This window comes from Suricata suricatta, chromosome 10 (genome assembly GCF_006229205.1).
Source record: "Suricata suricatta isolate VVHF042 chromosome 10, meerkat_22Aug2017_6uvM2_HiC, whole genome shotgun sequence".
Classification (NCBI taxonomy): Eukaryota; Metazoa; Chordata; class Mammalia; order Carnivora; family Herpestidae; genus Suricata; species Suricata suricatta.
The window spans coordinates 11,649,151-11,711,980 of record NC_043709.1 but is presented as its reverse complement, the minus strand read 5'-3'; the positions used below and the strand labels follow the sequence as shown (position 1 = coordinate 11,711,980).

Sequence of the window (62,830 nt, the reverse complement as noted above, 5' to 3'; positions counted from 1 at the left end):
CCCTCTGTTGGTGGAACTGTGACTCGGAACGGGAATGAGGCCAGTCCCCATGGGATTGGCTGGTGGCTGTCAGGGGTTTTTACCCCCTAATGCAGTAGTTTTCAAAGTGTGGTTCCCTGGACACCCCCTGGAGGATGTGTTCTCCCAATGTGGAAGAATGGACAGCTTGGAGATGTAGTTAAGCTCCCAGTCTTTGGAGATACCAAGTGGTGGCCAGAGGGCTAGCTGTCTGCTCCAGCAGAATTTCAGGCTCTGCTGAGGCCCTTTTGCTGTGTTTTTCTGCGACACCCCCTTCCCCCACCTCTGTGCACCTGTTGGTGACATTGCCCCCCCTTTCTCTTTCAGACTCTATTTCTGCAGAGACTCTCCGAGGGAAGTCCCAGCGCAACCTTCTCTCCCAGGCGCCTCTCCTCCGATGGGTCCTTACCCTCAGCTTTGTGGTGGCAACGGTTGCTATGGGCCTTTATGTCATGTGATTGCAAGTGTGCTGGCCCCTCAGGCTCTGAACTCTGTCCCAGTGGAAGGCCTTTTTTCTGGAGAAGGCTCATCTCTTGACTGGCTTCCTTACCTTAGGCATAGGGGGGCTGTCAGGGCTCCCCCCCCCCCAACCGCCCTGTCCTTGCGTCCCTCTCTCTCTGGAAAGGGAGAGTCTGCGGCATCTTCTCCAGCCCAAAGCACCTCCAGCTCAATGACGTGAACTTCCAAACTGGGATGAGGGGTCCTGCCTGGCCCCTCAGCTCCACCCGCTCCGTTCCTGCAGCAGAGCCCAGAAGACATGGCCAGAAGCGGCCTCTGTCTTCAACCTCCGAATGCCCGGGGTTCACGGGCTCCTTGACACGCCATGACCGCTTTCCCTGTGGGCAGTGGCAATTTTTATACAAGTGTGCAAAATGTTGTGTCTTGTGTTTGGCTTGTTTTTGTTGGAGCCACTTTTTGTTCCTGGCTCAACGAGAACTGTGGTATTTTGTTGTCTGTTTTTATAGCAGGGTTGGGGGGATTTGAGGGGGGTGGGTGGGTGGGCAGGGAGGTGTTTAACAACACTGTGGCCTTGGTTGCTAACTTTCATGTGAAAAAATAAACTATGTTGCCTGATAGTAACTTGAAGTGTTTGTCTTGGGTGCTGTTACCCTTGGGGAGCTGACCTTCCCCCCACTTGTTTCTTAACTACCTGGTGGGGAGAAAGGGCAAGGCAGGGGCGAAAGGCCCACTTTTGGATGTTGGTCTCTGGTATGCAAGTGGGGGGGTGAGCCTTTAGGCAGCGGGTGTGTGAAGCTCTGTGGGAACCTTGTTGGATGCAAGACTGCGTTCCTGGGGACCGGGGGGCGGGACTGCCCTGTCGGCGGCAAGGAGCAGGTGACGGGGTAAAATTTATCTAGTCGATACAGTGAATCTTGGGGACTACAGTGAGATCTGCCACTCCGCCACGGAGCGCTGCCATTGTCATTCCTTACTGACCTTAAGGGGGGGGGGGCTCCGTTCTGTCCTCTGCAACACGGATGCAGTGAGACCTACCTCCCCTACCTGTCTGGAGAAGCAAATATAAGATGTCAGCATTGCCCAGTGTTAGCTCCTCTTTGGAAAGGAGGGTGATCGGGGTTTTGTAATTTGGGGTAAGCAATGTTTGCGTGAGTGCCCCCACTTCTATCATCTCCTTGAATCCTCACAGCAAACCTGTGCAGGTGCTCCGGGGGGTCGGGAGGGATTTAAGCCAGGTCTGTCCAGCTCTAAAGCCCAGATCCCCTCCCCCCCAAGTCATGAAAGCCACTGAAATATTAACAGTGAAGCTTCCCAACTTGGGAAAGTGAAAACCTCTCACTGAAGGTGTAGCTGGGAAAGTAGGGGCCGGGTGTCTCCTTACACCCGTAGCACGTGAGGACTGGGGAGTCTGGAGAACTCTGTCCTGCCTTCGTCACTCAACCTGGGACAGTGGACGAGCCACTTGGTCTCGTGTTCACCGGCGAAATGAAAATAGTACAACTACCTTCCACAGCTGCTAGAGGGTCCGGGGGGTCTAAACACCTGTCCGTGGACAGTGCTGGCATAATCACTCCAGGGGAAGGGCGGAATCCTGGGTCCCACCTGAGAGGCTCTGATTCTGGAAACCTGGGGCAGGACTCTGGAATCCTGTTTTGTGAAAAGCTCCCTGGGAGATTCCCAAGTGCAGGCAGGTCCGGGAGCCACAGATTATTCTGACATTATGTTTGCAGAGTAGGCATTCAAAGAGCAGCTGTAGCTCTTCCTACGTTGGCCAGTTTTCTGGGAAAGGGACATCATATTCCTTATTTGCAGTGATAAGGGAAAGGAGGGGACAGACAGGGAAACAAACCCTCTTGGTTCTACTATTAGGAAAAGGGCTAAATAATCTATATCCTATTAGCTGTCTAATAGAATAAGATAAGGGGCACCTGGCTGGCTCAGTCTGAAAAACGTATAACTCTTGATCTTGGGGGTCATGAGTTCAAGCCCCATGTTGGGTTTAGATTACTTTAAAAAAAATTTAAAAATGGAATGACTTAAATCTATTCTGTCCTCAGAAGGACTTCCATGAAGTATTAATAAGAAAAGCAAGTTTCTTGGGGCACCTGGGTGGCTCAGTCGATTGGGTGTCCGACTTCAGCTCAGGTCATGATCTCACCGCTGGTGAGTTGGAGTCCCCGCATCCAGCTCAGTGTTGACAGCTCAGAGCCTGGAACCTGCTTCGGATTCTGTGTCTGTCTCTCTCTCAAAATAAATAAACATTTAAAAAAATAAAAAGAAAAACAAGTTTCAGATTCATTTGATTTTTTTTAATACACTGTTTAAAAATACCGGTATTTTAAATACTCCCCGTAAATAGGTGTCCATGCCTGTGGCAAAGGTAAGAAAACATTATTTGCAGTTGTTCATCGTGGAGGGTGGGAATGGAAGACCAGGGAAGAGAGATTATGCAGCCCTCGCTGCTGTTCGAGAACTCCAAGTTTTACCAAATCTCCCCATTTTTCCAGTGAGGTTGGGTAGCTGGTCGTGAATTTTCGCAAAGTTTAGGCACTGCCAAATAAAGAAAAGTCTTCTACGATGGAAAAAACAAATCACCCTTTGGGTCGAAGAAAACACCCTTCGGACGATTTTGGTCCTGGATGCGACTTATTTCTGACTCATCCCCAACGTTTGGAAGGGTGTGTGGCAGGGTGAGCGCGGTGCGGGGGGCCGAGCACTCTTGCGCGGGACCGACAGATTCGGAACCCCCGGTTCTCCCAGCCACGGCCTTGGAGGCGGTTACTGTCTCATGAGGCTTGTAAAAGGCCTGGGGAGGGTACACCCGCAGCCCTCCCTCGGCGCCCGCCGCCCCCTGGCCGGAAGGCCGCCCTTCCGCCATCTTTGCTCCCACCCGACGCCGCCGCTTCCTCCCGGCTCAGAAGTTTCGCGCCAAATTGTCCAGCAGGCAAAATGGAGCCCGGAAAAAGACCAGGGACGTGACGTCACGAGCCCTGCAGCCAATCCGCTCCTGAAGCTTGTCCGGAAGGTGGGGCTCGCGGGAGTAGTGCGGTCCAATCGCTGGCTGTGGAACCTCAGCGGGCCAATGGGGACGCAGCGGCAGCGGCGCCCGAACGCGGCGTCTCGTTTTTCCCGCGAAACTCGGCGGTGGAACTTGGAGGTGCAGCTGTACCCGGGTCTGGGGGTTGTCACATTGCAGAGGTGAGACCGGGATTCTGGGGCGGGAGAGGGGGCGGTCCGGGAGTCTGCAGGTCTCTGCCCTTGAGGGCCCAGCAGGGTGGGCAGGCATTCTCGCGGGCGAGCTGGGGTTCCCCCGCCCCGCGTTCGGAGCCGACCCTTCGGGCGTCCGAGCAGAGGCTGCGCGTCGCCCCCGCCGGCTCCAGCTGTTTGTCCCCGCGCCAGGCGCAGTCATGTCGGGCTTCGACGACCCCGGCATCTTCTACAGCGACAGCTTCGGGGGGGACCCCGCGGCCGATGAGGGCCAGGCCCGCAAATCGCAGCTGCAGAGGCGCTTCAAGGAGTTCCTGCGGCAGTACCGAGTGGGCACCGACCGCACCGGCTTCACCTTCAAATACAGGTGCGAGACCGGAGGAAGAGGGGGGGCGTACGCAGGGGCCGCCCGTTTTCACTCAGAGCCGGCTAGTGTCGAGCACGAATGGGGGGACACGGGCCCAGGGAAGGGAGGGAGCGTGTCCTGGGGCCGCGGATCGGGGTTCCAGCCATGCCTCATCCGGCCGCACGCGTGTGGTCTTTGGTTTTGTACATCTTATACCTGAAGGTAACTTTTGAGTGGTCACCTGTTGAGTGGGCTCCTAACAGCCAGCTACAGCCTCTAGAGACCCTTGGTTTTTTATCCAGGACTTGGTGGTGGTCATTGGCGTCTTGTTTTTCTGCGTAATATCTACGGCGTCTTTGAAACCCAAGTTCTCCTTGGGGGTAAATGGTGAAGATGGTAGTTAAGATTTATCTCACTCTTGCGTTCTTTCCAAATTTGGGACTTCCACTGAACAGCACCTGCTGGATGCCAGGCACCATCCACTGAACCTGCCCTTGGTCATTGTGTAACTTGCGGCATCTTGTCAAATCCTTGTCAGTCCAGCCATCAGTCCTAGCACCTTAAAATGCAGAGGTGGAGTTGCAGGTTCAGGCTGGGGCATGACCAGTTAGTATCAAAGTGACTTCCCAGTAACAGCCTCTCTGTGTCATCCGTAAATGGTGCCTCCGTGTAGTCTGTACCAGCAGATGTTGACCATCTGTGTGCCCCACACCGTGTTAGGCACTGAGATATGAAGATGAAAAGATCTATTGCTGTAGCGCCTGGGCAAGGTGGTTGAGCGCCCAACTTCGGCTCAGGTCACAGTCTCGCAGTTCGTGGGTTCGAGCCCTGCGTCGGGTTCTGTGCTGACAGCTCAGAGCCTGCTTCAGATTCTGTGTTTCCCTCTCTGTCTGCTTCTCCCTCACTTGTGCTGTCTCTGTCTCTCAAAAAACTGAATGAACATTTAAAAAAAAAAAAAAAAGAAAAGGAGGAATATAGAAGGGAGTTAGGAAGGGCTTCCAGAGAAGCCCAAGTTTGACCGTGACTGAGAGAAGAGTTCAGGTGTGGAAGGCATTCCTGATGGGAGCAGTCGCTGCATGGGCACAGAGGTAGGAGTGGCCTTTTATGATAGCAAGGGGCTTTCTGGGCCATGGTGGCCATTTTGCATGGCTCTGGGACATAAGGTAGGGATGAGGCTGAGGAGAGGGCTCTGTAGGGCTGTGGTCCCTAAGTGTTGTGGGACAAGAGTTCCGTAGAATGGCCTGGTGACTAATAAGACAGACAGGGTCACTGCTGCCTTTGGCCTCCCAGGTTTGAGCTTGTATTTTGTTTGTCTCCAAGGGGAAGTAAAAGGCTCCAGGGAGCCTTGCAGCGAAAGAACCGAGTCTTCCCAAACTGACCTGTGTGTGCACACAGCCCTGTCTTTGAGCATCGAACTGTCCTTCAGCCCGTTCACCCATCTATCTTGTGGACTCTCTCCATGGAGCTTGGTTTTGCAGGGCGCCACTGTGGGCAGCAGGGAGTCTCCGCAGGGTTACACCCCAGAACCGCCTAGAACTCCATGTGTATTTGGGAAGGGGGCAGTGCTGGTGATGGTGTGGGCGGATTCCAGGTGCACATGTGCCTTGGCCAGAGTTGATTTGCTCTTCTCTGCATCCCCCTCTACCCACCCCAGGGATGAACTCAAGCGCCATTACAACCTGGGGGAGTACTGGATCGAAGTGGAGATGGAGGACCTGGCCAGCTTCGACGAGGACCTGGCCGACTACTTGTATAAGCAGCCAGCCGAGCACCTGCAGCTGGTGAGCGGGACCCCGTCCCTAACCCCACTCCCCCTCACCAGGGCTGGCCCTGCTCTGGTCTCTAACAGTTGGCTCCTTCCTCTTCTCCAGCTGGAGGAAGCTGCCAAGGAGGTGGCCGATGAGGTGACCCGGCCCCGGCCCACTGGTGAGGAGGCGCTCCAGGACGTTCAGGTCATGCTCAAGTCAGATGCCAGCCCGTCAAGCATTCGTAGCCTGAAGGTGGGTCCACCTGGGGGCAGGTTCCTGGGGGCGGCGGCGGCAGCGGCAGCTTCTGCATGGTGCACAGGGGCTTCAGCTGTGTAACCCTGAGCAGCTCACTCAGCCCCTTTGAGCCTGTGTCCTCCTCTGTAAAATTAACTCATTGGAATGTGTTTACTGAGCTCCATCTATGGGCAAGGCATCGAGTTGGTTCCTGAAGAAACCGTATTGAATTAAACAAAGAGCCCCGGTGTGGAGTTTCTGTCCCACTGTGGAGTGTGGGGGGAGCCCTGAGTAAGCCAGTATGTATCACTCATGGCGGCTTTATTTATTTATCTATTTTTTTATTGTTTACTTTTGAGAGAGAGAGAAAGTGCACGTGCAAAGTGCGGAGGGGCAGAGAGGGAGGGAGGGAATTCCAAACGTGGCGCAGAGCCCAACACAGGGCTTGATCTGGAACTATGAGATCATGACCTGAGCCGAAATCAAGGGTCAGATGCTCAACCGACTGAGCCCAGGAGCCCCACCTGTGATGATTTTCAGATGTTCCTCAGTGCAGTGGGAGAAATCAGGGGGTTGGCCCTTGGGAAAGACAGAGAAGGCTTCCTTGGTGGAGAGCGAACACTGGGCAGACAGCTGGGAGAACATTCCAGGGAGGTGGAGGTACGGCCCAGGCAAAGCCCGAGTGGCGAGGAGGGCGTGGTGTTATGCTCAAGGCTGTGTGGAGGGACAGCCAGGCTGACGGTGATGGGGAAGCAGGAGGGGTTGACACCTGAGGTGTTTGTTTTAGTTGACAAATGCTAAAGGCTGTGGTGCTCCAGGCGTGGGCCAGACCCACCTGTGAACACCCAGGACTCGGTTCTCTCGGAGCTCATGGTGGAAGAGACAGATGGGGGGCTTGGAGCTAATTTCAGGAGCTGCGAGGAAGAAAGAAACACAAGAAATATGACCGTGGCCAAGGGAGGTGGATGGCAGGCAGAAGAGGCCTCTCTGAGGAAGTGATGTTGGAGTGAGTCTGAGTGATTCATAGTCAGCTGCACAGCAGCCTAAGGGAAGAGCATTCCAGGCTGGAGGAGGAGCAGGTGCAAAGGCTCTGAGGTGGGGACAGTGGCATGCTTCAGGCAACGAGAAGGAGCCGAGCCGGTGTGGCCGGGCCCCAGTGAGCATGAGGGTTGAGGGAAGGAAGGGAGGAAGAGGCCAGAGGGCCGGGGCCTTTCCAGCCTGGAAAGGAGTGTGGATTGCGGCTGGAGCGCAGGAGGAAAGCAGGGGGTGCTTAGGTATTAGAGTGGGCGGTTCCATTGGCAAACAACCCTTTTGGCTGCCAGGCGGGGGACACTTTATAACAGTGGCAGGAGTGGGAGCCAGGAGAGCAGGAAGCGATGGTCATGACGTTAGTCATTCTGTCACAGGGCGGCTGTTAGAATCTAGGGAGGTGATGCACTTGGCTGTGCTCTGCGTACCCCCATAGCAGGGCCCAGATGTAGCTGATGGCACCTCCTCGTGTGCGTCGGACCCACAAGGCCAGTCTCTGGTCTTTGCTGGAGTCCCCACATCCTGCGGCTCTCTTGGGGTCCCCGTCAAGCTTTCTTTGGCTGGCACGAAGGCAGGTCTGTTCCAGAAGCAGGGCTGTGAGCTCTGGGGCTGGTCCGCTTCATCTCTGTGTTCCCAGCAGCTGGGAGAGGCTCTGTGACGAAGTTTGGACTCAAACTCAGTATCACGCGTTTGCCTCCCTGTGGAAGTGGCATTGACCTGTTTGGGGGGCAGCTGTTCCATCAGGCGGGCAAGCCTCCACTCCCCCCGGGGACACTGCTGTCAGACTCCTGGGAGAACACCTCAAATGGCCTGCTCCAGGGGATGGGTTTCCCACAGTGGAGGAGGAGCCGTCTCTAGAAGGCTCACTGGGCAGGGGAGGGCTCAGAGGGGCCCAGACCAGCCCAGTCCTTCGGGGTTCTGGAGTGCCCTCAGAGGGGCCCAGACCAGCCCAGTCCTTCGGGGTTCTGGAGTGCCGGACGCCTGCGTTGTTGGAGATTGCTGTCTGAAAAACATGCTCCATGGTGGTTCCAGCAGTCCCCGTGTCCCCAGGTCGTGGCGGACACGCGTGGTGTAATTAAACACAGAGGGGGCCGGCCTCCTTTCTTCTCTGCCTCCCGTCCCCCAGGCTTCAGAGCGGGTGCCGGCCTGAGCCTGGAGCCTGCCTGCCCCAGAAGGCCGGCTGGGACCTGGGAGGAAAGATGAAAGGAACTTTTATTTATTTATTTATTTAAAAAATTTTATGTTTTTATTTGTTATTAAGACAGAGAAATAAAGCATGAGTGGGGGAGGGCAGGTAGAGGGGGAGATACAGAATATGAAGCAGGCTCCAAACTCTGAGCTGTCAGCACAGAGCCCGATGCGGGGCTCAAACTCACGAACCGTGAGATCATGACCTGAGCCGAAGTCAGACGCTTAACCGACTGAGCCACCCAGGCGCCCCAGGAACTTAAAAAAAATTCTTCTTAATTTTTGGGTCCCCTGGGTGGCTAGAGCCTGCAGCCTGCTTACGATTCTGTGTCTCCCTCTCTCTCTCTGCCCTTTGCCTGCTCACACACTCTCTCCCTCCCTTTCTCTCTCTGTCTCAAAAATAAATATTAAAAAAAAGTTTTTACTTTTACCTTTTTTTTTTAATCTCAAGGAGGTCCCGCACTCAATGTGGGGCTTGAACTCAAGGCCCTGAGATCAAGAGTCACTTGTTCTACTGACTCAGCCAGCAAGGTTCTCCTGAAAGGAATGTTTCTTGTCTTACGGAAAATTGCACACGGAAACAGAATAGTGTAATGAATCTCATGTAGCTTCGCCTAGGTTTAGTGGTTAACGTTTTGCCTTACTTTCTTTTTTCTTTTTTGTTGTTGCTAAAGTGCTTTATAAAATAAGTTACAGAAGTGCCTCTTTGTCCCTAAGTACTTCGGCATGTGTTAGAAGGTTTTCCTAGCTTATCTCTGGTGGCCCTGTGTCCATAACGACCCCCTCCCTGGGTGACTTTCTTGCAGTCGGACATGATGTCGCACCTGGTGAAGATCCCTGGCATTATCATCTCGGCGTCTGGGGTCCGCGCCAAGGCCACCCGCATCTCCATCCAGTGCCGCAGCTGCCGCAACACGCTCAGCAACATCGCCATGCGCCCGGGCCTGGAGGGCTACGCCCTGCCTAGGAAGTGCAACACGTGAGTGTGTCTTGGGGGGCCCCAGGGCCTGGGGCGGGGTGACGTCTGAGTGGAGACGGGAAGGGTGAGGACCAGCCTGCGGCGCCTGCAGGGAGAGGGGCTGGGGCAGAGGCATGCCCTGCAGGGGTGGCGCGGGGCTCAGGGCTGAGAACCAGGCACAGCGTCCTTCTCCATTGGTGGGTTCTGTCCCTGCCAGGATGTCCAGACAACTTGTGTGGGGACCCCGGGGTCAGGAGGGAAGGCAGTCCAGGGGATGAGTCTGTCTGGGGTGTTCTGAAGCCAGCTGGTTTGCTGGGGCTGCCGGCCCGGGGACGTAGCACGCACGTTCAATTACACGTCTCCGAGGTCCACGTTTGCGCTACAGAGACCGCTTATGTGGCTTCTTGGCCCGAGAAATGAGTGTTTACTCTGGCTCTTACAGAAAATGATGTCCACCCATGATCCGAAGGGCCCGCGCCCTCCCTCGGGCTGCCTGTCGGCCCCTGCTGGCCCCTCTCAGCTACCTGACCCCAGTGTCGGCAGCGCCCTGTGCTCGGCCACGCTGCTTTTTTCTTCACTCACTCCAAGTGGTCTCGGGCTCTGAGTACCGTCCACGTGCAGAGGACACTCCCGTGTCGCCCCCGAGCTCCACAGTCAGACCTGGCTGTGGGCTGGACGCCCTTAAGCCCGGGTCTAGGGGATACTGCAGATTTGAACCGCACTGACCTCACCTCCATCCCACCCCCAGATCTGCCCTTCCACAGCCCCTCTCCCCACCCCAGATAGAAGCCCCAGCTTTTCAGGGGGCCCAAGTGCTCAGTCTCCAAGTATTTCTGGGAAGCCCTTCTGGCCCTGCCCTTGAGATTGCGTGTAGGGAGCCAGACCCTTTCTTGACTGTGGGCCTGTCTGTGGTCCTCTCTCACCTGGAGTGGTGACCCCTTGGGCCCACCCTCATTCCTCAGTCAGTTCTCCACTCTGCTGCCTGTGACCCTTTGCCCTGCAAGTAATCCAGTCATTTCCACGTCACCTGAAGACCAGCGCTGGGCTGGCCCGCATGGCCCTCCACCGCCCTCTCTGGCCTCCGGTCCTCCCCTCCACGCTGGGCCCAGCCTCACTGCCTCCCTCCTAGCACAGGGCCTTTGAACACGCTATTTCCTCTGCCACAGTCAATTTTTCCTTCAGCTTTCTCTTCTGTTCCCACCCCCGCACCAGAGGTGCCTCCCCAGGCCTCCATCTGACCTGGGCGTGTGCGCACCCGGTCACGCTACCCACCAGATAGCATGAGGTGCTGTCTCTCGTTCTGTCATGGACGCTCGCTGGCAGTCTCTTCTTCCCCGACTAGAGTGTGAGCTCCATAAGAGCAGGGGCTCGCTGCCGTGTCCCTGGCCTGTAGATCTGCGTCTGGCACCTAGTGGATGCTTTGCTGGAACGCTGCTAGAGTAGTTGAACTATGACTGCATCACGTGGAGGTAGATAGAGGCCTGGGCCCCGAGGATGGTCTCCGGGTGCCCAGACGCTCACCCAGATGTCCTGGGATTTGAGTGGCGGTTTTGTAAGGTCATTGGTGATTTGGGTCCCTACCTCTGGGGACCCTGAGACCCTTGTGTGGGTGGGAGTGTGACTTGTCTGCAGGGAGGAGGAGCCAGGCCTGGAGCAGACCTCCCCGTTCCTCACTGCCTCATGGTACCCCCGAGAGCTGCCCTCCTTGTAAGGGCTTTGCCTGGCGGTCGCAGAGACAGACCGTCAACTTGCTGTGGACCAGAGCTTGTCACTGACTCCTGGGATGGGCTCCCTGGGGTTTGGGTTCTCGGGGGAGCCCTGGTGACCTTTTCTCCCCACCCCGCACAGGGATCAGGCCGGGCGCCCCAAGTGCCCGCTGGACCCGTACTTCATCATGCCCGACAAGTGTAAGTGTGTGGACTTCCAGACCCTCAAGCTGCAGGAGCTGCCTGATGCAGTGCCTCACGGCGAGATGCCCAGACACATGCAGCTCTACTGCGACAGGTGCCGAGGGCTGGGGCTGGGGACAGGAGTGGCTGTCCCCACGTCGGGTGCTGGTTGTGGCCGCATGAGCGTGGTGGGTGGAGGGGGTGGCCCGTCACGGAACACTCGTCCTAGGAACACCAGTCCCGGGAACAGGCCGATGGCCCGCTGAGGGCTCTGAGCCGGGCTTTCCCGGGAGAGTCCCGGGTCTCTGTGCACGTGCTTCCTTGGGTGTTGCTGAAGGATTGGGAAGGAGGAGAGGGTGCTTGACTGGAGTCTGGTCCCCTCTTGGCCACCTGGGCCAAGGACATGATGGGGTTTGTCCTGGGCTTGTGCACCTGGGCGTGCGTGCAGGTGTTGTGTGCTGTGCTGTTCTGAGGCGTGGATCCACGGGTTTCGGTAGCTTCGTCGGTGGCAGTGGGATGTGTAGAAGTCAGACTTTAGCAAATTGAGTTTGCAAAGCCTCAGTTTGCTCATCAGCAAAACGGGCATGATGACCGTCCTGAATCTCTAGTTAGGCAGCTGGGCGATGGGAATTGGAAAATGCACGTTTAGCGCAGTTCCTTAATACAGATGGAGGCTTTGGCGTTGATTAGGTTAACCTCAAGCAGTCTGTAGTCCCGACTTAAGCAGTGGTGTGGGGGAGGAGGGGCCTCAGAGTTCTCTCTGAAGAGTGGCAGTGGTGGGATGGGACTCTTTCCGGCATGGAAAGCACTTCTGGGTCGTTTCCTCCCTTGATCCCACAGTATCACTGCCCCCCAGCCCCCAAGCTCAGAGACGAGCAGTGACTTCCGAGTGGCGGGGTGCAGGTGTGTACCTCAGTGTCCCCGCTGCACCGCCTCTGGCTGGAGGGGCTCAGAGACAGACTTCTTCCAGCACCTTCGTTTTGAGAAGAGAATGTGGAAGTCCAGAGGCAAAATGGCCCCGCAGAGTGGCAAGACGGCCTGAGGAGGAAGGCTGCCCACAAGGGGGGCCCGTGGCCTGTCTGACAGTGGATGAGAAGGGGGCGGGGGCCCAGCACGGAGCCTCCCGTGCGTCCGCCACCGGCCAAACAAACGAGCTCTAGATGGGCAGGGGAGGGTCAGCCACCACCGCGACCATGGGGGTTGGCCACAGAGAGGTCTGGAGCCAGCTCAGGCGGGGAGACCTCCACCCTAGATGATAAGGGGGGCCATGAGAGTGACCGGATGGGTGAGTGGGTCCGAGACCTCCCTGTCCCCACCGTGCTCTCATCTCTGTTTCTCCTTCCTCCCTGTCTCCTCAGGTACCTGTGTGACAAGGTCGTCCCCGGGAACAGGGTCACCATCATGGGCATCTATTCCATCAAGAAGTTTGGCCTGACCTCCAGCAGGGGCCGCGACAGGGTGGGTGTGGGCATCCGGAGCTCCTACATCCGTGTCCTGGGCATCCAGGTGGACACAGATGGCTCTGGTGAGTGGGCTTTGGGGCCCCGGCTGGGCTGCACCCTGGGCCGAGCCCTGTCGCCTCTCCCCTGGATTGTTGCCGGGCCTCCTCGTTTCCCTGTCCCCACCCTTCTCAGGTGTCCCCAGGGGCCTCCACGATCTGGCTCCAGCTCCTCAGAACCTCCTTCCCCTCACTCACTGGACCTTGAGCACAGGCCCACTCCTGAGGGGCAGAACTGGGGTCTTGGCTCAGGCTTGGGGCACCCCAGCTCTGAGGCGCTGCCCTGCAGGGGCCCCTCGTCGGGCGGAGGCTGGCCAGGGTCTGGCTCCCACAGCACTCACGCCCGCCCGCCCTGGCCCACCCAGGCCGCAGCTTTGCCGGGGCCGTGAGCCCGCAGGAGGAGGAGGAGTTCCGGCGCCTGGCCGCCCTCCCCAATGTCTACGAGGTCATCTCCAAGAGCATCGCCCCGTCCATCTTCGGGGGAATGGACATGAAGAAGGCCATCGCCTGCCTGCTGTTTGGGGGCTCCCGAAAGAGGTGGGGGTCTGGTCCCCCCAGATCTGGGAAGGGACAGGTGACTCGGCCCACAGGAGGGTTGCTGCTGATGGTCAGGACATGAATAAAAGAACATTCATGTTTTCCTGGGACCCTTGCCGCTACTCCCAAGCTCCCCCATCTCCCAGGCTCGCGCCAGCTGGCTAGTGGCTTGGCTCTTCCTGGCCTGGAGGCAGGCTCTCCCCCATCGCCCCCATGGGTGGGGTGAGGCTGGGGGCACAGGGGCCATGGACGAAGGTCTCAGCCCAGAGCCTCTGCGTGCCTGCTGCTTTGAGGCTCGTGATCCCAGCTGGGGGGCCAAGCGCCAGCCCGCCCCATGAGCAGCCTGAGTGCCAGCCCCCCCGCCCATCGTCCCCCAGGCTCCCTGATGGGCTCACCCGCCGAGGAGACATCAACCTGCTGATGCTCGGGGACCCGGGGACGGCCAAGTCCCAGCTGCTGAAGTTCGTGGAGAAGTGCTCTCCCATCGGGGTAAGTGCCTGGGATGCTGCTCTGCCTGCGCGCTCTGCCCGGCCGCCCCAGGAGGAGGGCAGGCTGCAGGCAGGGCCCTCGGGTCCCCAGGACCGCCTCGGTGGTCAGGATGGCACAGCGGGAGGAGGAAGGGGACCTCTGGGTGTGGGTTGGTTTGGGGCAGCGGGTAGAGTGTGTCCTGAGAGACAGCCCAGGCTTTGGGTCTTTGCCTGGCCAGTAGCTAGCTGGCCATGGACCTTGAGCAAGTCACCTAATCTCCCTGAGGCTCCGTTTATCTACCCACTGAATCACTGCATTGGTAACAGTCATGAGAAGATTAAGGGCCAGGTGCCACTTGCAGCGCAGTGGCACGTAGATTTACTCACCGGACACTCACTCACGCACGGTGGGTGCTGTGAGTCCCCTGAAGGCGGAGGAAACGGGTACAGAATAGCTTCGCCTTCTCAGGGTCCCGCAGCCAGTAAGTTCGAGCGCAGGGATTTGACCCCAGGTGTGTGGTGCTCTGTGCAGCGATGGGGGTCAGGGGGCTTGGAGTGGGCGGGGCTGGCCGCCCTGGCTGGTGGGCGCTGTAGTCTGGGTAGACCCGAAGTGTGCCAGGTGCTCCGTGTCTGCGCGGTCCGACAAACACGCACGCGTTCCAGCCATGAGCCCTAGGAGTGGGCTTATGATTCTTTAAAAAAAAATTTTTTTTTTAGTGTTTATTTATCTTTGAGAGCGAGAGAGAGACAAGACACAGAATCTGAAGCAGGATCCAGGCTCTGAGTTGTCAGCACAGAGCCTGACGCGGGGCTCAACCTCACAGATCATGACCTGAGCTGAAGTCAGATGCCCACCGACTGAGCCACCCAGACGCCCCCAGAGGGCTTACATTTCTGGTGGCCATGTTAGAAATTAATCTTAATATTCTGCTCAGCTCAGCATATCTGAAGCATCATTGTTTTAACATGTAGCTTAATGTAAAAGATGCCGCAGGGTACTTCATATTCTTTTATTTTTTAAGCACAAAGTTTGAAATGGGTGCGTATTTTACACCTCAAGCCCACCTGGGTCAGGACTTGCCACAGTGGCAGGGTGTGGCACTCGGGTTTGCATAGAGATGACGAGGGACTGGGGAGGGGGAAGCTTCTCCTGGGGAGTCCGGAGTCCCTGTCCTAGCCCTGAGGCCACCTGAAGTGTGTCCCTCATCCCCGCCGGGCCTCTGTTGGCTCCTCCGTGAGCTGGGCCCCTGAGGGCCGCTTCCCAGGGCTAAGGTGGGGCTCAGGTGACCAGAGCACGCGGATGCCCACGGGGGCAGGACGTCCAGGCCAGACTGGTGCCGGGACCGCCTTCCCAGCCCAAGGGAGGAGCACGGGGTTCCGTCCTGGGCTCTGCAGCCGGCTCTGATGTGTGACCTTGAGCTGGCCCTGTCAGCCTGGGCCCTGGAGTCTCTGTGGTCAGAGCACCGAGCTGGAGACGTGCGGTGGCCTGAGCCCTCCCCTCTCCCCGCAGGTGTACACGTCGGGGAAGGGCAGCAGTGCGGCGGGCCTGACCGCCTCGGTGATGAGGGACCCCTCGTCCCGGAACTTCATCATGGAGGGCGGGGCCATGGTCCTGGCGGATGGCGGGGTCGTCTGCATCGACGAGTTTGACAAGGTGGGTCTGACGGTGAGGTGGCCTCCTGTGCGCTGACCGCACAGACCGCCTCTGATTGAGACCTGTGCGTTCAGTCTCCAGGCCTGTTACTCTAGGGAAGTAATTTAAGCTCTCTGAGCTTCAGTTTCCACATCTGGGGAGTGGAGAGAGGAGAGCAAGCCTGCGCAGTTCATGGTCACCAGGGTGAGAGGCCTTCTCATTCCTGCCATCCGCCGGGCATAGCGTCGGGACTTGGCCGGTGGCCGTCCTGCTCTCCTGCCCTCCCCCACCACCCCGGGCCTCACGGACGTCCCTGTCCCACACAGATGCGGGAAGATGACCGAGTGGCGATCCACGAGGCCATGGAGCAGCAGACCATCTCGATAGCCAAGGTGCGCGGTGCTGCCCTGCCTGGCTGCCCGCGGGGAGGGTGCTGGCAGGGGGCCTGGAGTCGCGCCCCGCTTCTCCCCTCCGCCATCCGCTCCCTCCCTCCCCCCTCAGGCTGGGATCACCACCACCCTCAACTCGCGGTGCTCCGTCCTGGCTGCAGCCAACTCGGTGTTCGGGCGCTGGGACGAGACGAAGGGGGAGGACAACATCGACTTCATGCCCACCATCTTGTCCCGCTTCGACATGATCTTCATCGTCAAGGACGAGCACAACGAGGAGAGGGACATGGTGCGTCGGAAGGCAGCTGGGGCCGCCGGGGGCATGAGGCCGGGTCCAGCCAGGCCCACAGTTCTGGGGGAGGGTCAGCGGGGCCTGGCCCAGAGTCCCGACGGGCAGCCCGGGGGCTGAGGCCTGCGGAGAACCCTGGACTCGGGGTCCAGAGTCCTGCCTCCCGTGTGTGCCGCGCCGTGCAGTTCAGGTAAATCCTTCCCTCCCTGGGCCTCAGCCCCTTGTACTCAGAACAAGGGGGACGAACACATAACAGAAGCCCGGCTCCGGCCGGAGCGTCTCTGGAAGAAAGCAGCGGCTTCTGTGACGGACAAGCCCAGAGCAGGGAGGCTCAGGTGCATCCGGGCCCAGTGGTCAGAGCTCTGTTCTGCCTCTGCCGCCTCCCTTGCTGGAGGGCTGTCCCCACACAGACGCCCTCCGGTGGCTGGTTCGGCCCTGGCAGCTCTGTGGTTTTGTCTGGTTGGCTCACGGCCACCAAGGAAAGAGGGGCCTCCTCCTCTCCATGAGTTCTGGCCCTGCCGGCCCCTGCTTCCTACCTGCTCCACGTCCGTGTTGCCACCCGGGTTGGGGAGGGCCTGCAGGCTGACCCATGTTCCCTCGGCCTCCGCAGATGCTGGCCAAACATGTCATCACTCTGCACGTGAGTGCACTGACTCAGACCCAGGCCGTGGAGGGGGAGGTCGACCTGGCCAAGCTTAAGAAGTTCATTGCCTACTGCCGAGCGTGAGTCCTGGAAGCGGGCCACGGGGAAGTGGGGTTCCCCGGCTCTCCTGTGGTGGGAGGGAGCCCTGAACCCAGGGCCTACTTCCTGCACGGGATGCCCGAGGTGAAGTGCTCCTGAGGGTCCTGGCTAGGCTCCTTTCTGCCCTTGCACGGGCCACTGGTGGCTCTTGGCTTCAGTTTCCACATCTCTAAAATGAGGTGTTAAGAATCAGAAGGTCTTTAAAGACCCCCTTGACTCTCCCATGCAGGGAGGCGGTGCAGTCTGGACCCTGTGGACACGGGCTCTGGGTCACGTCCGCCCCACCGTGTGACCTTGGGGAAGTCAGCTGCCCTCTGAGCCTCCCTTTTCCTGGACTGGTGTTGCCGGGGTTTTGTAAGAGTGGCCCGGGCCATTAAGTGCTGCCCCGAGTAAACGTTCAGGAGAAGGCGGGCACGACTCCTACTCTCGTTTTCTTCACAGACAGCCAGTAATCGTAATCACTCGTGCAGTAGTTACCCCGTGCTGGGTGTTCTGAGTATTTCATGTGTAAATGGACCCGAGCCCTGTCCCCAAACCTTTGAGGGTGCCGTAGGGACCCATTTTACTGGGGCTGCGGCAAAGAAGCTGAGGGAAGGAGAGGTCACAGATCTTGTCCGAGGTCCTGAGTGGGAGGTAGTAGAGTGAGGATTTGGACCCAGGTTCTGGCTCCAGGGGCCGTGCTTCGAGCCACTGTGTGGACACTCGGGGGTAAAACCTGAAGGTAGAGGAGTCTTCAAGGACCCTGCAGTGGGAGGGAGCACTGTGATCGGGTGGGTCCCTGCTTCCGCCCCCCACCCTCACCCCGGCCCCCTTGGAGTGATGTCCTGGCTCCTCGTCCCAGTTCTGAGCTCCCGTGGCCCCAGCTGTGAGTCCTGCCCCATCACGATGCCTGGTGGTCTCGGGGAGTTGACTCCCTCCTCCTGGCTTCTGTCTTCTCATCCTCAGCATGAGGGCTGGCTTAGGGGATCTAAGTACTCCCCCGAATCTGTGGTTGTCACCTGGCGGGGCAGCATGACGGGTGCCCCCAAGAGCCCTTCTTCCTGGGCTCACGGCAGCTGCTCCCCGCCACCCCGCAGGAGGTGTGGCCCGCGGCTGTCGGCGGAGGCCGCGGAGAAGCTCAAGAACCGGTACATCATCATGCGGAGCGGAGCCCGGCAGCACGAGAGGGACAGCGACCGCCGCTCCAACATCCCCATCACCGTGCGGTGAGTGGGCGCAGGGGGCAGGGCGGGCCCCCTCCGGGGACAGTGGGCTGTGCCCACAAGCCCTGGGCCGGGGGCCCTTGCTGAGCACACAGAGCAGGCCTGCAGTCGGGGCCGCGGCTCAGGGAGGCTTCACAGAGTGTAAACCCTGATGGCCTGTACTTCTCAGCTCGTTGTAAGGCTGAGAAAACCTGGGACCCGGTTTTCAGAATTTTGTCCGGCTTCCCTCATTGGAGGGCAGCCTGAGGGAAAGGGAAGGGTCCAGTCATGGGAGGTAAGAGACCTGGGTCCTGGACTCTGGCCGAGAGTGCGGAGAAATGGCCTTCCTTCTCTGGACTGCGGGCTTCATGGTTCTTAACGCCTCGTTCTTGGTGCATTTATACGGCAGAGGTTAGCGATGAAGTTTGGACCCACCTCGTCTGAGCCCCGCCTCCAGCACTGATTAGTTAGGAGTGGTTTTGTAGGTAATGGGAAATCCAAATAGCAAACAGACGGGACTTTATCGCTCTCTTACATGAAAACGTGTGCAGGAGGTGGTCCAGGACTCGCGCGAGGGCTGCTCAGTTTTTGGCAGCCTGGGCTCCTCACGTCTGCCCTGGTCCTTCTGGTCCTGAGTGGCTGCTGGAAGTTCAGCCATCACCTCTGCATTCTAGGCGGCGGAGAGGCAGGAAAAGAAGGGCCCACTTTTTAAGGACATTTCCCACAGAATGTTTGAACTTCTGCTTCTTGGTCTACTTTAGTCACATACACACATGTAGATGCAAGAGAGGCCGGCAACTCAAATTTTAGCTGGGCGCCCCATGCTGGAGTAAAAACGGGTTCCGTTCCTTTAATGTTTATTTAATTTTGAGAGAGAGAAATCTGAGACATCACGAGCTGGGGAGGGAAAGAGAGAGAGAGAGGAAGACACGGAATCTGAAGCAGGCTCCAGGCTCTGAGCTGTCAGCACAGCCTGATGCAGGGCTCGAACCCACAAACCATGAGATCATGACCTGAACTGAAGCCGGATGCTCAGCCGACTGAGCCACCTGGGTGCCCCTGGGGTTCCGTTTCTGAGGAAGAAAAGGGGATGGTCATGGGGGCCGCAGGCAGTCGTCCCTGTAGTCTTACGCCTTGGGCAGGTACCTCCCTGGTGCTGCACTGGGACAGGGGTGGGGGGTGGCGAGCTGAGTGTCCCCTTGATCCCACGCAGGCAGCTGGAGGCCATTGTGCGCATCGCCGAGGCCCTCAGCAAGATGCGGCTGCAGCCCTTTGCCACGGAGGCGGACGTGGAGGAGGCCCTGCGGCTCTTCCAGGTGTCCACCCTGGACGCCGCCTTGTCCGGCACCCTGTCAGGTGAGTGGGGGGCGATCCCTGGCTCCGGTCCCGTGGGGCGGGGCCGCACCGGGGAGGCCTGGGGCGTTTGCTGCATCTGTGCGTCTCTGAGTGTCCTCCTGGCGGTGAGCCCCTGTCCCCAGTTCCGCCCCAGCCGTTTTCCTCCATGACGAGGAGCGGCAGCTTCTCTCCAGACCTTGAACACGACCCTCTTGACCCAGTTAATTACTGAGAACTGTCGTCTTGTCCTCATCTGAGGACCCTGACACTGCTTGTGAGCTCATGACTGTTCGGAGTGCTCCCAAAGCTCTTCCCTGTTTACTTCCAGCCCCCCCCCCCCGAGAAGCCAGGCGGGGCACTTAGAAATAAGACAGCCACTCAGAGGCGTCTTCACAGTGCCGGGGACACCGATCGCTTAGCTAGAATGCAGGTCTCGGTCCGGAGGGCAGTGAGATCAAACTGCTGGTCAGTCCTGCAGTCTGCCGCAGGCTCAGCCTTTGAGCAGATTTTCCTGGATCACTGTGCCAGTCTGTCCTGGGGTAGATTTATTCCTTCACGCAGCAGGGTGTGGTGTTCGCCAGGCGCTGTTCTAGGTGCTGGGGGTGTAAGCGTGAACAGATCTCAAAGTCTCTGCCGTGTGGGCCTTGTTCTAGGTGGGGAGGGATTCAGCAAAGGCAGAAAGGTCAGGTGCAGGCAGTCAGAAGTGCACTGGGGAGGGGGAGGAATCCTGGCAGACCGGGTATGTTGGAGGAGGATGGTCTGGAGGGCTTCTCTGAGGAGGTGACATTATTCAGGCAGCGGTGTGAAAAGAGGAAATAAAATAAGGCTCTGTGGGTTGGGGGAAGGGGAGGGAACACTCCAGGTAAGGGAGGAGCAGGCTCGGCATGTGCAAGGGCCTGTGTGGCTGGTCCCTTGGCTGGTGGGAGAGGCCTGATCACCCCCACCCTCCCCTTGGTGAAGACTCTGTCTCTGCCCTGGAGGGAATTCTTGTCAACGTGAGAAACTGGCTCCTGGGGGCACTCTGGTTTGCTGATGGCACAGAGGTCGGGTGTGATTCTGGACGGTGAGGTTTGAACTGGGCACAGTAGGCTGTGTAGGAGTTGGCCTTGCAGACCCAGTGCATCCCGGAGCCTTGAGGTCCCTCCCAGTGGCCCCGCCGACCGTGCCCCGCCCTCCCCTTAGCTGAGACACCGAGGCGTCTGCAGGCCTTGGGCAGCGGGAGCGATGTGCCCCGTGGCAGTGGCTGGAAGTCCTGAGCCTCCCACTCGCTCGGGCTCCTGGGGCACCTCCCAGCTGTGGCCCCCGGGCCACCTGCCTTTCCTCCTTGTGTCACTGGTGGGCTCAGCTCTCTCAGATCTGCTCCTTCAGGAGCTTTGGCCCTGCTGCCTGACCAGCCGGGTGGGGACCACGTGTTACTGGCTTTCTGTCCAAGTCCACGCATGTCCCTCCTCAGAGCCCTCCTGGGGCTGCCCCCAGAATCAAAGCAAGCCCCATTCCATGGCCTAGAGCCCCCAGGACCTGGCCCCTGGTCGCCAGTCTGGCCATGACCCTGGCCCCTGAACTGGGTTTCGAATGAAGTCGGGTTTCTACCTCTGTGCCTTTGCACCTGCCAGCCGTGTCCCCTGACTCAGGGCCGTGCTGCCGTCTCCACAGGCCATGCTGTCCCCCAGGCGCTGTTCCCCTCCCTTGAGGTTTTCCTTCTGGGCCTGGCCCCAGCCACCCCATCTTGGCTCAGGGGCCCTGTCCCTTCAGGTCTCCCACCACGGGCAGAGGGACCCCCAGCACCCTGTCCCCACCCACCCGTCTGCCTCTGCCCACAGGGGTGGAGGGCTTTACCAGCCAGGAGGACCAGGAGATGCTGAGCCGCATCGAGAAGCAGCTCAAGCGCCGCTTCGCCATCGGCTCCCAGGTGTCGGAGCACAGCATCATCCAGGACTTCACCAAGCAGGTGGGTCCTCCTGGGGCCTGGGGTCAGAGTGGGGGGCCCTGCCGGGGTTCCCGCGGCCTGCTTCCCACCCACCCGGCACCGTGTCCTGCTGCTCAGCTGACAGGCCTGCACAGGGTGGGGGGTGTCTCTTCCTCGCCCTGGACCTTCCTGTTGTTCGTCCCCTAGACACTGCGGCAGTCGGGGCCGGGGTGGTGGTCCGTCCCGTCGGGAGAGGACGTAGACGCTGCGGCAGTCGGGGCCGGGGTGGTGTTCGTCCTATCAGGAGAGGACGGGGCCAGTGTCCTGGTACAGCCACACCCAGGTCCCCCGGCACTTCCATCTGTCCCTTCCCCACTGCCTGGCTTTGCAGGGTGGGGAGGGGCAGAGCCAGGCAGGGGAGTCTGCTAGTTCATGGAGGACAGTGCTGGGGAGCCCGGAGCGGGGCCTTCCGGGCGCTGTGGAGAGCTTGTCTGTAAAACCGCAGGAACACTCCACATCTTTCTGATTTCAGCTCCTCCTGACGCACATCCTGTCGTTTGAGTCTTAGAGCAGTTTCACGCAGCAGGTGGTCCACCTCCTTCTCTACACGAGTGGACTGGGCCTTGGAGGGGTTCAGGGTGTCGAGAGCTTGGGTTCTAGTCAGGTGGGCTCTGTTCCAGTCCCAGCTCTGCCACTCAACTGCTGTGTGACTTTGAGCAAGTGATTTAGCCTCTCTGTGCCTGAGCTCCTAGCCCGTAAGACGGGCGTCATTGCAGTACGGGCTGCATGGGTCTGTTGTGGGGATGGGGTGAGTGGAGGTACCCGGAGACTGGACCAGTGCCTGGCGTGTAGTAGTGGCTCGGGGGTGGGAGCCCTTCTCAGGAGCCAAGGGGATGGGGGTGAAGACCTTTTATAAACCGGAAGTTCCCTGTGAGCAGGGGGGCGATGCGTGGGCTCCCAGGGGGCTCCACGGGCCGGCGGGTGTTGTGGGGCCCCCTCTGGGGGCACGCTCCTGCATCAAGAATTGTGCCCGCAGAAATACCCGGAGCATGCCGTCCACAAGGTCCTGCAGCTCATGCTCCGACGCGGCGAGATTCAGCATCGCATGCAGCGCAAGGTCCTCTACCGCCTCAAGTGAGCCTCCGGCCCTCGGACCTGCCCGCCCTCCGCCTGGCGCGTCGCTGGTCTCCGCCTCCCTCCTGCGTCCTGAGCTTCCCACACGCTCTGCCCTCCGGGAGGAGGGAGCGCCCTGCCACCTCTGGCGCAGGAGACGTGCTTTTGGAGTTTGTTGAAATAATAAAGCCACTGTGCGCTTGGATGTCTCTGGGCTTCTGCGCAGGGTGGTCGGTCACCGCCCCCGTCCTGCCCTAAAGACCAGCCTTGGAGCCACACAGACCCGGGCATCTGACCTGCGTCTGCCCCGCGGGCTCTTGGGCTCTGGATTCTCAAACTGCTTGCTGGTCGTGGTGAGAACCTCACTGGGTCCGGTCCGCGTAGGTGGCCGGCGCCGCTCCCGCCTCGGGCCCACCGAGTCCCCGCACCTTGTGCCTCAGTTTCCTGACCCGTCTGGGGCTGGCGCGTACTCTGCAGGGGTGTGTTTAGGGTAAATGGCAGTGAAGGGGAGGGCCGGGCAGTGTGGTGGGACACCAGTGCCCTTTGGGACTCGGGTCTCGGATTCCCCAGGCCTTGGAGCAAAGCTGCGGAGAGGAGGCGCCGGCCCTGGGAGCGCCGGTGTGCGCCTGGCGGGCTGCCCGCAGCTGGGTGGCCTTGGCGGAGGACAGACTGCTGGGTCTGAGGTATGCCTCTTGCTGGGTCCCTTTTTTTTTTTTTTTTTTTGGTAGTTAACATCGGTCACACGTGAGTGTGTGTGTGTGTGTGTGTGTGTGTGTGAGAGGGAGAGAGAGACGGGAACCTTATTTTCGAGAGCATGAGTGGGGAGGGGCAGAGAGAATCTTAGGCAGGCTCCACGCTCCCCTGGGAGCCCAACAGGGAGCTCAAGCCCACGACCCTGGGATCATGGCCTGAGCCGAAATCCAGAGTCAGACGCTCAGCAGAGCCAGCCAGACACCCCTGTGATGGGAACTTTTCTCTCAGCAGCTTTGAAACATTCATAGTATGGTCTTACCTACAGTCCCCGTGCGCCTTGCCCCCCGTGGCTGACGGACTATAGCAAGTGTGTCCCCCTCTCCCCTTACCGTTGCCCACTCCCCACCTCTGGCTACCGCCCAGCTGCTCTCTGTGTCTGTTGAGGTGTTTATTTGTTGTTTTCAAGATTCCATACATAGGTGAGACTATATAGTTATTTTTCTTTGATTTCCTTTCTTATGGCTGGAGCATGTGTGTGTGTGTACCTCATTTTCTTCATCCATTTATCTGTCAGTGGACGCGTAGGTTGTTTCCATATCTTGGCTATTGTAAATGTTGCAATGAATCTGCTAGTGCCTAGATCTTTTCAAATCGGTGTTTTTATTTCCTTTGCTAGAAAATGAGTGTTTTCATTCCCTTTGTGCAAATACCGAGATACCGAGAAGGGGGGTAGCTGGGTCGTGGGTAGCCCTGGGTTTAGTTCCGTGATGACCCTCCGCGCTGTTTGCCCCTGTGGCAGCACCAGGTGACCCTCCTGGTGGTGCCCCTCTCCTCTGCTTCCTCGCCAACACTTGTTACGTCCTGGGTTTCTTTCTTTTTTTTTTTTTAACCTTTGCAGAACTTTTTACTTTTTTTTAAGATTTGTTTATTTTTGAGAGAGAGAGAGCACAAGCTGGGGAGGGGCTGAGAGAGGGGGAGACACAGAATCCGAAGCAGGCTCCAGGCTCCGAGCTGTCAGAGCCCAGTGAAAGGCTTGAACTCACTGTGTGATCGTGACCTGAGCCGAAGTCCGACACTTAACGGACTGAAGCCACCAAGGTGCCCCACAAAACTTTTTAAAAATAAAGAGTTCCACCATATTGATAACAAAAAAGCAAAAACAAATCTGAAGACATGAAACAGAGTGATCAAAGGTGACCGTTAAACTTCAATCTGTTGCCATCATTGTAATCACAGGATTCACCGGAGTAAATATTAGTAAAAGCCCAATAATTCCTTTGTATACTAATCTGATTTCTTTTTAGTAATGGCTCTATTGAGGAATTGGTTGTTTTTCTTCTGTTCTTGTGGTCTTATTTTTCCCTAAATATATTTGGCAAGACGAATCAGAGAGGACATTTTTCCTCCATATTCTCATAATATGAGAATATATTCATATTCATATTCTTCATAAAGGTCCACCATATAGGATCTTCTAGAGAAAGAATACACCAGCAAGCACACTCTTCTCCCAGGAAAAGCACAAGGGGTCCTTAACCACTCCCACAGGAATGATCCCGGGCCTCAAAATGAACATTGAAAATGCACAAGTAGGACATCAGAGATGGGACATCAAGATAAAGTATTAACAAGCCATTTCCTTTTAATGTCTGGTCACATTTACTACCTGGTTGTAGACCACTTTCATCCCAGCAAGTAGGAATGCAACGTATGCAGAGTAACAGTGATCGGCACCAAATATTTAATTTGGGGCGTGAGGAGGAACGGCATCTACTATAGAGGCTCTGATAATTTTCAGTTCTCTAAGTAAGTCTAACAAGCAATTCAAATATAGCCAATACACATTAAAACCTATTTGAGACAAAATCTCTCAAGCAACTAAGTGCTTGGAACCTTAACACTTATTAAAATAGTAGTAAGAATAATTACTGCTATTGTTGTTAACCTTTATTATACTATTTTTATAATAAGGGAAGTCATAGTCACTGTATCTCCCAAAGTCTCGGAACCTTAATAAATACAGAGAGTTTATAGGAAAACAAACCTTATTATGGGATGTCCTTTATATTCAATTCAAAGGTAAAATTAAAACCTCAACTAGATAGCAGCTTCCAGGATATCAAAACCACTCAAGTCCCTGACTATCTTTGGTTATTTTCCTTAATTCCAACCCTGAACAAATAAACCAATACAGGACATTAAAATCAGATACACTGTATCTGGACTGAAATTTACATTTTACTAAGTATATCAAAAATGTCTAGCATGACGTTTGAACTCTGAGCTGTGAACATGACTTTGAAGTATACAATTTAAAAAGCTAGACATTTAGAAAAGAATTACCCATACAACATATATTTTACATTCAAAATGGTAGGTTATTTATTCAGCTGTCAGTGGAGGGTGGAATGCCACGAAACACATATTGCGACACCTTGACTTAAATTAGCTGAAAAATATCACCTGGAGTTAGAGCATTGCAGACAGATGTCCAGTCTACGGAGTCATCAAGCAGTTCCTGGAACATCCAATACAGCATAATACAGATATGTAATAATGGTAATTATGTGAAACGACTTCTTGCTAGTTAGCAAAGGATCCCTTTGAGGTTATTTTTGGCATGATGCCAGGTCGTGAGCTCGGTGAAAGAACTGGGTGGCAGGCACTGCCAGTTTACAGGCTCACGGCTGGAGCACTTGGGAGTCTCCAAGTAGAGAGGCACAGTTAAAATGTAGGCTTGTTCATATATTCTTCCATCGTCGCCTGTAACATATCAGAATCTTCAATGGTTTGACAGCAGATTTTTTGTATGTTTCCTGAATTTCTCTGCCCATTGTAAACTCGTCCAGGATAGAATAAGCCTTTTCGAAATTAAAGATAATATCCAGCTCACAGACATTTCCAAAGTATTTGTCCATTAGCTCCAGGTACGGATGCACGACCTCGAGCGTCAGGAGCTCGTTGTCCTGACTTTAACGGCACAGCAAAAAGATAAACTTTTATAAACAAGTTTTAGTTTCTCCCAGTCAACAACGCTGCTTGTCCTCTGACCACGCGAGGGAACAATCTGGACAATTTCCCGGGTGGTCTTTTCCCTCTCTTTGTCAGGGAGAGTCGTGTACCATTTCTGCAGCTGCAGTTTCCCCTGTCGACTGAAGGGCAATATGAAATGTATCATGGTGGCCTGGGCTCCGCCGCCACCGCCCGGCCACCGAGGAGCGAGGGGCGCGGTGGTCACGGGGGCGCAGGGCGAGCGCAGGCGCTGGCGTCCGACGGCAGCTGAGGCGCCCGCTCCAGACCATGGCTGCTTCCCACAATGCCCTCGAACTGGAAGTTTTGTCCTGGGGTCTGATGCTGGCCGCTCTGGCAGGTGCGAGGCGATGAGCCCACTGAGGTTTCCATTTGCATTTGATGGTCAGTGACGTTGAGCATCTTTTCCTGTGTCTGTATATACAGTCTTTGGAAGAATGTCTCTTCAGATCCTCTGCCCATAATTTAATTGTATTATTTTGCTGTCCAGTTACTGGATTTTCTATATATTTTGGTTTTTATTATTTATTTATTTAGGTACATTTATCTTTTTAAAATGTTTATTACTTTTTGAGAGACTGAGTATAAGTGGGGGAGGGGCAGAGAGAGGGGGAGACACAGAATCCAAAGCAGGCTCCAGGCTCTGAGCTGTCAGCACAGAGCCCAAGGTGAGGCTCGAACCCACAAACCATGAGATCATGACCTGAGCCGAAGACAGATGCTTCACCAGCTGAGCCACCCGGGCGCCCGTTGGTCTTATTTCCTTCTTTAACCCATCTTGAGGTAGATCGTGTGTGGTGTGAGATAGTGGGGCAGTTTCTTTTGTGTGTGGATCTCCAGGTTTCCAGCCCTGCCGACTGGAGAGACTGTCCTCTCCCCATCAGATATCCGTATTTCCCGTGTTCTGAATCTCCCCTGTCCTGAATTAATGGGCCGTATATGCCCAGGTTTATTTCTGCAATCTCTGTTCTGCCCCATCGGCCTCCAGCACTATCAGTGAGCTATCAGGTCGCAGGACTTGGCACCAGAGGTCATGAGGTTCGAATGGTAGAAAGCACTAGTAACAGCAGGAAGTCAGTCGTCCTCCTTGTGTGTCATTATTTTGCCTAATCCTGAAACAGCAGTAGGAGGGTCGAGGTCGTAAAATACAAGAAAAATCCACAAAATGAAATACTTGCCGTTTAAGATACATTTAGACATGCCGAACCTCAAGCAAAACACGAATTCAGAAATGCATCAAACTTTTTATTCTAATAAATTGTTAGCAGACAAAGGGTCTAAAAATAAGCACCACGTAAAAACAAAGAGCTGCGAACTTGAGGTCGGATTATCCCTAAAACCCCGACCAGGACACCTGGTGCGTCAGTGTGGTCACTGGTGAGTCACATGAGTACTAGCGTGTGGCAATTTCCAGCCGCTTAAAGCTGTTTCCGACTGCCCGGTTCCAGGAAATGGAAAGATGAGAGGCGCTCAATCAGGTTTTCTCTGATTCACTCGTGCTCCAAGCCCATTTCTCCTTGGGTAATTTGGAGAACTTTTGAAGAGAAGAGCTCTTTGGACGCCCGCCTTCCGGAGAGGCCCGCTCCTTTCATCTCTTGCGGGTGGAGACGGAGCTCAGCAGCGTCCCCACTGCAGACCCTGACCGAGCCTCTGTTCTTGTGTTGGGAGGGGTGAGGGGGGTGTGGAGGCAGACTGAGCTGTAACCCTGCCTCGGGGGCTCGCGTTTCTGGGAGGGGGAGGGGGGTCTTCTGGGAGCGCGGGCACCCGGGTCTCCTCTGTGGTGCCCCACCAGCGGAGACTGCCAGGTGGTGGCCCTGTCATCCCACGTTGTCCACTGGGATGCCCTCAAGCTGCCAGCTGTCCTGGGTGTGGGCACTGTGGTCACCTCTGTTTTACAGGAGGGGCAACCGAGGCTCAGAGAGTCCCATGTCCCAGCGAGTGAGGGCAGGGTCAGGATTCATACCCGGCTGTGCTCTGGACCCCCATCCCTCTCTGCTGCCCCCACAATATCCTCCCCAGGCAGGTGGGCTGAGTGGGGTGTGGAGGTAGGCATGGTTCCAGCCTGGAGGAGGCGCTGGGCCCAGGGAGGACTGCCGTGGCATGGTCCCCAGCCCTGGGTACGTTGGCACTGTTGGCAGGCATGGTATGGAGGGATCCAAGCCGGTGCTGGCTTGGCTGTGACTGGGGAGGGCGGAGCAGGGTTCAGGTGGGTGGGCACAGAGGGAGCACCTGGGCTGGAGTCAGGGCGGGGCTGGGGGTCTCCGTGAACTCCAGGGAGAGGGGTCCTAACCCACCTGCTCCCGCCGCTTCGGGTGAGGCCCCCTCCCTCCCCTGGCCTGCTGCCCACCGCTCTGTGGCCACCACGTGGCGCGGGTGGCTGCCTCTTCGGCTTTGGTTTCTCTTCTCATCTGTACAAAGGGGCGCCAGTAGTCCTCTCCCTGCCCCCAGTGCTGTGAGGGCTAGTCGAGGGGACAGATGGCCATCCAGTCAGTCCCTTCAGGCACAGAGCGGCTCCTAGGAAGGCCGGAGATTCTCAGTTCACCTGTTCCTGCCCCCATGACTCTGGGCCTCTTTGGGTGCCCCTGCTCCCCCCCCTCCAACTCCACGCCTGGCTTCTGTGGCTCTTGTCCCTTCTATTCCCATGAAGGGAGCCACCATGTCCCCCATGTCCTTGAGGAGTGACCAGAGGAACATGCTTGTCATGTAGTTCTTCTGCCTGTTGGTTGGGAGACTTAAGAGTTTTTGTTTGTTTTTTAGATTTGAATTTATTTTTAAAAATTTATTTTTTAGAGAGAGAGAGAGCAGGGGAGGGACAGAGAGAGGGAGACAGAATCCCAAGCAGGCTCCACACTGTCTGCACAGGGCCTGATGTGGGGCTCCATCCCATGAACCGCGAGATCATGACCTGAACCAAATCCAGAGTTGGACACTTAACCAACTGAGCCACCCAGGCGCCCCAAGATCTTATTTTTAAAGTAATCTCTACACCCGGTGTGGGGCTTGGACTCAACCCCGAGATCAAGAGTCACACACTCTCCAGGTGCCCGGGTAGCCCAGTCGGTTGAGCGTCCGACTTTGGCTCAGGTCATGGTCTTGTGGTTCACAAGTTTAGCCCAGAATCAGGCTCTGTGCTGACAGCTCAGGGCCTGGAGCTTGCTTTGGATTCTGTGTCTCCCTCTCTCTCCGCCCCTTCCCCACTCACCTCTGTCTCTTGCTCTCTCAAAAATAAAATAGAGCATTAAAAAAAAAGTCACACGATATCTTGACAGGGCCACGCGTGCCCCTCTGGAAATGTACACTGTTCTCCTTGTCCTCAGTCACGTATTGTTGAATTTCTATCCACAGTCAGCCCTTGCTTCCGACAGGAGGCTGTGCCACTGCGGAGACCCAAGGTGAGACCCAAGGTCACTCAATGCGGTCCTCACCGGGCCTGCTCATCTGTGCCCACCAGACCGCAAGTCTTACGGAACCGATGTACTTAAAATCCCAGTATGATAAAGGCAGGTGTAGTCCGGGTCATACCAGCTTGGGTTTTTATTCACTGGAAAAAGATGCCCACATTTGAAATGGGTTATTTCAGAGAAGTGCTTGCAGGGACCAGCCTAAACCCGTTTGCTTGTCCGTAAGAAACAAGACCACAGCGAAGACTGAATTAAAAAAAGGCAGAAGACAAGCGTTCCAAGTATCAGTTAATGAAAGATTTTCTATTTTGGGGTGTGGTAAGAACTATTTTCACATATATTTGAGCATGACTATAAACGTTTTGTGTTTATTTGACAGCTGACGTAAACGGAAGCTTCAAGTCTGCATGAGCAAAAGTGGACTTGTTTTTTTTTTCCAGTGTATTTATTTTGAGAGAGAGGGGGAGCACAAGCAGGGGAGGGGCAGAGAGAGACGGAGAGAGTCCCAAGCAGGCTCCGTGCTGTTGGCACAGAGCCCGATGCGAGGCTCAATCCCACGAGCCGTCAGATCACGACCTGACCCAAAATTGAGAGCTGGGTGCTTGACTGAGCCACGTGGGTGCCCCGGAAGCAGACATTTCTTTTGTCCCACACTATGGTCAGGCCAACGAGTTCATCACAATGGTTTCGAACACAACTTTTCGTAACGTGCAGTTCCAAAGTAAGCGTTTTTCACTTAAAATAGGAGCAGTAAATAAAACAGTGGTTAAGAGCATCATCGTTGAGCCAGATGGTCTGGGTTCAAAGCCCAGCTCTGCCGCTTTCCAGCTCGTGACCCTGGGCCACTCACGACCCCTCGCAGCCTTTGTTCCCTCACCTGTAAACTTGGGGATGACAGTGCCCGTCTCCTAAGGAGGGAGGGAAGGGCGACACGGGTTCATGTTTATAAAGCACAGAGGACTGTGCCTGGTACCCAGTAAGGGCTCCAAGTGAGGGCTGATGTTGAAGTTCTAAACCTCAGCTTTTCAAGGTGGGCTCAGAACTCTGGGTGCATGTTACTGTCTATGGAACAAAGGAGTAGGGCTGGGCGTATGGCAGGTGCCAGGATCGGTGGATCGGCCACCCGTGACCGAGCATTTACAACACAATGTTCGTGAACAGCGCTATTTAGAAACCAAATGCTTTGCAAGAAGCACGTTATGATTTTTTCCCCCCATTTTCTGAGTCTTTAGGGCTAATTTATTTAATGTTTATTTTTGAGAGAGAGAGAGAGAGAGAGAGAGAGAGAGAGACAGAGGGTGAGCAGGGGAGGGGCAGAGAGATAGGGAGACACAGAAATTGGAAGCAGACTCCAGGCTCTGAGCTGTCAGCACAGAGACTGACATGGGAGACCGACATGGGGCTTGAACCCAGAACCACAAGATGGTGACCTGAGCTGAATTCTGATGCTCAACCGATTGAGCCACCCAGGCACCCCTTTTTAGAGCTATTTTAGTGGGAAGTTAGAATCGGCAGGGAGTGGTAGGCTGGTGACTAGTAGCCTCCACCAGAATTCAGCAAAAGGCCAGTGTGGATGAGCCTGCAATATGCCCTTAGGATTTAGGGAGTACGGTGGCTCCTCCTCTGCTCAGGCTGCAGTAAGAGTTCCTCAGACTGGGGGGCTTGAAGAATAGACATGTATTTCTCCAGCTCTGGAAGCTGGAGGCCCCACATCCAGGGGTTGGCAGGGTTGATTTCCTCTGAGGCCTCTCTCCATGACTTCTCCCACCGTGTCCTCACATGGCCATTGCTCTGTGTGTGTCCCAAACTCATTAAAAACAATTTTTTTAATGTTTATTTTTAAGAGAGAGCATGAGCAGGGGAGGGGCAGAGAGAGGGAGACACAGAATCCGAAGCAGGTTCCGGGCTCCGAGCTGTCAGCACAGAGCCCAATGCAGGGCTTGAACTCACAGACTGTGAGATCATGACCTGACCCGAAGTCAGACGTTCAACCAAGTAAGCCACCCAGGCACCCCTGTCCCAATCTCTTTTTAAAAGGACACCAATCACATTGGTTCAGGGTCTGTCCCAAAAACCTCATTAAAATTTTTTAAAATATATTTATTTTGAGAGAGAGAGAGAGTACAGGCAGGGGAGGGCCAGAGAGAAAAGGAGAGAGAATCCCAAGCAGGCTCTGCACTGACAGCGTGGAGTCTGACGTGAGGCTCAAACTCACAAGATCGTGAACCAAGCTGAAATCAAGAGTCAGAGCCTTAATCAACTGAGCCACCCAGGCCACCCCAGGGATTTTTAAAGTTTTTTTTTTTAAATGTTTTTTTTTTAAATTTATTTTTGAGAGAGAGACAGAGACAACGTGAGGAGTAGAGGGAGTAGAGGGTCAGAAAGGGAGACACAGAATCCAAAGACAGGCTCTGAGCTGTCAGTACAGAGCCCGACACGGGGCCTGAACCCACTAAGCGAACCCACTAAGCGTGAGATCATGACCTGAGCCAAAGCCCGCCACCCAGGTGCCCCTTAACTTTATATATCTTAATGAGCCTCCGTTCTCCAGGGGTTGTGAGGAGGACGGTGTCCACGAGGGGGCGCCAGAGCGCCAGCCACGGCCCCAGCCGTCCGCCTTCTCCCTTCCCACTGAGGGCGGCCATGGGGCTCTCACCACTGGCTTCCCAGCGACCTCCCAGCCGACCCTGGGAATCTGGAAATGCCCTGACTCAGCCTGGACAATCCGAGAGGCTCTGAGTATTCACCACCCGCTTGGTTTAGACAAAGGCTTGTGGGTGCCAGACCCTGGCAGACGCCTGACATGCTTTATTCCATTTAATTTTATGCTGTTCCAGGAGAAGCAAGGTCTCTGATCACAGATGGGGAAATTGAGGCACCAAGGGGTTAAGTCACACAGCAATGGGGAAAGCTTAGATCCAAACCCCAGGACATCTGACGCCAATATCTTTGGCAGCAGCCTCTGAGAATCACAGAATCCTGTGTCAGAAGGATCTTACAAACTTAGAGGCTTAAAAGACTAGACTCAGACATTTTTATTCAAGTCTAGTATAATTCTATTTTTAATTTTATATATCTTTAATTTTTTAATGTTTAATTTATTTTTGAGAGACAGAGAGAGACAGCGTGAGCAGGGGAGGGTCAGAGAGAGGGGGAGACACAGAATCTGAAGCAGGCTCCAGGCTCTGAGCTGTCAGCACAGAGCCTGACGCGGGGCTCAAACCTACGAACCGTGAGATCATGACCTGAGCTCAAGCTGGACGTTCAACCAACTGAGCCACCCAGGTGCCCCTTAGCTTTATATATCTTAATAATATATTTTTTATTATTATTTGCACTTAGGTTGAAAAACAAAAGGATTAGGTCTCCTTCCCCTTCCTGGAGGCAATCACAGTTTCCTGGGTCTCCCCCACATACAGACACGTCAAATACTAGAATTAGATGGGATTTCCTGTGACCCAGCTGCTTCTAGTCCCCTGCCCTCCGGCTCCTGCCGGTGTCACTGTCACAGTGACTGAGGATCTGTCTTGGCTCCTGGTGTCCCCTAGCTTCAAGCCCACCCACCCCTTCACAGGGCTTTCGTGGCACTTAAGAGGGTGTCCCCTCCAGTTCAGAGAGGCTGGGCCTGTGACTCCTCTCGGCACCCCCTCCCCTGGGGCTCCGCACCCCAGAAAGCCTGGACCTGTTCCGGTGGTGGGAGCCCGCGTTCGGTTTGCCCCTTGGAGGGAGGAGTGGGAATGCCCACTCACGGGGGTGGGTGTTGGTAAACTCCAGTCCCCATGGGGATGCCGGGCAGCCTGGGGGCCGCTGGGTCCACCAAGGAAAGCCTGAAGACCTCCCCCCGGGCGGACAAGGGCCCCGGAATCCCCAAGGTCTGGGTTTGAGGGCCAGCCTTCCTCAGCTGGGAGATCTTTCTCAGAAGCCTTTCCTGTCCTCCGGGGCCAGGTCAGGGGTCCCTCCGAGCACCCCTCTCCTCCATCAGAGCTTTCGCCTCACTGCATATGTGGGTCCCCGTGAGCAGATGCGCTCTGGGAAGACAGGGCTCTGCCGACTTTTGTGTTTCTTCTCAGTGTTCTGCACAGCGAGGCGCCCGGTAAGTGACTCCATTAACCCAACGTCCTCCACCCCAGTCCGCAGTTCCCCCTTCCTCTGGGCCCTCCGAGGATGGCTGTCCCCCCCACCCCGCCGTCCCTCCATTGAGCCCCGTGACACGCTCTGGCCGACGCCCAGGGAGCCAGAGTGACGTGTCCGTTCCGGGCAGATCCCAGTTCTCCCGACTCCTTTCGTCCTGAGCAGTGACTGGGGCAGTTCCAGGTGGGCTACTCTGTGGGGACAACGGGCAGCAAAGCCCCGTCCCCAGCCTTCTCCTGGATGTGTTGCCCGAGTGACAAAGAAAGCTTTGTGGTTTTAAGCCACTGAGATTGGAGGTTGTTTGTTACATGGGTGAGTCCTCCGTGTCCTGACCGCTACAGATCAGGAGAACGGGGTCACGGCAGGATTTCTGCCCCTCACACCTCCCTGGGGGCGGGGCGGTCACCCCTCCCCTCACACCCCCTCCGGCTTTACGCCTGGTGATGTCATCTCTCCTGGGTCAGTGCCTTCCGCTGAGAGAACAGGACATTCACTCGCTCCCTGTCAGGGAGGCATGAAGAGGACCTCGGTGCAGGGCTGGGATGAGGGCCGAACGCGGTTGTGTTCGCAGAATCTCGGACGAGTCGCCGGCACATGGTGCTGGGGAAGTGTCGCTATTATTATTAGTGATTATTTTTTTAGTTCATTCAGTGAAATTTCCTGGCATCTGCTATGTTTCCTAGACACCAGGAGTGTGGAGAACAGAGCTGGTGGCTCCCTGCCTGGGGGCAGAGAGGCCCAGGAAGAATGTCCTGTGGGCTTTGGAAGGACCTTGTGTAAGGAGACTGGGGCCGTGACACTTTCCAGGAGGAAGGACTCCAGGCAGGCCTGGGATGGGGGCACCCGGTGGCCTCGGGCCTGGAGGTGGGGCCCAGGGGGAGGTGGCTGGGGCGGGGGTGACAGCCATCAGTTACATAAGCCCCCAGCCTGGGAGCCAGACGTGGCTTTGACAGTCCCCCGTTCTCAGCCCCCACGAGGATCCTGCTTTGCAGCAGCAGAGCTGGGGTGCAGAGGGGGAGGAGGGGCCCCGAGAGCAGCTGCTCCGAGTCTGGAAGCATCTTTCTCCACCTTCCCTGAGGAGGAAGATGGGGGCCAGCCTCCAGCACCAACACCTGGCCGCAGGTGCACAGCATCTGGCCACTGTCTAGTCCCTGACTATCTGCTCAGCCTCCTCCTCAAGCCCAGCGGGGCCTCCTTGGCTCTGTGCAGGGAGGGCTTGGAGGAGGGTCGGGGGCTTCTGGGGGCTGGGGGCCGGCTAGACTGCAGGGACACAGAGATGGCAGGTCAGGAGGGAAACCGTGAAATCCAGGTTGCCTCCATCCAACCGAGAACGTTGACCTTTGGAGCCCAAGAGGACCCTGGCAACATCAGACCACGATTCTGTGTTATCGCTGGAGAGACTGGGGCTCAGAGAGGGCATGTGATTTGCTCAGAGATACACAGCCGGTTAGGAGCTAGCCCAGGGCCAGAACCCAGACCTCTCTGCTCTCAGTTCAGGGCTCCTGCATGACATCCTGATGCCTTTGGGGACCTTGGGACCTCCTGTTTTATGGGGAATGCCTGGCCTGAGGGGCAGCCATGTTGCTGGCCATTGCTGATGTGTGGGACCCTCACTCCTTCATCCGTCCTCTCCCTCGTCCAGCCAGCTGGCCCCACAAGGAAAAGGGTGGTGGCCGAGGGTAGCTTCATTTCAGCCTTTCCATCTGCAGGACCCGGGGCTGGGTACATCGGGTGCGAAGGAGCTGGGGGACAGCCACTCCTCCTGGCCCAGCCCACCCCTCTTCTCAGAGGCAGAGTGGGTCTGGGGGCAGGAGCCAGCGGTGGGCAGCCCTCAGATCCCCTTCTCCTGAGAGAGACTCTCTTGTGTCATCCTCTCCCCTCCAGTGTGGGCTGATTTAGTGACTTGAATCCAGGAAGCAGAATACAGCAGAAGCGATGGGAGGTCCCTTGTGAGATTTGGTGGCTCGTGTCCTGGGTGCACCTCCTTTGTGCTTGCATGAAGGCCGGCTGCCGTGTTGTGAGCTGCTGGCCAGGCAGGACCCGCAGCCGACCAACAGCCATGAGCGTGAGCTCGGGAGGGAGCCCTCCACCCCAGGTGAGGCTTCAGATCAGACCACAGCCCCTGCCACCTGCCTGCCGGCATGAGCCCACTGAGCCCGAGGATGCAGAGAAACTGAGATAATGAACGCTTGTTGTTTGAAACCACTAAGTTTTAGGGAAATTTGCTCTACAGCAAATAACATAATACAACCCACCCCCGCCTCCTCCCGGAGCCGTCCCCTCCCCTCCCCACCCCCACTCCCCTGAGCCCTAAGGAGGAATCCCCTAGCCCCAAGCCCTGGTCTTCCACACGGTATCGCCTGAAGGCCTGGCCTTGGGGAAGGCATTGCACCCTCTCTGGCTTCATCTTCCTCTTGTTAAAGCCGCTCTCCCAGGCGCACAGGCCCGTGTGCAGGTCTTTCTCACTCTTCTCTCACCTTGACCTTCATCACTGCCTGGAGACGTATTTGGGACGGGTCTCTACATCCCCAAATGACAGCAGGACAGACAGACTCAGGGCAGTGTGGGACATTGTGACGGCATCGTCTGGGACCACGGTGATGACAGTGGCCTGTGGCACGTGCCTGCTGGGCTGCAGGAGGAGAGCCCAACTGCTCTGTTTCCCAGACTTGCCTGCCACTGGCGATAGATCAGTGGCAACAAAAACGCCCCCTCAAAGATCCCTCTCGAGGGTGAGAGTTTGGAACCGAATTTCGCGGGCAGAGAAGCCGGGCACAGAGCACCCGTTTCGCTGTGTGGATCATGGCAGCTCCCTCGGTGGCCCAGCTCAGCAAGTTTTCTTGGACACTCAGTTGCTTAATATGTTTAAAAAAAAGGGCAACTTTTGTTTTGTTTTGTTTTTTAGATTTGGGATAGATTCTGTTTGTCGCTGAAGCCTGACAGATGCTCACGCCTTCTCCAGATTCTGCGGGACAAAGTCCCAGGAGGTGCCCGCTCAGCACCCTCCCCTCCCCAGCTCTCAGGGTCCAGACGGCTGTCTGTCCCCGGGGAGCGTTCTTATTGGCTCCTCGGGGTCAGTCCTTGTGCCAAACCGCTTACAGGTGCCAGAGAGATAGGGAGCGGATGACGGGGTCATCTCCTAGCACTGCGGCCAGGGGACCTGGCCCGTCGCTGGAAGAGCGGCTGAGGAGGTTTGGGGCACACAGATGGCATTAGCTACCACGTCTGTCTGACACCAGCCGCCACAGGGAAGCTCCATTAATGAGTCCCACAAGAGGCAGAGTGTAATTAAGCCCAGAGGGCGGAGATGATTACAGGCATCCCAGGGTCCCTGCTCGGGGGTGACCGAGCCTGTTCTCCAACTTCACCACCGTGGAGGGTACAAAACTATCCCATATCTTCTGACAGCGCTTTGGGTGCAGGGGGGGAAACTGAGGCTGAGAAGGGATGGCGTGCCTGGCTAGGTGACAGGGAGGGAGGTGGGCGTTTGGATCCAGGCTTCCCAGTTCCCGCCCACTGCAGGACCTGGGGCCAGCAGACCCGAGCTGTGACTCTGTGGGGAGGGGGCTCCATCTTGGCCCCAGGGCTCCCGTCTGCAGAGCCACAGCCACCGCAGACGCAGGGGACTCAGGGGCACCGAGGGTCGTGAAAGTGCCTATCCCAGGGCCTGGCCATCGCAGGCTTCTCCGGGTGACGGTGAGGGCCCAATTCTGCCTCTGCTGAGCCACTTTCCTGTTGCCATGGGGACTAGACTCCTGGCGAGTTGGGCTTATTTTAGAACCCAGTCCACCAAGCAGCAGGTTTATCCCCAGGCCCTCCTGTCCTGTGGGCCAGTCCGGAGGCCGTCTGCCAGCTGCCACCGGACCTCACCTCTCCGGCCTGGCCTGAAGGCTGAGGTCTGCGTTCCAGTCCTGCCTCCACGATCTCCTGGAGAGTGAAAAGGGCTTGTCATTTGGGGCACTGGGGTGGCTTAGTCGGGTGAGCGTCCAACTTTGGCTCAAGTCATGATCTCACAGTTTGTGGGTTCAAGCCCTGAGTCGGGTTCTGTGCTGACAGCTCAGAGCCTGAAGCCTGCTTCGGATTCTGTGTTTCTCTCTCTCTCTATGCACCCCCGCCCCGACTTGTGCTCTTTCTCTCTCTCTCTCTCAAAAATAAATAAACATTAAAAAGAATTTTAAAGGGCTGTGTTTTCTCTTGGCTTCCTGAAACTGATGGAAAATTGTAGCGCCCACGTGGGCCAGATGTTGGCCCTCTGCACCTGCAAATCCTGACACCAGCCCCTGCCGCCTCCGCACTGGCGGGGCCCTGTGGGCCTGAAGCTTGGGGCTCCGCTCGCTCTGACTTCACGCGGCTCCTCGGGTTTCCCACCTCCTGCCTCCTCTGCCACATGTGACACCCACTGTGTGTGTGTGTGTGTGGGGGGGGATTTAGCCCCTTCCTCAGTTTCCACAAACCCCTCTCCTATGCGGGGCAGTGGACTTTATTAAACTGTGAGGGGAGGGCGGTGATGGGGGAGGATTTACACCGACCCCAAACCCACAGCTTCACGTTCTCTGTAGAAGTTTCTGGACTTCCACTCTGTCCCCAGAACGGTGTGCTCTTTCCCCCAAGCCTGCCCAACCCCTTCACTCCCTTGCACAGAGCCACTCTTCTAGCACTGACTATTGTCCCCACCCCTCCCCAGTCCCCCTCCCAAACCCAGTGGGGCAAGAGCACAGGCCTTTCTGGGTCTCATCTCCGCGCCCCCCGCCAGCCTCCTGCAATCTTCACAAACAAAAGAGGTGATCTGGGGAGCTGCCCTGTGGACTGTGGGGTGCAGAGAAGACTCTTGTCTCTGGGATCTAGGAACCTAGGCTCTGCCCAACTGGGGAGGGTCTTTTAGCAAGCACCGAGGTCAAGTTCCACAAGTGCCAAGGTCAAGTTTCACAGCCAGTGCCAAGGTCAAGTTCCACAGCCAGTGCCCCGAGACTCAGCACTGAGCCGCACATCACTAGGACCATCTCCTTTTGGAGATGTATAAAGGTGATTGGTCAGCTTCGATCCACCAGAAATTTCCTGAACATTCTGCCAACAGCCCCTTGACACCCCAGACAGGTAAGTGCTGAGGGACAATAGTTTTGAGTGATTGTGTCACCTGACACCTGTTCATGCAGGTCAGCATCTAGAAGACACTGGGCTGTTTATCCTGCCTCCGCTATAGTCTCTGTGGCTGGCCTTTGACCAGGGCCATAAGCCTAGGAAATGGGGAGCTAAGCAGACTGCCCAGATGGTCTTCCTTGGGTCACGTGACCCAGACTGGCCAATCAGAATGCTTCATTCCCTGGTAGAGGAATTGACTCATGGTGGGCACATGACTCAGGCAGAGCCAATCAGAGTCTTCCCTGAGATTTTGGCACATGGAGACCAAAGACAGAGGGTCTCTTCTTTCCATTGGCTTGAAGGGGGTTGGACTACCCAGCAGCCATTGCTGTGCCATGTGAGACAGAACTAGCAGAAAATGAAATGAACACACTGATGAAATCAGAACCTCTGAACGAGGAAGCGACAAGCCTGGAGAATGTTTGAGTTCCTGGATCTAGCTGGGCCTGAAGGCAGTCCCACTTCTGAATTTTCAGTATGTCGGCAAAAAAATTCCCTTCAGCTGGGGCGGGTTGCTTTTTAACACTGCGGTTGAAAGGAACCTATCAGGGGGCACCTGGGTGCTCAGTTGGTTGAACCTCTGACTTTGGCTCAGGTCATGATCTCGCAGTTTGTGAGTTTGAACCCCGTGTCGGGCTCTGTGCTGACAGCTAAGAGCCTGGAACCTGCTTCGGATGCTGTGTCTCCCTCTCTCTCTCTCTGCCCCTCCCCTGCTCATGCTCTATCTCTCTCACTCTCAAAAATAAATAAACATTTAAAAAATTTAAAAAAAAGATCCTATCAGAAAGAGAGGGTGGGAACTTCCAGGAAAGGCCATGGGTCAGAGGGTGTCCCAACTGGGACCACAGAGACTTTTTTTAGTCCTTCATCCCTAAATCTGGCCTATTGTGAAATCAGCGGGGCACTTTGTTAAAATATGTGCTGGTTCAGTAGGGCGGGGACCTGGGGACCTGCATTGTCACGAGCTTCCCAGGGAATTCTGGGGTCAGCCAGGTGGGAAACTGTGGACCTAGTTCTGTCCCCTCACTTTGTAATTAGGAAAACTAAGGCCCAGAGGGAGAGGACACACGCAAGTTAGTGAGAATTCCCCATCTGTTCTTTTCCCACTTTCTTGTCTTCCTATCCCCCCACCCCTCCCTGGATCAAGGGCAAACACGGGGAAGGTTTAAGAGTCTCTGGGCAGAGGGGCTGGCACAGGCCATTGTCCCGTGGGCAATGCCACCACCACCCACTGGACAGAAGCTGAGAGGGTGTACAGAGATGACTGTGCTATTAGCTCTTGAACTGCTCATTACCTGACGTCCGTCCATCCATCTATCTATCCATTCAGTAAGTACCAAGCACTGCGTGCACCGGGACAAGCCTGTTCACGTGGCCTGTGTAGGTTAGTTTCATTTTTCCCCACCTTCCCTGACTCTCCAGCCCTCCCTCTCCTTTCTGGAGGAAGGATAGACTGGGTATTGGAAGTGTCATGTTCACCTTCCACCTCTACCACTTTGTAGCTACATGAACTGGGCACTTTTTCTAAGCCTCTCCGTCCCCCCGCCCATTTTCCTCGTTTCGGGAAGTGGGGGTGACAGAGCCTGACGGGACCATAGCAGCGACACAGTCGAACCACGTTAGCGGGCTGGGCTCGTGGGGGGAGCAGGTGGCAGGTCCTTCCTTCTATGCGCATTTCAGAGTGCTTCCAGAGGGGTGCCTGCGTGGCTCAGTTGGTTAAGCCTCCGACTTCAGCTCAGGTCATGATCTCATGATTCATGGGTTTGAGCCCCACATCAGGCTCTGTGCTGACAGCTCGGGGCCTGGATCCTGCTTTAGATTCTGTGTCTCCCTCTCTCTCTGTTCTCTCTGCCCCTCCCCACTCATGCTCTGTCTCTGTCTTAAAAATAAATAAAACATTAAAAAATTATTTTCAGAGAGCCTCCAAGTGTTAAAATGAAAAGAAAGGAAGGGAAAGGAGCCCCCTCGAATCCCACTGTCCTCGCAGGCTGCCTGCTGTCAGTTTTCCCCATTTCCCTGTAGGCCTAACGTGATTCTCCTGCAGATGCGAGCAGTCCAGGGCCGTGGCCCCTCCCTGACACCCGGTCCCAGTACTCAGATGCTCAGAGTCTTTGACAGGGCCCCGCGATGAAGGATGTGAGGGAAGAATGTCGTGAGACAGGGGGGTTTGGCTTGGAGACAGAAGCCTGAGCGAGATAAACAGGTCTTTCTGGGGCCTTGAGAAGCATGCGGAGGGCCCCTTGGGGAGTCACGCTGGAAATGACCGTGAACCAGCCACGTGGCCTCTTTGGACCTCAGCTCCCCCATCTGTGAAATGGGAGCATCGAACTGGCTGATCCCGAGACCCCTTAAAGCTCTGAGTTTCTGGGAGCCTGTGACCCACAAACCAGCTGGAATATTTTGGGCACCCCCAGGTGCTACGGGGGGGTGGGCAGGGGGAATATATGGACCCTGCCCCTGGCCACCCAATGGTCCCTGTGGAGCCACAAAGCCAGGCCACAAAACCCAATTCAAGAACTATTATTCAAGAATTCTAGGAAAGAAAGGTTTGGAATTCCAATCACAGCAATGCAAACACCTGCACTTGACCCTGCTCTTGTCCCCGGGCGGCAGGAGCAGGACACAGGCTTTCAGAGGCTCCAAGGAGGCCAGGAGCTGCTCTAGGGGCAGGGATGGCCTGTCTCTGCCTCAGTGTCCCCAGGGCCTGCACAAAGCAGGGGTCCAGTGAGCACTGGTGAAGGGACCTCATATCTTCAGGGCCGGGGAGGGGGGCTGCCCAGGAATGTGCCGGGCTGTGCAGAAGGACCTGGAAACCTCACTGGGGGAGTGGCGGGGGCGGGGGGAATGGCCTGGTTTGTCCGGAGGCAGAAAAGTTCAGGGTGCTGATCGCTGCCTTCAGATACCCACAGGCGCATGTGCAAGATGGGTTGGATGTGTGCTGATGGCCCCGGGGCGAGGGGCAGGGCAGGGGCCAGTGAGAGGAGAGAGGACGCCCCACACCCCCAGCCCCCAGTTTGGGGGCTGGGACGGTGAGGTTCACCCCTGCCGGCTGCTTGGCAGGGCCCACAGGCCCCCTGCCGAGCGAGCTTCAGGTCAGAACTTCTGTATTCCTCACCACGACCCTGCCACGCCGGTTCTGCCTTGGTCCTCATGGTACAGATGAGGACATCGAGGCATGCGATGGTGTGGAGGGGGTGGGCATCCTGGCTGTGAGGCTGTGCAGCAGAGGTGAAGAGGGAAGGGAAGAGAGCAGGGCAGGAGGCTGCGCGAGGTGGCTCTGGAGGCTCATCAGGGAGGGCTCTCTGGAAGAGGTGCCCTTGAACTGCAGTTGAAGTCTCGGAACGATCAGTGACGAGGAGCAGCCAAAGTGGTAGGAGCAAAGGCCCAGAGGTGGGAATGGGGCATGGGGGTGAAGGCGGCAGGTGGGGGAGACCAGGGGCATGGCTGGGACTGTCTGATGCAGACCCAAAGCCACAAGCTCGCTTGTGTCCGGAGGGCCCTTCCGGTTGACCAGCCAGCGCATCACAACAGCATCCCGACTAGCGTTCTCCCTCTGTCCTTCCGGCCTCCCCGCTCCTGTCCGGTCCCTCAGCAGTCTGATTTGATCCAAACCTGCACAGGACCCCCCCACGGCTCCCCACTGCCTGAGCACAAAGCCCAAGCCTGTTCGGTGAGGTTCCCCGCCTTCCTGTGCCACGCTCTCCAGCCCCGCCTGCCACCCCTCACCGCCCACGTTCCAGCGGCCGCCCCTGACCCATCTGCTGCTTTCAATGCCGGCTGCGTCTTTGCCCCTGAGCTGACCACCCCCGTCCACCCTCCTGAACATCCCTCCCCTTTCCCTCCCTGCTCCGTGTCCTGGGAGATGGTGTGCGGGTCTCCCGTGGCTGCTGAGATGGCACAAACTTCGTGGCATAAAACTACATAAAAATATCATCTTTTGTTTCTGGCCGGCAGAAGTCCAAAACCAGCCTCAGGGGGGTAGGGTCAAGGTGCCGGCGGAGCTGGGTCCTTCGGGAAGACCTGAGGGAAGAATCCGTCTCCCAGGCTTTCCCAGCTCCTGCGGGCCCCTGCCTTCCTTGGCTCGGGGTCGCGTCCTCCATCTCAGAGCGGGTCGGGAAGCACCTTCTGGTCCCTGACCCTCTGCTTCTGGTGTCCGACCTCCTTCTCTGTCCCTGACCCCCTGCCGTGATCGCCCTGGGCTCGCCTGGATAATCAGGATCGTGTCTCCAGCTCAAGGTCTTTAATTTAATCACACCTGCAAATATCAGGTCCCAGGGACCCCGACAGGGATGTGTTCGGGAAGCATCTCCCGGCCCACTGGATGGCATTAGCGGGCCCCTGTCCTCGGTGCTCATCCTCTGTTTTCTTGCTGGGTTTGACTGACATGTGCAGGAGCTTGGTGGAGATGGATGGTGGGAGGGGACGAGCCTGGGTTCCCTGCTGCAGAGGCCAATCCCCCACCAACCCGTGGGTGCTGCACCCACTTCTTACAGCCGTGGAAGGGCCTTGGCTCTCCTACCCTCCTCAGCCTCACCCCCACACTTCTGGAGTCCGGGCAGGGCTGGAGGGAGGGTGCAGCAAGTGAGGCCCCTGGGGTGCAGATTTAAGGAAGCACTGGCTCTAAGGGTTGAGCAGGCCCCTCACCACCGGCATGCCTTGGCCACCCCACCCAGTTATTGGCCCTGGCAGTGACGGCCAGGGGGTGCCCATGTGTGTCAGGGTGGCTGCCCTGTTGGACAGTGAGTTTGGGAGTGGCCACTGCTCTTTCTTTGGGCCACGTCCCTCCAGCCAGTGCAGGCCACAGACACACATGGACCCCGGGCTTGAACCCCTGCTCTGCTGTTGCCAAGCCTGCAGCGAAGGATCCCAGTTAGCATCAGTGCTGGGCTCCTTGCTGGGGACTCAGGGAAGGTTGGCTGTGTGTAACAGAGTCAGGAGATAGGAGGGAGGGGTGGGAGAGAGAGGAAGGGGGAGAAAGAGAAGGAGAAGGAGAGAGGAAGGGAGAGAGGGGGATACAGAAAGTGGAGGAGGGAAAGGGGGAGATAGGGGGAGAAACAGAGGTGGAAGAGAGGGAGGGGGTAGAAGGAGAGAGAGAGGAAGAAACAGGGAGGGAGAGAGAGAGGAGAGGCAGAGAGAGGGGTAGAGAGAAGGAGAGACAGACGGAGAGAGAGGGGCGAGTGAGAGGCAGAGGGGAAAGGGACGAGAGATGGGGGAGAAGGTGGGGAGGGGGTCATGGGTGGGAGAGGGGAAGGAGGGGCAGGAGGCTGGGAGAGAAGGCTGCCAGGTGGAGGGGGGAGCCAGAGAGAGAGAGAGAGAGAGCAGAGGGCATCAGCCAGGGTCTGTCTGGCTCAAGTGGGAGCGGCTCCATCACGAGGTGCCACCTGCTAGCCAGCAGCTCTCAAAATAGCTGTCCCCGCTGGGGCTGCGCTGGGGGCGGGGCAGGGCCGGGAGCCCTGTCTACACACGTCCTGGGGCGCCTGTATCTCAGGCCAGCGGGAAGGCTCTGTGACCTGTGCCTTGAGTAGCTGCGGTGGGGGCTCGGGAGGCCCTCCTGGGGGTCTGTGCGTGCACGTGTGTGTGGGGGGCGGACTGGGGTCAGGGAAAGTGCCTTCCTGGCATGGGGCTGAGGGACGTGCCGGCGACAGGCAGGGAACGGCCTAGTAACACCGGTAACCGTTACAGTGACCATCGTCGACATCACAAGAAGTGAGGCAGACGCAGCAAAATCGCCCCCCCCCACGTCCCTCCCTCTTCTTCCTTTTGAGGGTATGTTTGGGGCAGCCCGGAGGATGCACCCACCTCCCAGACTCTTTTGCAGCTATGTGGGCCCCGGGACCCACTTCTGGTGAGGGACATGTATGTGCAAGTCGGCAACGAGAACGCTGTGGTGTTCCTGTTTCGGCCCCGCCCCTGGGCGAGCTTCGTGCTGGCCTCCTTCCCCGCCGCCGAGGGGCTTCCTCCAAGAGGCCGAGAGGACGAAGCGGGAGAGAGTCCGGGCAGCTGGACGACAGAAGGAAATGCGCTGTCACGGAAGGAACACATCATGTGAGGGACACTCGCCCCGTACCGGACTGGTCCCAGCTGGTGACCTTCCTCAGCCTCAGCCGTCTCACCTGTGAAATGGGGAGACGCATGAGTGACCAGTGTAGAGACCCTGCTCTGTCCCACAGGCCCGTTGTGCCTCGGGGCCACCGAAGGAGAATGTAACGCCATGGTGGACACATTTGACAGTGTTTTGGAAGTGTTTTTGGCATTCGGTTTCATCCAGTTTGGCAGACACTTTTTTTTTTATTAAAAAGAATTTTTTTTAACATTTATTTATTTTTGAGAGACAGAGAGATAGAGCATGATTGGGGAGGGGCAGAGAGAGAGGGAGACACAGAATCTGAAGCAGGCTCCAGGCTCTGAGCTGTCAGCACAGAGCCTGATGCGGGCCTCGAACTCACAAACTGTGAGATCATGACCTGAGCCAAAGTCAGACTCTCAACTGACTCAGTCACCCCGGCGCCCCGTGGCAGGTACTTTTAAGGATTCCTGATATGTGGAGAATTGGAGTGGCCATGGGACTTCGGCTCAGGTCATGATCTCACGTTTCGTGGGTTTGAGCCCCACGTCGGGCTCAGTACTGACAGCTCAGAGCCTGGAGCCTGCTTCGTATTCTGTGACTCTCTCTCTCTGCCCCTCCCCTGCTCACGCTCTGTCTCTCTGTCTCTGTCTCTCTCTCTCTCAAAAACAAACATTAAAAAATTTTTAAAAAAAAATTGGGGTGGACACAGATGGCGGTGCTCCATCATTCTGTATCACAACCATCTGATCTGTGCCCCTGAGGCCAGTGACAGGTGTCTGCTTTGTCCTCGTATCTCTATGGCCCAGACCTGCGCCTGGTGGACAGCAGGCGTCCCCTGGACACTGCCAAGTGCACAAACTCACTGTAGCTGTTCGGCAAACACCTCCACAGTGTCTACTTTATTCTATTTTATTTAATTAATTAATTAATTAATTAATTTTTATTTATTTTTGAGAGAGAGAGAGACAGCATGAGCAGGGGAGACTCAGAGAGGGAGACACAGAATCCGAAGCTGGCTCCAGGCTCTGAGCTGTCAGCACCGAGACTGACGCGGGACTCGAACTCATGAACCTCAAGATCATGACCTGAGCCGAAGTCAGACGCTTAACCAACTGAGTCACCCAGGCACCCCTATTTTATTTTATTTTATTTCACTTCATTTTTTTGTTTTATTTCACTTCACTTCATTTTATTTTATTTTACTTTATGCCAGGTTCTGTACTCAGCATTGGAACAAATAAAACCAAGAACAAACGAGGAGTCATTGAAAGACAGGGCCGGTGTGTTTGCCTTTGGTGGCGGACTGGGATTTAACACGGAACAGCATCTGGAGCAAAAGGAGGAAAGCGCTCTTTGGGGAAAGCCCGCCTATTGCAGGAGAGGAGGTGGCCCGGAAACAAGTTCTTGGCTGGAACGTTCTAGCCCCTGGAGTCCCCACCGGGAAAGCCCCTCTCCTGACCCCGTTCTTCCTCTCAGCAGCGGTACGGGGGAGCTTGCGGGTCACAGCACCCAGGACTGCCAGGCACCTGCGAGGGGATGACCGAGCGAAGGAACCAATCACAGGGCAGCTGAGGCAAGGCCAAGGCAGAAACCCACCCAGCACATCTCACTGACGAGCACTAGAAAGTGTGCAGAGGAGACGTCCGAGGAGGCAGAGGCTGCCAGTCTGAGGGAGGAGGAAGAAGGCAGCAGCTGGAGGCTTCTCGGGGCTCTGCCTGCAGAACTTTTCAGACTGGCTTCTCCTCAGGTCGCAGCCCGAGCAGCTCTGTGACAGGGCATGACCTCAGCCCTCCGTTTCTCGCTGTTTCCTCACCTCACTTCTCTGAGCATCTCGGTCAGCCACATTCTTCCTGAGAGTCTTTTTGAACGTGAAGTTCATTCCAAGGATTCTGGCTCCCTCCCTGGAGACAAAGCCGTGGGCGCCGACCTCCTACCTGGTCCCCAGGCCCCTGCATGGGCCCATCCCTCACCCTCAAGATGCCAGCCGGGTCCATGCCTCCAACTCCTCTGCGTCACTACGGGGACAGAGCAAGCGGAGGTGGCTGTCAGACCAGGGCCCCGTCCAGCTCCGGTCCTTCTGGTGTGAGTGCTGGGACATCAGCCTCCAAGGCCGCCCTGGGGATTAAACTAAACTCAGAGCCGTGTGGGAAAGTGCTTTGTAAACCGCCAGGAGCCGGCAGATGGGGGGCCTCCATCCGCCTCTCCACCCGCCAGCCCGCCTGGGGGTCCCCAGCCCGGAGGAGTTTTGGGGGCCTGCACGGAGACTCCTGTTGGGGTTTGCTCTGCTGGCCTCTGGCAGATGTCCTAGCTCTGTCACTAAGGCGTTCTCTCCCTGCTCTGTCTCTACCCCTGGCAGGGGGTCTACAGGGGTCCTCAAGGCTGGGAGGAACCATCCACAGCCTCTTCCAGGGTGGGGCCAGCGAGGGCGAGGAAGTGGGGAGAAAGGGCAGCTGCCTGGTCTGCTGAAGGCCCCCCTCTTCACCTCCCTGGGAAGAAGGAGCCTTGGGTGGGGGCTGGCTTATATGCCAATACACACTTTAGGGTATGACCCAGTGGGTTGAATTAAATGACAAAAACCAGCCGAACACTTTCCCTGGTCCCTTGGTGGTTATCCATCCCTTAAGTCCTGGGGGTGCGTTTCTCTGCCCCCCAATGCCATCAGTGTCTCCAGGGCCCCTGATGCTGCTCTGAAGTGACACCAGAAACACAGGAGCATGGAGGAGGGGGTCCGTGTGAGAGCCCCAGGGCTGGACTGCCTCATTGGGCAGATGCTGCTTACTCACCGCCTGACTGGGAAGGTTCTGACTCTGTGCCTCAGTTTCCTCTTCTCAGAAATGGGGATATCGCAGGACCCCCCTCGTAGGGTGGTCTGAGGATTGAATGCAGTGGAATTCGGGGAGGGCCAGGCCTACAGGATGGGCTGAACCAGACTCAGCTTTGTGGTTCATCATCTCAAGTCCATCGGCCTCTCTGTTAATTCCAGAGTCCTGGCCGCCATTGTCTCCTTCTGGACAGGGCGAGAGCTTCGTCCCTGGATCTTCTACAAATGCCTCCCCACGCCTGTTTCCTCCTCTAGCCACCAGCCGTCCTCACCCACGTGTCTGCTCGCGCCTCTCCCCTGCTTACGACCCCTGAAGACATCGCATTCATTCATTCACATTCACTGGCATATATTTGATGGTCTCCAATATGTCAGACCCGGTGCCAGGCACCAACCATGCGGCAGTGAGTGAGGCAGGTGCAGGTCCTTGCCTCCCGGACCCGTGGTCTAGTGTGGGCCCAGACAGTGGTGACTGAGCGGGTGGATAAGTGAGAGCATGTTACGTTCTGCAAGCCTGTCATTGGTTGTCAGAATTATGCCACCTAACAACCCCAACCCCAGCGGCTTCACAACAATTGTTGATTCTCACTCCCAAGTCTGCAGGTGGGCTGGGGCTCAGTGGGTCTGGCTGGGCTTCGCAGGGCTTGGCTCCGGGACTCTTCAACGGGCCTCTCCTCCAGGGACTACCGGGGATGCATTTGTCCCATGGGGATGGCCCAAGGGCCAGGGTATAAAGAGGAAGCAGTGGGTGCCCTTGGGCCCACATTCCATTGGCCAAAGCTCTTGTGGTGGTCAAGTTCACCTTCAGTGTGAAATACACCCTTCCTCTGAGGGAGGTCCAGTAAAGCCATGGGACAGAAGGTGTGTGTGCAGGGCTGGGCGGACAGCAGGGGCCGTGCAGGGAAACAGAGGGTGTCGACGCAGGTAATCCCTGAGTGGTGCTCCTGATGGCTGCCCAGGTCAGCCGCTCTGCACAGCACACACTCACGCTTAGGAGGAGAAGCCAGGGAAAAGCTTTCTAGGCAGAGGGAACAGCAAGCACAAAGACTCAGAATAGAAATGATTCGCCACTTTGTTGGAACTGGCAGGAGGCGGGCGGGGCAGCTCGGGGTGTGTCCTCCATAGTCTCAGCTCAAGGCCAGGCTCCTCTGCCTGCCCGCGGACAGCCCCCTGCTCTGGTCTGTGCTGAGCACCCCGTTCAGGCCGTCTGCCCCAGCCACGCTGAAATGCGGCCGTGCCCTGGGCCCATGCTCCCCCTGGATCTCAGCCTGCGATGGCCAAGTAGGGGCCTCATGTGATGCCAGGCGGCCTTAAATACCATGAAGGAAAATAAACCAGGGCAGCGGGATGAAGGCAGGTGCGGGGAATGTTGATTTCTGTGACCCCTTATTTAAAAAGCTTCATTAGGGGAAATTTCAAACCTATAAAAAGATAGAGACACCGAGCAGTGAACCCCGAGGGACCTGTCCCCTCAGCGTGGCTGTCTTGTCTCATTTGTCCAGCACCTCCTGCCTCCAGAGCCAATCATTTTAATCAAAAGGGGTGCCTGTCTCAGATAAGATGGTCAGAGGAAGCCTCTCGTGGAAGGGATGTTAAAGCAAAGTCCTGGGCAGACTGTGGGCAGCCATCTGGGGAAAGAGCATTCTGGGTAAGAGGGGGAGCCAGGACCAAGTTCCTGGGGAGGTGGACCCCCAGATACGGGCGCCCAGTTCTGGCCCGGGTCTCAGATCTGCATGCCCCTTGGTCATTGTGAGCCTGGGCTGCATCACTTACCGTTTCTGCACCTCGGTTTCCTCCTCTGGATGGAGGGGGGACACAGCTCCCCATGTCCCAGTGTCACCTCCTCCTTCCCCGCTTCCCCTATCCGTGGTCCTCGCACTCTGAAGGGGCGTCTGGTCTGTCCTGTGCTGCCCGGACGTCTGCCATTGCCAGTTCTAGTGAAGGAGCAGGAAGACGGAGCTGTCCTGTCCCAGCTGCCTGCAGCCTCCCAGCCCGTCGCCTGCTCTCCGCGAGGCCACAGGACCTTGGTGGCCCCTGCCAAGCCTCTTTCCCCTATGCCATGGCCAGGCCCGGGTCCTGGGGAAACCGGGTGTTGGATGGAGGGTGGAGGTAGAACAGGAGCGATGTATTTCTGTTGTTTCCCCTCCCGTCCCCCTTCCCAGGGGTGCCGTCCCAGTGGGCCGCAGGGGGCAGACCTGGCCCCAGGTCTTGGTGTTTCAGCTGAGGGGGTCGGGGAGGAGCATGGAGGAGCTGTGTGACTTCAGGGGAGCGGCCTCACCTCCCTAGCTTTGTGTTCTGCATCAGCGAACGGGATAATGGAATCCGCCTCCTAATCCAGTGTGAGGATTTTCTGAGGGGTTTTGGAAGGAACGCGGCCCACGGGTGAATTCTGCCACAACGTGCTTACTGTCTGGGTGACCTCATTCCACCTCTCTGGGCCTCAGTTTCCTAATCTGCCCAACAGAGGGAAAGAAAATGGGGTCATGGGGTTTCGGGAATGCAGGGAGATGGAGCCTAAACCCCCCGACAGACAGGATCTCCTGGACTTCCCCTTCCCACCCTCTTTCTTCGTGGACCCACCTCAGGGGAGGAGGTGGGTGGGGGGTCTTCCCTGCTTGGCACAGCCCCCGCGTTCGCACCGCACTGTGCCCCCCACTGTGCCCCCACCTCCCCTCAGGAGGGGCCCCTGGCTCTTTTGTTTCCTAGGGGCCGGGTGGATGGAAAAATGGGCAGGACCCAGCTGAGCAGGAGTCACTGCCCACACGCTCCGCAGGTGCAGAAAGCCTGTCTCAGTTGTTATGGGGACTCCTGTTGTTTGTGCCCCCCCTTCCACGTGTCTTCAGAAGCAGATTCTAGTCTACGTTCTAACGGGTGAATGAGGAGACTCAGGAATGTAAATGAAAACCCATATCGGCCTCCAAACTCCAAAACAAGTGCTTTTTGTTCCCAATTTTCCATATGGGCTGAATGTGTGTGCGAGCGTGCGTGCATGTGCCTGAGTGTGTGTGTGTATATGTGTGAGTGTGTGTGTGTAGGGTCCTGCCCATCCTTCCATCCACCCGGCCCCTAGGAAACAAAAGAGCCAGAAAACACAACGGATGCTCCAGTGGTAGAATGTGTAGGTTCGAGAATGAATGAATAACTTCCATGCTAGTGAAGGAGGGAATGAATGGGTCCATTCGTGGAGGCCCTTTGTCCTCTCTTTCTGGAATCCCTTCCCCGCCATGCTCTACCCCAAACTTGTTCACCTTACCCCCACCCCCACCCCCATTGCACTGGACTCCCGCCGCCTCTGCCCGCCTGTGCAGCCTCAGCCTTGCGCCCACCGTGGACCGATCCCCGCCCCCACTTGTAGCCCGCCTGCATCCTTGGGGTGCCTTAGGGGGGTTGCCTTGGCAACCGTAAGTTTCCAGTTGCAGGGAAAAGTTCCTACCATGGTTTGCTCCGATGGAGAATGACATGGGGAGGACCCGCAGAGAACGTTGCCATGGTAACCGAATATTTAAGTCAAACTTCTTGGTGGGTCTCTGCATGGGGGGAGGACACTCGACAAGTCAGACGTGGCCCCCTCGCCAGGCAGTTCTGCCAACGCTGAGTGGAGAGGGAGGCAGCTGTGGCCTGACTGTGTGGCCCACTGTTCCAGACTTTTTTTAAAGTATTTTTTAAAAATATTTATTTTTTGAGAGAGACAGAGTGTGAATGAGGGAGGGAGACACAGACTCTGAAGCAGGCTCCAGGGTCTGAGCTGTCAGCACAGAGCCCAACGCGGGGCTTGAACTCACAAATTGTGAGATCATGACCTGAGCTGAAGTCAGACACTTAACCCAATGAGCCGCCAGGCGCCCCTGCATTGTTCCAGATTGATCTACCATCTGCGCTGACTGCGCTAAGCCCCACGGGATGCTGCGCAGGGCAGTCTATGGGGAGACAGCTTTTGTGTCTTCACTCGTCTCCCTGTTGGGCTGTGCTTTTTGTCACTGGGTCACTGTGCGCCTCTCCTCTTGCCCTCTGGTTAACTAGTCCGTCCTTTGTCCCCCTGCAGAAGCCAGGAGGGCTCTCGGCACTGGAGAGAGGGGCTCCGGGCTTTGTCAGCAGTAAAGAATGAGCCCCTGTCTCTAGGAGAAAGAGGCAAGGCCAAGTAAAGAGAATCAGGGCCTTCTTTGGGGAGTGTCTGGCCCCCTTGGGGATGCCCTTTCCAAAGGCCTGGCCCTGCAGGGTGATCAGGTGGGGCTGGCCAGGGAGGGGTCTGCCCTCTGCCCCTCTCACCTGCCCCAACCCTGGCTTCGACCCCTGCCCAAGCTGGCTGGGACTCACATCAGGTTGAGCCCGGCCCCTGCCTTGCTCCCAGGGGCCCTTGGGATGCACATTTCCCGCTGCCCCTGCCCGGCCACCGTCCCCTTGGCTACCGATGTCCTAGTGATTCTGCCCTTCTCCCTGGTCCCCCAAGCACTCAGCTCGGTCCTCTGCACCTTTGCGCCTGCAAAGCCCACCTCCCCCCCCCCCGCCCATGCTGGCCTGAACCCTGCCGCCCTTCTCCCCTTCTGAGCTGTGTGGAAAGTGAGAAGGGAGGTGAAGCCTGGCTCTTCCTCAATGATTCAGTTCGTGCTGAGTCCTGTGTGTATGTGCGTGTGTGCGTGTGTTTGTGTGTGTTCAAGAGTAACTGTCACCCACCCTCTGGGGCCATGGTGCCCGCCTGGCCAGCTTTTGTGCAAATAGAATGTTTTTAAATAGTTCTGCCACGTGTGGAATTCGTTCTCGTTTGGCAAATATTTATGTGTCGTTTCTCCTCTCCTTTTAGCCTTCCTTCGAGGCCTCTCCTGCCTCCCTCCCCTCCACCACGTGGGCCTGGGACTTTCTTCAGGACCTCACCTCCCTCCCTGCACTCCAAGGGTAAATATTTACACCTTGAGGGTGTCCTGGGGAATGTTGTTACCCTCCTTTAAACAGAGAAGCTTTCACTGAAGGAAAAAGGGTCTCCTGAGCCCCTCTCCCTTCCCCCCTCCTCTCTACTGCCTTGGTGGGGAGCAGGAAGCCTGCCAGCGAAGTCTCGGGATCTCATCAGCTGCCTGTGCGAGGCTGTGGGGCATCCAAGGCCCCTTTCCCGTCCACGCAGTCCTCACAAGGACCTTGAGGCATTGCTGCCATGACTCCTTCTGAGTTCAGAGAAGCTGAGCCACCTGGCCAGAACTGCACAGCTAATCACGACAGAGACGGAACTTGAACTCAGGTCTGCCGGGTCACACCTGAATGGATGTCCTTTCTTTGAAGCAGGTGCGGGCCTGCGGCAGAGAGAGGCCGGACAGACCGCGGCTGCCTGCCAGACAGTGAGCCCGAGGAAGAGTGCACAATTCATGAGCGGGTGTTGGCTGGATGAGGAGACACCCGGCAGAGGCTCCGGGTTCTCCTATCAGCGTGGGCAGTCTGCCCACCCCTCTCATATTCCGGAAGGGAGTGCCAGCCACCCCTCCGGATGGCCCCTCGTTCCAGGGCTTCGGACGTGGGAGGCAGAGGACGGGGCCAAGGCCGAGCCAGCACATCTGGGGAGCCGGGGCTTGGCACCACCCCTTGAACCAGGAACCTGGTCTCATAGGAGAGGTTGCCCAGCCCTCCGCTGAGGGAAGCCATGGGCCGGGCAACAGCGCCCAGGGAGCCCAGTAACCCTCACTCTAAGCAAAGTGTGTCAGCTCTGCCGTTTCCTGTGACCCAAATCTGACCAGAGATGCACCAGAGCAACCGACTCCTTGGAGCCACACATACGAACAGTGGATTCAGATCCTCCTTTGGAGCGTGGAAAATTGGAGTCAGGAAGCCAAAGACTGAGCTCCCATTTTGTGCCCTTGTCGTGTCTGTGCCTCGGGGGCGGCGAGCACATCCCCTTCTCTAAACCTCCGTTCCCCTGTCTGTACAGTGGGGCGAACATAATGTAACCCGTGGGGAACTGTGGTCCAGTCTTGGCGACGCCGACTAGCAACCAGGGCGTAATCCAAAGAGCTTTACATCTTTACTTTGGCCTTTCTAGGAAATCCCAACGTGGGCCGGAGGATCGGGGCCAGGGAGAAGGTTACTCCTAATTCGCAGCAATGCTGAGAAGCCCCCACCCCCACTGTGTCTCCATATTTCCATACAGACGTAGCCGTGTCTTCGCCCAATACTCCTGTCCAGACACCCACAGACACGGAGCCCAAACCGCCCATCAGCATCTCTCCACCTGGTCCAACAAGTGTCTCGTTTAGGCTTCTTCTCACACCAGGGAGGGTGGGAAGCAAACCGGACCCTTAGAGAACCCCAGGGGCCTGGGGGGAGACTAGGAGGGCCCCACATTCATGCCGACTCGTCCCTGTTCTTTGTCACAGGACATGGTGCTAGAGCTGACATTTACAGAGTGTGCTCCAGGCCGTGCAAATCCCACTCACAATGACGCTGAGAGGAATGGACCGTGAAGGCCCCCGTGGCACAGCCGAGGAGCCCGAGACCTTGGGAGGTCACTTTGTCCAAGACCTCACGACTGTAGGTTAGGAGGGCCAGGTTTCAAGGTCAGGCCACGGACTTCGGAGCCCACTCTGGTAAGCATCCTGCCGGGCTGCTGTCCGCCTTCCCAAGGGTGTGGACCACAGAGTCCAGAGGCCCCAGGGAAGCGTGTTTGGGGGCTCAGACAGGGCTGGGCACATGGAGACGCAGTAAAACTTGACCCACTCGCTGGTAACCAGCTAACTGAAGGAGGTCCTTTATAAAACATGGCATGCTTTTTCAGTGACATCTTTGAAAAGCCAAACTTTTCTGTGCAATATTTTTGTCTTTAAAGTGGAGGGACCCATAGGTAAGGCGTGGGCTCCAATTTGACGGGTGCCAGCGTCTTCATCTGTGCCCGTAAGTGCTGAGCCTGGCTGTGCACCCCCACGGGTGCCTCCCCCGTGATCTGTGGAGGCAGACATGTCAGAAGGGCCCTCCCTGGCTCTGGGACCACGGGGGAGTTCTGTGAGGAGTCCCGGCAAGTCAAGCTGTGTGACTTGGGCCGAGATCCTTAACCTTGCTGAGCCTGAATTTTGTCTTCTGGATGTTCATGCTACCTTGCAATGACTCCTGATACAAAATGTCAAAAACGGCCCAGGACATGCGGGCACCTGAGTGAACCAGCCTTTCTCGGGCTCGGCACTGCTGACAGGTGAGGCTGGATAAATCTGACTTTTGTGGGGCTGTCCGTGCACCACGGCGTACTCAGCCACCTCCCTGGCCTCTACCCCCATAGATGTCAGCCATGTCTTCCAGTTATGGCCACCAAACGTGTCTCCAGACCGTGGCAAATGTCCCTGGGGGATAAAATCAGCCCTGTTTGAGAGCCACTGGAACTGTCATGGCTGTTTTTTCTTAATTTGAAGATCTAATTGGCTTTATTAAGCAATTCATGAATCTAGCAGCCTCCCCGCCAGCAAGGAGAGGGGCGCTCCTGGAATAAGTGTGGCTATTGTTATAAAAAATAAGAATGATTTTTAAATTTATTATTATTTTACAAGGTTTTTACTAAAAACTTTTAATGTCCATTTTTGAGAAAGAGAGAGACAGATTGTGAGCAGGGGAGGGGCAGAGAGAGAGGGAGACACAGAATCTGAAGACAGGCTCCAGGCTCTGAGCTGTCAGCACAGAGCCTGATGCGGGCCTCGAACTCACAAACTGCGAGATCATGACCTGAGCTGAAGTTGCACACTCAACCAACTGAGCCAGCCAGGTGCCCCAAGAATCATTTAAAAGTTTTTAATTTTTATTTATTTTGAGAGAAAGAGAGAGACAGAGAGAGGCAGAGTGTGAGTAGGGGAGGGGCAGAGAGAGAGGGAGACGCAGAATCCGAAGCAGGCTCCAGGCTCTGAGCTGTCAGCAAAGACCCCAACGCAGGGCTCGAACCCACGAACTACAAGATCATGACCTGAGCCAAAGTCAGACACTTAACTGACTGAGCCCCCCAGACGCCCCAAGAATGATTTTTTAAGAAAGACCATGATGAGCACAGTCCCATTCATGGGATGCTAACAACTTGTGTGTAGAGACAGATGCTGCTCATAAAATGATTAGGAACCTGTGGAATATAGATGGCGGTTGGAATGTTTAATCTGGAGAAGATGAAATGTGAGAAGAGAACAGGTATCCGTCATCACACCAACGCTCAGGCTGCCTCTTGGGTGGGAAGAGCCACGGGACTCACGCTGTGCGCTGAGCCCACCCCCCCCTCCCCCGTGGCCAGCCAGGGCTCCTACTACTTTCGGGTGAGGAAATGAAGGCTAAGGATGAGGCAGCTCACGGAGGTCCCCGGAACCAGGTCCTTTTGGCCTCCGGTGTGGTGTTCTCTGTCTGAGCGTGTTAGTTTCCTATGGCTGCGGTAACAAACTACCACTCACTTAGTGGACTGGACAACACAACGTTTGTTAACCGTGGATCCTGTGGATCAGAAGCCTCCTGCGGGAGTCCGACGTCGCCAGGCAGGGCTGCGTGGGGAGAGTCGGTCTCCCTGCCTTTGCGGCCGCCCGCATGCCCTCACTCCCGGCCCTTCCCATCTGCAGAGCCAGCAGTGCAGTCACCACCTTCACGGCCTCCTTCCCACCCACTTAATCCAGGATAATCTCCCTGTCTTCGGGTCAGCTGATTAGCAACCTGAATTCCACCCACCACTGTAACTCCCCCTTTGTCCTCTGACTGTGTATTTGCTGGGCCCGGGGGTCAGGACTTCTCTGAGAAGAAGAGATTTTTCTGTGGCCTGACGCACAGGGGGTCAGAGGGCTGAGAACTGCTGTGGGCTTCTCGGAGGAGGGGCTGGCGGAGCGGCCCATCTGGAGCTGAGGCTCTGCCAGGGGAGAGAGGAGGCGTCAGAGGCCAGAGGCCAGAAGAGCCGGGCGTGCTGTGCCTGGCTGGGGGTTTCTGAATCGGTTCTTAGAAGTAATGGGGAGCCAAGGCACGTTCTTGAGCAAAGTTAGGATGGACACAAGACACAAAGTTTTGGGGGGAAAAGCTCCTGTGCAAATGGGTGTCCAGGATGGAGCCACGTGGAGGGAGGTGGAGGCAGGAGGTAGGGGAGGCCCAAGAGGGAAAGTGAGGTAGGAGGAGGGGACACTCAGGGGACCCTGAGGCCTCCCGCTGTAAAGAAACAGAGCAGGGACTTTGCAGGTCGGATGCACAGCTGTCCCTTCCTGGCTGGGTGCGTGGGGCACCTCGACCTTTACTTTTCCGAACCTCCATGTCCTCTTGGAAACGGACACCACGGGCTTGCGGGCCCAGTCCAGCTCGCACGCAGCAGCCGGCCTGCTTCACCCCTGCTAAATGACAGTCCCCGTGCTCGTGTGGCACAGGCGTCTGTCACGTGCCGGGACATGCACTCTGCTCTCTGCGCCCAGAACGTCACTGAGCGTGGGTGCCCTGGTGGGGGTGGGGGTGCAGGCAGGAGCCTGGGGCGGGTCACGGGGGATGCAGGTGACAGTGCCTGTCCCAGATCATCACTCACAAGCTTCCTCATCCCTTGTTTCAGCGCCCCCCCCACCAACGTGGGGCTCCTTCCAACTCTCAGCCCCCAGCCTGCTGACACTTAAAGCTTAGGGACCTTTTAGTCACAGGGGTCGACTAGGTCTCTTCACTGGACTGGAGTAAGATCCTGCCCATTGCAAGAGCCCTGAGAACACAGGAGGTTAGGAAGGGAGGGTGGGGGAGGGGAAGGAGGGGTGGAGAAGGAGGAGGAGGCAGAGAAAGAAGGAGGGGGAAGGAAGGGGGAGACAGGGAGGGCAGGAAGATGCGAGAAAGGTCCTCAGATGGTGTGTGTCCCTTGCAGATGCACGTCTGGAAGGAAGGAAGGGTTCTTGCTGGCCGGGCCTCTGTATTTCGAAGGTGGCAAGATGGCTTCTCTTCTCTCCAGGGCTGACAAAGTTTGCCACTGAGGGCAGTTGCCCTGAAGGCCTGTCTGAAGGTCAAGGCCGTGGAGGGACAGAGCAGGTTGCCCCGTGGAGGTGGGCTGTGTTGGGAGCTTGGCATCTCCAGGGTTGGGGGGGGGGCCTTGACTCCAGAACGGGCACGCCGGCAGAGGGACAGTGGTTCCCTCGGGCCTTAGGCACAACCACAGGTGAGGGGCTGGGAAGAGGACGGCTGGGGGCTCAGGGCTGTCTGTCTTGGCCAGAGCAGGTCCTCGTGTGGCCGCACGGGGTGGCAGGATCCACGGTGTTGGCGGAGGGACAGGCTGTCCTGTACAAGGCCACACTTCTAGCCTGCTGGGGTGCTGTCCCCACAATGCCACACGCTGGGCAGCTCATGCATCAGAAATGCCTCACTGCCCTAGAGCCCGGAAGCCTGAAGCCGCGGCGTCCACAGAGTTGGTCTCTCCTGCCCTGGAGATGACCCTTTCTCCCTGTGTCTTCTCTGTGCGAGTCTGTGCCTTCGTCTCCTCTCACAGGGACACCATTCAGACTGGATTGGCCTCCCCCCAAAGACCTCATTCCAACCTGAATTACCCCTCGAAGGACCCATCTCCAAAGGCAGCCACTTTCTGAGATACTGGGGTGCGGACTTCAATGAGTGAATTTTGGGGGGATGAAACTCAGCCCACGGCAGCTGAGTGTGGCTGGAGCCACCTCTGTTTCCCTGGGGACAAGATAACCTTGTTCTCGTGGAATCCATGGGAAGGAGAAGGAATCAAAGATGGCGCCACTGAGGACTTCCTGTCAGTCTTGGTTTTAATCCTGTTTGCCTATCATTATTTTCTCTTTGAAAAGATTATATGGGCACCTGGAACAGAATTCATAGGGCCCAGGGGTGTTCAGAGGAAAGTTCTCCATCTTCCCACACCAGCCCCTCAGGCCTCCTCATGCCCCTGGCCACCAACGGGTTGTCCTCCCCAGAAGTATTACCCACTGTGACAAGTTCTTGGGTCTCTGTCCAAGTCCTTGCCTAATACACACGCATCCACTTAGATCAGGGCTGCTCCACTCTGACTGCCCACCAGAATCTCCTGGGGACCAGTCAATGAGACCAGTCTCTGGAGGCAGACCCAGCACTGATTCCTGAGCGGGCACGGCAGAGAAACACAGCTCTGCCTGCCCCTCGACTCTCTGGGCACCTTGTGATCCATCTGGGGCTGGAAGAGGGAGGAAGGCAAGAGGGTGGCCCTGCCTGGGTACCAGACCCTCTTTCATACTCTCTGGTTTCCTTTTTGTGACACCCCTGACAGGCAGCTTCCTTGTCACCCTGTTTTACAAGTGAGGATGGTGATACTCGGAGGGTCCATACAGCTTCCCTGGGTCCTCCAGATGAGGGGAGGGGATCAGGATCCTGGTTGGGCGGGGGGGGGGGGCCTGCACTGACGTTTTCCTTCCCAGGGCAGAGTTGATGGAAGGATAATAGTGAAGGCACTGCAGGGATGTGGGATGTGGTGAGGCTGGGCTGGCGGACGGAGCGGAAGGGTGCTGGGAATCAGTGCGGCAAGCTCATCACTGCCTACAGGGACTCAGGGCGCCATTGCCTCCTTTCCCTTCCCTTTGATCAAGTTCTTCCCTCCACCTCCAGCTCTGGTTTTGCTGCTCCCTCCCTCCCCACTTTCTCTTCCTCTTGAGGAACAGCTCTCTGCTTTCACAGACCTTTATTCTGGCTGCTCTGTCCCCACCTCCTGCTCTGTGCAACCTGCCCCCAGGTCCTTTCACCTTTATCTTCTGTCAGGTCTTGTTCTTTAGTCTGCTCTGGCCTTGTCTGGGGAGCTCAGGGACTGACTCACTGCCCATAGGGATCAAGGTCCCTAACAGGACCAGTGGAAGAGATAGTGTAAGCTCTCGGCCTTGAGCAGCAGATGTAGAGGAGGCAAAGGGTTTCCCTGAGCCCCCAGCTCCAGCCTTCACTAGGCATCATTTGTCCTATTTGCCCATCCACTCATCCACTCATCTGTCTACCCATTCATCCATCCACCCATCCACCCGCTTATTTATCCATCCATCCATCTATCCATCCATCATCCATCCATCCATCCATCCACTTACTCATCCATCCACTCATCCACTCACTCCTTCACCTACCAACCCATCTACCTACCCACACACTCATTCATCTACCCATCCACCCATCCACTTGTCTATCCATCCATCCATCATCTCTCCATTCATCCACCCATCCATCCAACCATCCACCCACCCATCCATCCACTCATCCACTCACTCCTTCACCTACCAACCCATCTACCCACCCACACACTCATTCATCTACCCATCCACCCATCCACTTGTCTGTCCATCCATCCATCCATTCGTCCTTCCACGCACTTATCTACCCTATAGATACAGCTATGAAAAAGAGAAACACAGACCCTCTCCTCATTCAGCTGGAAGATGGCCATTAAGTAATTGCATTAAACAACATGCTGCAGGACAACACTCGCTCTGGAGAAGGTAGACTTTTGTAATAATGCTCATGGTCAAGGAAAAGACAGCCTCCGTTTCGGCGCAGTGGGATACAAGTGATGGAGCAGCAAGGTGGCTGTCTTGGGGGAACCCACCCTGGGCGCTGACGTTGGTGCTGGTCTTGCCCCCTCCCCTTTGGTAGCTGCAGGGTCCAAAGTCTCCCAGCCCGCCCTCCCCCACCCACGCAGCAGCAGAAGAAACGAATGGACAGACAAGAGCGCCGAGGAGGGCTTCTAAGAAGGATGCTGGGTGGCCGTACAGGAGGCAACAAACAGGGCCAGCTCTGAGGCCCTGCCATTTTGGGGGTGACAAGTTGACAAGACACGAACAAGCCCACTCCCTGTGGGGGGACTGGGGCTCACAGAGTGTGTGAACATTCTTCAGGGTTCTGCTGTGGTTGGACCACGTTGTTTCGGCCTGTGTCTTCCCTCCCTTGCCCAATCATGAAAGTGCTGGTCAGTACAAGCTGGCTAACTCTCTGGAAAATGTGTCTGTGTCACATGCAGTTACGTGTGCATATCCACCCATCAGAGGCTCAGATCCATCATTCCCTACGTGCGTGAGGCCCCAGGCACGGGATGGTGAGGCGACTTCCTACAGTCCCCGAGCTGAGGCTGAGCAAGTGAGATGCTCCCCGAGGGGCTTATGCTGGAGGAGCCATCGGACTGGGTCATCCAGCGGTGGCTCTGTGGCACCCTGCCACTGGACCGTGCTGAGGACCGTCCTACCTGGCCATTCAGCTCTTTGCAAAAGGTGCCCAGGGCCAGGGTGCTCCTCCAAGGATGGTGACAGCTCTGAGCACCCTCTATAAGGGAGAGGGGCAAGGGAGAGGCTGGCCCCCGTCGGGAGGGAAAAGACAGTGGGAGCCAAGGGCTGGGCCTGGGGGCCCGTCTCCCGCGCTCAAGCTCCAGGGATTTCTCTCCCTTAAAAATCACAAGTCTGCGTATTTGTTTACCTTCTCAGATATGAGTTTTAGTCAGTTTTGTGAGCTGTGATCTGCTCGCTGTGAAGGCCAGTCTTGTAGGGCACGGTGCTGAGAGTTTTGACAAGTTGTCGTTTGACATGGTTGTGTTATCACCATAACCGCGCCGCGGGACGCCACCCCCAGATTCCGTAGTCTCGGCCTCCAAGTGTCTCCGAAGGCTGAACTTAAGACGTGGGAGGCACACCGTGGGCAGAGGGAGGGGGAGTCGTTCTGCATGTCTCTGAGCCGTGGGTCATATCCAGCGGGACCCTCCCGCTGCGAGCATGGGGTGAGGCAGGGAACATTCCAGGGCTGATGGAGCAGCCTGAGGCTGGCTGCAACCTTCCCAGCTGACCTTCCTGCTGCCTGGGGTCTCGGGGCCCGAAGCCTCCATGGGGACCGGAGGCTGGGTTGGCATCCGCGCCTTCCTGGCCCTGCTCCTGCTGTCTCTTTGAACATGGCCTGCAGGCATGTAGGGATATGCTGCAGATCTGGGCACAGCCTTGGGGTCCGGGCAACCGTGCCAGCTCAGGAACCCGGTGTCCTGCCCCGTGCAGGGGCCCAGGGGCTGCCTGAGGAATGCCATTTGTTTATAAAAGAGGCAACTCAAGTCACTCTGCTTTGAAAAGCCCGGCCAGGCCGTCTTGACTCCGGTTGTGGGGCCTGGCTACGTGCTGCTGCTAAGTCCTGTCATTGTATCGGATACTTCAGGGTCAAGGCACTGGGTAAATGAGCTGCATATGCAACAAGCATGCGATGGACGCTGGGGCCGGAGCTCCCTGGATTCAAATCCTTTCCCTGACAGGCTCTGTGGCTTTGGGGAAATTGCTTAACCTCTCTGGGCCTCACTTGTCTCATCTGTAAAGGAGGTCTAAGTCTTTGGTACTCCCTTCCCTCCCTCCTCCAGACCATGTTTTATATGCTGAGATGGGAAATATCTGGGTTGGAATCCTGGTTCCACCGTCTATTTTTATGTGGCTTTGGGCAAATCCCCAGGCTATGCTGCGCCTCCACAGATTAAAAAAAAGCTGGTTTTACTCTGACCCCCAATGATTATTATAAGATATATCTTGATTTCAAAGGCATCACAATGTGAAAATACAGAGTATCTTAGAACTGCTAAACATTGCTCTCCTCGGTGCTTGCTTTTCAGCCTGTGCCTTGCTGCCTCATGGTCTCAGAACAGCTGCCAAGCATTATGTCCTCACATCATCATCCCCATAAGGAAGGGTGGAAAGGGCCAGCCAGCAGTGACTGGGTCGGGGGTGGGGAGGACACAAGATCTTTTCTAGAAGTTGCTCAGCAGACCCACTCTTGCATACTGTCAGCCAGAAGTGAGTCAGACAGTCATGGCTGCTGCAAAGTGAGCTGGGAGAGAATCTGGCAGAGGGGAATGGGAGAGTCATAAATGGCCCAAGACACTCCTTTGCCTACGATACATGTTTTGGGTGCTGTGATGCCCCATCCTGCATGGGGGTTCTGCTAGCGGGACCAAATTCATCATCTGTTGGGTGAGAAAATCCCAGGTGCAGCCACAGAAGAGGAACAGCTCTCCCCCCCAGCCTTTTTTTGGGGGGAGGCTGAGATTAATTAATTAATTTTTTAGAACAAGTTATTTATTTTTTTATAGTTTATTGTCAAGTTGGTTTCCATACAATACCCAGTGCTCTTCCCCACAAGCGCCCTCCTCCATGTCCATCACCCCCCCTTCCCCTTCCCCCTCCCCCTTCAGCCCTCTGTTTGTTTTCCGTATTCAAGAGTCTCTCATGATTTGCCTCCCTCTCTCTCCCTAACTCTTCCCCCCCCCTCCTTCCCCATGTCCTCTGCTAAGTGTCGCCTGTCAGACCTATGAGTGCAAACATATGGTATCTGTCCTTCTCCGCCTGACTTATTTTGCTTAGCATGACTCCCTCGAGTCCCATCCACATCGCTACAAATGGCCAGATTTCATTCTTTCTCATTGCCATGTAGTATTCCATTGTGTATATACCACATCTTCTTGATCCAC

At 56.6% G+C, this 62,830-nt stretch overlaps 1 protein-coding gene and 1 pseudogene across 1 annotated transcript; one reads left to right on the top strand and one right to left on the bottom strand.

Moving 5' to 3' along the window:
* The first annotated feature begins 3,565 nt into the window (after positions 1 to 3,565).
* On the top strand, positions 3,566 to 22,375 carry MCM5 (minichromosome maintenance complex component 5). The gene is made up of 17 exons (XM_029953910.1): positions 3,566 to 3,675; positions 3,877 to 4,051; positions 5,685 to 5,811; positions 5,902 to 6,030; positions 9,036 to 9,208; positions 11,036 to 11,191; positions 12,435 to 12,601; positions 12,940 to 13,111; positions 13,489 to 13,600; positions 15,089 to 15,232; positions 15,538 to 15,603; positions 15,713 to 15,889; positions 16,500 to 16,612; positions 17,708 to 17,836; positions 19,026 to 19,168; positions 20,968 to 21,095; positions 22,090 to 22,375. The coding sequence occupies exons 2-17, from the start codon at positions 3,885 to 3,887 to the stop codon at positions 22,189 to 22,191; spliced, it is 2,205 nt and encodes a 734-aa protein (XP_029809770.1). The 5' UTR covers positions 3,566 to 3,675; positions 3,877 to 3,884; the 3' UTR covers positions 22,192 to 22,375.
* Positions 22,376 to 25,583: 3,208 nt separating this feature from the next.
* LOC115305474 lies at positions 25,584 to 26,037 on the bottom strand (annotated as a pseudogene).
* Positions 26,038 to 62,830: the final 36,793 nt, after the last annotated feature.

What these genes read in the sequence shown, in the direction of transcription:
- MCM5 (XM_029953910.1), top strand. Translation starts at nt 3,885, where the DNA reads ATGTCGGGCTTCGACGACCCCGGCATCTTCTACAGCGACAGCTTCGGG. An exon ending in AGAAGTGCTCTCCCATCGGG is followed by an intron (nt 13,601 to 15,088) that starts GTAAGTGCCTGG and finishes CTCTCCCCGCAG; the next exon opens with GTGTACACGTCGGGGAAGGG. An exon ending in CTTGTCCGGCACCCTGTCAG is followed by an intron (nt 19,169 to 20,967) that starts GTGAGTGGGGGG and finishes CTCTGCCCACAG; the next exon opens with GGGTGGAGGGCTTTACCAGC.